This window comes from Nymphaea colorata, chromosome 5 (assembly GCF_008831285.2).
Source record: "Nymphaea colorata isolate Beijing-Zhang1983 chromosome 5, ASM883128v2, whole genome shotgun sequence".
In the NCBI taxonomy this organism is placed as follows: Eukaryota; Viridiplantae; Streptophyta; class Magnoliopsida; order Nymphaeales; family Nymphaeaceae; genus Nymphaea; species Nymphaea colorata.
The window spans coordinates 4,793,938-4,866,026 of record NC_045142.1 but is presented as its reverse complement, the minus strand read 5'-3'; the positions used below and the strand labels follow the sequence as shown (position 1 = coordinate 4,866,026).

At 37.8% G+C, this 72,089-nt stretch overlaps 4 protein-coding genes across 4 annotated transcripts; all 4 read left to right on the top strand.

Annotated features, from left to right (window-relative positions):
* The first annotated feature begins 7,430 nt into the window (after positions 1-7,430).
* Positions 7,431-10,036, top strand: LOC126410067 (uncharacterized protein At1g24485-like). Its single transcript, XM_050077885.1, has 2 exons — positions 7,431-7,795; positions 9,496-10,036. The coding sequence occupies exons 1-2, from the start codon at positions 7,482-7,484 to the stop codon at positions 9,983-9,985; spliced, it is 804 nt and encodes a 267-aa protein (XP_049933842.1). The 5' UTR covers positions 7,431-7,481; the 3' UTR covers positions 9,986-10,036.
* Positions 10,037-16,964: 6,928 nt separating this feature from the next.
* Positions 16,965-22,689, top strand: LOC126410070 (probable LRR receptor-like serine/threonine-protein kinase At1g05700). The gene is made up of 6 exons (XM_050077928.1): positions 16,965-17,125; positions 17,469-17,997; positions 19,676-20,172; positions 22,202-22,334; positions 22,453-22,521; positions 22,614-22,689. The coding sequence occupies exons 1-6, from the start codon at positions 17,053-17,055 to the stop codon at positions 22,687-22,689; spliced, it is 1,377 nt and encodes a 458-aa protein (XP_049933885.1). The 5' UTR covers positions 16,965-17,052.
* LOC116254404 (receptor-like protein kinase At3g21340) lies at positions 22,650-29,878 on the top strand. Its single transcript, XM_031629783.2, has 8 exons — positions 22,650-22,685; positions 23,540-23,611; positions 23,898-24,100; positions 25,338-25,555; positions 25,653-25,779; positions 27,991-28,059; positions 28,149-28,329; positions 29,288-29,878. Exons 3-8 carry the CDS (start codon positions 24,013-24,015, stop codon positions 29,730-29,732), a joined length of 1,128 nt encoding a protein of 375 aa, XP_031485643.2. The 5' UTR covers positions 22,650-22,685; positions 23,540-23,611; positions 23,898-24,012; the 3' UTR covers positions 29,733-29,878.
* Positions 29,879-51,867: 21,989 nt separating this feature from the next.
* On the top strand, positions 51,868-54,265 carry LOC116254402 (uncharacterized protein At1g24485-like). The gene is made up of 4 exons (XM_031629782.1): positions 51,868-52,391; positions 52,534-52,545; positions 53,656-53,716; positions 54,185-54,265. The coding sequence occupies exons 1-4, from the start codon at positions 51,868-51,870 to the stop codon at positions 54,263-54,265; spliced, it is 678 nt and encodes a 225-aa protein (XP_031485642.1).
* The last annotated feature ends 17,824 nt before the right edge of the window (positions 54,266-72,089 follow it).

Here is a 72,089-nt window from a genome sequence, read left to right as displayed (position 1 = left end):
TGACAGTGTAACAGACATGGGGCACTTATGAATCGTCAATTATATTTACCAGCCAACCCATAACCCTTTATTTATCAGACAACCCGTAACAACTTCGCTTATATAATTTTGTATGCACTTAATCAATAAATGAAGAGAAAGATTGTATAAACAGGTGATAAGTAAGCCATTTAATCTACTTAATTTTGATTATAAGGTTTCATATGTGATATTGCACTTCAAAAACAAAGTTGAAGTTGTCATTCGGATCGAGTTGCATGCACGCTTCTCTGCCAGCAACCAAAGGGGTGGAGGGTATTTTTGAAATTTTTAATAAAAAAAATTAGTTTTTTTTTTAACTTTTCGTAATCCTTTTTCACACTTTTAAAAAGTTTTTTTTTTGGTTAATTTAATGAAGATATTTTGGTCATTGCACATCCTGTGCACATAACCTCTTCGGTTGTCATTTCCTGTAATTTTATTTATGAAACTTTTCTTGGTGCATAACATGTTTTATGTGTTTCACTAGCCCGCTTGCAGGAGGCCCCTGACCCACTTTCTGGAGTAGGTGTCATGCACATACGCTGTGCACCATGCACAGCCATGTGCATATAACCAGCTTTCGTTTCAGGCTTTTTTCCTACTTTAATGTTAACTAATATTTGTTGCACTTGTAAGAGTGACTGGCATCTAATGCATTCTCACCACAGGAAAGGACAGATGTATACAATGACTTCCCATTATTTCTTAAGGAGGAGAACTTAAGATGTAAAAGGATTTCTTTTTCTTCCTTACAAATTATTGCTTTTAGATAATTACAAAAAGTTTATCTAGTTTTCTACGTTTCTTGAATTGTGGTGAAAATGCAGATCTGTTTTTACCAATTTTTTTGACAATGGTTTGCAGTGAAGGCGTTAGAGGTGTTGCAGGGTCCGTATCAACAACTTCAGTATTGGGCAGGTGATCCATGTCTTCCCCTAGGATCCACTTGGGACTGGCTCAACTGCAACATGAACGATCTACCACGAGTGACTGAACTGTGAGTACAAAATATTCAAATTTTGATCATAAAGGAAATATTTGATGTACTTTTTCCATTTGACGTTGCTTTGCTAGGCATCTTAATAATTCAAACTTGGGCGGCATACTTCCAAACTTCAGCGGCCTGACTGCACTTGAGATAATGTGCGTAAAACAGAGTCATACTAATTGGCTTTTACCTTGCTTAATCAACTAGACAGAGTTTCACTGATCAATGTCAACTTTGATCTTGCAGTGAATTGAGCAACAACAGCTTGAGTGGACAGATCCCAGAGTTCTTGGGAACATTTCCTCACTTGAAAGAACTGTGAGTTTATCGCATGAAAAAAAAAATAAAGGAAAAAGATTCAATAAATTGCCAATGCCAGGTCACCCGAAACTTAAAGTTGTCTTTTATCAATTCGAGTACAATCAGTCCTTTTAGCACAAAAGGATTCAATTCTTTACTGCTTTCCCCCAATCTATCCTGTGTTGCTTTCTTTAGTTCTAAAGAAGGCTGGCCCCCTACATGCCCAAACGGGACCATGTCAAATAAGAGGGCGTCCAATCGGATTCGGGGCTTTTCAGTCAAAGCAATCAATGGATGAAATACTGTCTCCCTGAAGTAAGTTGCATGCTTGGGCCTCGAAATAACCTTGATGAGAAAAATTAAACGAAGACCCCTTTTGAAAGGATAGAAAATAAAAGGAAAAAAGTTGTGGACCAAAGCCCGTGAAAAGTTGAGGGGCACTAACTGTTTATTTAAGGAGAAATTTATATGTAAATGTGAAAAAAAATTGTGTTTAATCAATATGCAAATAAGGAATTTTTATTAGACTGTATAGACAATTGCCCACACATGCTCACATGTAGCTCCGCTCCTACTGATGCTCACATGCCTGGTCTTGGTGCTGGTTAAGTTCAATCGTACAGTGTGAATATGCAAGTTTGCTTACTCAACAATTGGACTTAGTATGATAGATTTCCATTGGCTCGTTGCAGGAACCTGGCATACAATAATTTCACTGGACCCTTACCGGCATCAGTGACAGGAAATAAAAAAATAAAACTAACGTAAGTGACACAGCATGGTGATCAACATATATTGTGTGTGTGTGTGTGTGTGAAGCATGCCCTGGGTGGTTGGATACCATCAAATGGTATATGCAAACTAAAGATATGGTTACTGTAGTTTGCGTATTCCATACATGGCATGGCAAAATAAAAGTATGATATCTGTAATTTGGTAATGGTATTTCATTCATAAATAGCACGGGATGAGTCTTTTTAATTATCTCCTTTTTCCAGTATAACAGGAAACGACATCACAGAAGGCAATCCAAGTCCGTCACCAACAAATGGCGTAAGAAATATGAAGCCGATAATCGTTGGAGTACCTGTGGGCTCGGTTATCTTACTTCACATGCTAGTTGGCTAGCTGTCGTCTATGCACACCTTTGAAGTCAACATCCCAAGCCATCGCCAGCTAACGTTGTGATCGAGAATAAAGTATTTAAGTTATTTCATTCCTGAAGTGGCCTCAATAGGTTCCATGTTATTTGATGGCACATAATAAGCTACCTTAGCTTTATAGCTTCTTCAAGCATAAAGGACAAGCCGCATCCCCATGAAAGACAGCAAAAGCATCCTTGCTTTATAAATAATATTTGCTACTATATAAATATTTTCATAGCATGAACCCTGTTGTACCCGTTGCGCATGTCATCTGCTGATTAAGTTATATCTGTTATATGTGAGTTCAGTTGACCCATGCATGTATTTCAGGTCTTTATGTGAATCCGTTGCATGTGAATCTCACCCAACCTCTTAAAAATAGTATATACAATTCATACAGGATTCCTGTTGTTGATATGCAATCTCCTGCTTCACATATTAGGCACACTTTAACATCTTTCAACATATGATACTTACTCAAATAATAAAACATGTCCTTAGCATCCCATCTATGCTTACCTTCAGCCAAACTTTTCCCCATTATTCCTCCTTGATGCTCATTTCCACTCATTGCAAAACTAACAAATTGATGCTATCACGTCAAATTTTTCATAAACGACTATATTCGATATATTCGGACAGATTTCAGTAATTATAATCGGTTTCACACGGGTATCATATTCGGATAAAATTTCAGACGTTTGGCTCAGGCTCAATCCAAAAACCAACCTCTAGATCCATACCTAAATCCAAATCTCTGTTCTAGGCCCAAAACATATGCCTATATCCATATCCAAATCTAAATCTCGACTTTAGATCTAAAACAGGTTTCCAGATCCATATCCAAATCCAAATAGCGACCCTAAATCCAAAGCAAACCTCTAGATTCCCAACCAAGTCCAAATCTCGGTCGTAAGTCCAAAACGGACGCTTCGATCCATATCTGAATCCAAATTCAAGGTTTAGATACAAAATCCAACCTCATAACGAGATCTGAATCCAAGTCTAAGCTCTAGGTCCAAAGACTACACCCTAATATGAAATACAAAGCCAAAGTCCATAACTGAACCCAAAAAGCAAAATCAAGTCCAAATTAGGCAAATAGATCCAGACAACCGATCTTAGGTCCAACTTAGATTCCAATCAAAATTTCAATTCAAAATCTAAAATTGAGGCCAAATAACAATTTCTAACACTATTTTGGGTCTGGTGGGTGCGGGAGCCTCTCCCTTGCTTTTCAACTCGATCTCGCATCAAAAATTTTATAATGAGCCTACACTTGCCCAAAATAAAGCCGGACTCATTTTGATCAAAAGACCACTTAGCACTTCAAAAGTATATTTTAAAAATATAAATATAAATATTCTTTTTTATGCGAGACCCACCTAAAGGGGACAGGGAGGCATGAAACACCTTATGGAGGCAAAACAACCTTAGCGTGCTGACAGGCATGGTCTCTTATTTTTTTTTCTTTTGTCCCTTTAAAAAATGGTTGATATTTTCAAGGTAATTATACCATCTCAATTCATCCTAAGTTCCTCCATTCTTTCTTTTAGGAATATTTATATACGTTATATAGAATGAGTAAATGGTGACTTAGATATTCACAATTCAATTTATATATATATATATATATATATATATATATATAAATAAATAAATAAATAAATATATATATAAATAAAGCTGCAACAAGTAAGGTACAATACACTTGGTTCAAGAGAATCCCTTTATAATAAAATGAGTCAATCATTGCAAAAGCATAGGAATGTTAGGCGAAACGTACATGGCCATGGGCACCTGTGTGTGTTTGTTTTTACATTAAAAAAAACACATGTTCTTGCGTACAAGATCAGCAAAACCATGTCCAAAATGCCTCAAATTCTGTGCTATGTGATGACACTTCCCAAATTCTCGTAAAAAGGAGAATACAATTCAAGTATTCTCAGGGCGCACTTGAATTCGTCGACCACGGAACGTACACGGCGGAGCACAACCCGGTCGACGACAATCAGTTGTGTCACTCGACAGCGAAAAAGATCGTCCGTGGTCGACGACGGGGCACCGACATGTCAATGTCACGTCTCCCTGTCACAACAGCGTCTTCATATGCTAATGAACCATCACGGGAGGACTGACCACAACCAAGTTAGATTCTCCTCCCAACCAAGTTAAACTCTATCAGAGGGCAACTCCACTTTGAGAGAAAAAGAGAGAGATTTTTATATGTGGACGCTGAAAGGCCAGGCAGCAAGCTTCATAATATTTTCTATTTTTTATTAATCTATTATATTAAAATACTATTATTATTTCCAACTTATCATTTGACTATCTTAAGGTTAATGCAGCAGTCATTCTTTTTTGTATTTTTATTTTTAAATTTTAGATTGAAGACCTGTATTCTAAACATTTCATGTGCAAGTGATTCAGATTTCGATTCGATTCAGCCTATTGTTAATTCTAAGCTTATCAATTTGATTCAGGGCTTGGTGTGTGTGTGTGTGCTTGTTTTGAGAGAAAAATACTTAATCAACATCTATATATATATCTGCAACGATTAAGCTACAATACACATGGTTCAACGTCGCTGAAACCACAGCAAAGCTCAAGAGGGTCCCCTTACAACGAAATGAGTCACCATGCCAAAAGCATGGAAATGTTAGGCGCAAGCGTATATGGCCATCGGTATCAGCGCTTTATATTGGGCGCCTGTGTGCGTATGTTTGATTTTTTCTTAAAAAAGAAGAAAAGAAAACATTTTCTTGCGCACAAGATCATCACCACCAGGTCGACGACAATTCCTCTCCCGGTTAAAAGAGTTCTCCCTTCACAGCGAAATAGATTGTTTGCTAACGAACCCGTCCATCCATCACCGTGGTCGACGGGGCACCGCCAAGTCAGTGTCACGTCTCCTGTCACAACAGCGTCTTCATACGCTAATGAAGTCGTCCATCACCGGCGGACGGAGCACAACCAAGTGAAGGTCTCCTCCCAGCCATTATTAATATTCTTTTAGTGATTAATAATGTGCAGCAATGTCAAGTGCAAAGTGAAACCTAATGCAGCATTAACCCCTTCGCTGGCAACTTTTCAAGTTCATGACGCAATCTGCCTGCAACTTCTTTGCCTGCATTCCATGTTATTCTATTACATGGGATTCTGATTTGAGTTGTTGATGCTCATAACATGAACAACTTATTAAGAAGTTGGGCAGTTTGCTGGGCACTTCCTTGAAAGCTTTCTCATTTCTTGTATCTGAACTGAAATGTGCAAACCGTTTATCTAAATCGAAGCTTCGATGTCAAACTCAAACTCTTGTGCTCTGTTTTGGTAGATAATCTTTAGATTGTCCAAGTTCTTTCAGAAGGTGACTTCTCATTTGCATATACACGGGTGGGAAGGGATGATATAGTTGCTCTATCAAAAGGAGTTTGATGCGCGCTTTTTCGAAAGTTGCTCTTAATTGCTTTTGGGCTTTTGAAATGAAGCTACTACTGGTGCACAAAAATTTGGTGTGTCAGTATCACAGTATGGTTGAGGACCAAAATAGCAGCATGGTTGATGACCAAAATGCTTCCGTTTAATAGGAAAAAGAATTTTTTTATGAAAAAAAAGAAAATCGAAAAAAATAACAAGACTTTCAAAGACATTTCTTTTTCCATAATTTCAACACTCGTTGGCGTATACATTTTTATTTGTTTGGCGTATGCTTGTTGCCTGCACCGAGCAACTCACTCTCCATTTAAGAGGAACAGGTGTGCGTATACATTTTTATTTGTTCCTATTTTGCACATCAGTTGGCTAATTCATATTAACTCAAATATCAATTTTCATGCGCCATAAAGTTTTTAGAGTATGCATACTGCCATGAATTGAAAATATATGGCCACAAATCGGCCTATGATATGAACCAACCGCTGCGTCGTTGAGCACAACTAGATGGACTAGAAGATCCTATTTATCGTAAATCTAGCTGCGATATGGAACAAAAAATTCTGTTCCACTGACTCCAGGTCTTGGATAAATGAACACATTTCATCAGGTGGCTCAAATGATTTATCCTTTTAAAAGCGGAAGGAAGAATTTCCACGAAATGATGATTCCAGTCAAAGGGAGGCTTCAACTACTGGGCTCTTCAAGGTCTAGACCTTGACTGGCGTGCAGATAAGGTCCAGACAAAGGCCATCGGGGTCAATTTATTTCATTGAGAGGAGATATTCTATGAACTTGAAGAATTTTTTTATGACCGTTGGCTTTCATCTACAATGACAGTTGATGAATACTTGTCAAACGGGGACTTCTGCTAAGGCTTCTTAATTACCTTCGCGTACTCTTTAAAAATATGTCACTACGTTTCATGCCTTACAGAAGCTTGCCTCTGGGGCAAAACATCAACCGGACATCTCTGTAGTCCTTCTTTGCGGAGCTGAAGGTTGGTTCAGCATCTGAAGTACTGTTCTGAGCGGGGAGACTTGTATCGGTATATCAACCTTTCAAGATGGCAGGATCCGTGGTCCTTTTTGCCGGCTTATGCATAGCGATTCAAATTTTCTCAGGATTTGCTGACAGGCGTACGTAAGCGTTCTCCTGATCTCACCCTCGGCTTGTTTTCTTTTTTCTGCTAATCAAGCAGTAAAGATGCCCACATGTATAGTCCGCACAGTCAGAGCTCTTAATTAGTTTAATTCCCCTAACCTTCAAAAGGGAGCTCATACGCAAAAGGATAGATTTTGATTTCAATGAACTATGGAGCCATCCAGAATGAATGCCCTTCATAAATCATAACCCCTGAGTTTCCTTTGTTTCCTCTAGTGTCCTTGAGCATCGATTGCGGAGCTCCGACGAGTACGCGCACTGACGAGCTGGGCATCAAATGGATCGGCGACGGCCACTATATTAACACAGGGCAAACATCGAAGGTCCAGGTTAACAATTCATACTACCAAGAAGACACGACGCTCCGATACTTTCCCTTCCAAAAGAAGAACTGCTACGTGATACCAGGCGTGGCGAGGGGAAGGAAGCACATGATAAGGGCATCCTTCTTCTACGGCAACTACGACGGGAAGTCGTCGCCACCATCCTTCGATCTTCAATTTGATGGGAACCATTGGGCCAGCGTGACAACTTCATTAGACACCTCCCTTTATTGGGAAGTGATTTATGCGCCCAAGAGAGGCAACATCAGCGTCTGTGTTGCTCAGACGTCGCTCAACCAGACATCCTTCATCTCTGCTCTCGAAGTTAAGGAATTTGAGCGGGGAATGTATGAAACGGAGGACACGGACGACGTCCTCCGTCGTTGGCAGAGGGTAGCCTTTGGAGCGAAGGGCTTCCTCAGGTAAGACGAAAGTTATATCCGTACACTCTGAAACGATCGGTTGGTGCATGTAAGCCTGATTTAAAAGTTCCAAAGATCAATGCCTGCTACAGTTTAGCTTGCACTTCACGGTATTTAATTAGTTAATTTTTGAAGGAAAACAACAACGCTATTGGAATTGGTCTGAATTAGTTCGATCGAGTGGCAGGTTCAGGAGCGTCGTGTTTAATGAGCATTTTTAAATAATCTGGAAAAATTATTATTTTTATGCATTTTTTATTCATTTTTTTAAACAACAACAGTTAATGTTTTTTCCTATTCACAACAAATTCATAAGAATTACTAAATAATGAAATGGCCTATTCATTAATGCGGTAACTTCATGATTTGAATGGATATTTAGCTTACCCAATACGGAGATCGGTTTGAGTACCCATTTTTACAAGAGTACTCTTTATTTGCATCTTAATAATCCGAAAATATAATATTCATCCATTCCTATAATTCTAGTGTTTCTTTATTCTGGTAATTGTCAAGAACCCAAAATAGTTTCAAAGCTTTAAGAGAGACAAAAAGGATTTAGATATTTTAGAGTCATCCAACAACCTAAAATTGTTATTTAATATTAGTTTATACATTTTTTTCTTGTTTTTCTATCAACCATCCATCTGCTTTAAATGGACAACCTTGATTAAATGGTTGGGTGACTTTAGATAACTAGAGTGTGTATGTGTCTATTGAATGGTGACTTAGCATCATTGATGACTTTGAAGTTTTAATGCTCATTTAAACACATCCAAAATTAAGAGAGAAATAAATGATACCATTCATGCTGTCGTTTTAGTGGTAGTAAAATTGCCTTTTATATTTATTGTGTTCGTGTATGTAGGATCATATTGGTAAGTCTCTTCTTTAATTTCATTGGGTTGACTAATTGTAGTGCGGAGAGAATGATTGAAAAAGAAATAAATAGAAGAAGAAAAAGAAGAAGAAGAGAAAAATACATGTGATGGATTAAGAGAAAAAAGTTTCATAGTGGGTACGCAAAGAGAGGAATCAGTCTTCTAATTAAATAACACTTCTTGGAAAATCCAAGTCTAGCCCCGGTTGTAAGTAAATCTTTTTCTTCTACAAAAGTTTGATGAGTGCCTAGAGATGCTAAGCTATCCAATTTAGATTGAATGTAAAAAAAAATTAAAACCTAATTAAGAAACCAGTGCAGATTAGGATTTAAGAATTCGTATCTCATGTAAATATTCAATATCCAATGCCCTTACAATGTCCACTTTAAAAGTCAACTTCATTACATTTAAAATTGAGCTTCAGAAGTTAATGATTAAAATTGAGATTCATAAGTGTATTCGAGTATAACATTTGATTTGGTTTCGGATTTTACTCAGGTTTTGGATTCAATGGCGGAGTCAAAAACTTTTAATGAGGGAGGCAGAATTAAAGTTTTTAAATTTTGTTCAAAATTTTTATATAGAAAAAGTGAAATTTCCTAAAATTTATATGTAATTTTAAAAAAAAAAAAACAATTGAGGTGGGGCAGGGCCCATGAAGGCTATACCTTGACTCAGTCCCTATTTGAATTCATATTCAAATCCGACTTTTTTTTTTTCATTTGGATTCAAGAATTCAAACCTGAATATAGGAACTTTTCACAAAGCGGTTATATTTAAGAGTACATCTTATTATGATGGACGGGCTTTTGTTGGCAGGTATCCTGATGACCCTTATGATCGTTATTGGCATCCAAGTGGTGAGATCGACGGCGTAGTGACTGTGGCGAGAGATAACATGAGCTTCATCAAAAACTTCACGGATATTCCGGGACTGGCATTAGCCCACGCCATAACTCCAGCGTCAAGCAATGCGACGATTCTGACAGTCCCATCGTCGGAGATGGGTTTGGAAGAAAATACATATTACTATAATTTCTATTTCTCCGAAGTGTTAGAGGCAGCTTACCAAAATAAGAGCAGGTCTTTCGATTTCCTTGTTGATGGCGAAAAGCTTAACAGCAACGGTTCTATAATCCCACCTTATCAGTCAGATGAGTGGACTCTCTACAATCACGTCGGTCGGAGCCTGACTGCTGGATCAAACATTTCCTTGGTCAACACACCAGATGCCTCCCTTCCACCAATCCTCAATGCCATGGAACTTTTTAATCATAAAGGAAATATTTTATGTACTTTTTCCATTTGACGTTGCTTTCTTAGGCACCTTAATAGTTCAGGCTTGCACGGCATCCTTCCAGACTTCAGCGGCCTGACTGCGCTTCAGATAATGTGCGTAAAACACAGTCTTGCGAATTGGCTTTTAGCTTGCTTAATTGATTAGATTGAGTTTCACTGATCAGTGTCAAACTTTAATCTTGCAGTGAATTGAGTAACAACAGCTTGAGTGGACAGATCCCAGAGTTCTTGGGAACATTTCCTCACTTGAAAGAGCTGTGAGTTTATTACACGGAAAAAGATTCAATAAATTGTCAATGCGAAGTCACCTGAAACTTAAAGTTGTCTCTTCATCAATTCGAGTACAAACAGTCTTTTTAGCACAAAAGGCCGTTCTATCCTTTGCCTCCCCAAATTGGGACAATGACAAATGAGAGGGCCCGTCAGTGGAAGGAGTCGTTGGACGAAAGTGGTTATGTACGCATGGGTGTGTAATGAAAAAGTAGAAAAAAAAAGAACTTTCGAAGAGGACAAAAAAGGGATTACGAACAAGTTAAAAGTTTACACTGTAAATTCTTTATAAAAACTTTTCAAAAACACCCCAATTCCCTTACTTTTTAGCTTCTGTGTTGTACATGCAGAGGGGTTTGCATGCAACTCAATCTTGTCATCGGATGAAACACTGTCTCTTTGAAGCAAGCTGCATGTTTGGCCTCAACTTTAGTCTGCAGGGCATGAAATGATGAAAATACCTTTCATGAGAAAAATTAAAGGAAAACCCCCTTTCGAAAGGAGAGAAAATAAAGGGAAAAGCAAAACCTTTTCTAAATCAAAGCTAATGGTAGATCCAGACGTATTTGGCTGACACTCGGTATATATTTGAAGGGCATTTTATATATATATATATACAAAAATTTGGGTTTAACGAACATGTAAATAAGGGATTTTATTAGACTGGACAATTGCCCACATGTAGCCCCTCCCCTGACCAAAGCTCCACCTGCCTCGTATCCCCGGCTCTGTTCTTGGTGCTTGTTTTGCTTCGTAGTACAAACTTACAGTGTGAATATGCAAGTTTGATTTAATCAACAATTAGATATTAATACGGCAGATTTCCGATGGTTGATTGCAGGAACCTGGCATACAACAATTTCACTGGACCCTTACCGGCATCATTGGCAAGCAATAGAAAAATAAAGCTAACGTAAGTAGGACTTTTTGGTGAAGGTGATGCAGCATCGTGAGCATATTTTCGTGTGTGTGTGTGGAGAGAGAGAGAGAGAGAGAGAAACAATCACAAGGTGATTGGATAACTTTTCCATTTCACCAAATGCTCTATGAGAACATACAAACTAAAAGTATGATTGCTGCAATTTGGGTATTCCTTACTTGGCATGACAAGTTAAGAGTATGATATCTGTAATTGGGTAATGGTATTTCATCCATATATAGCACTGGATGAGTCCTTTTAATTGTCTGCCTTTTCCAGTATAACAGGAAACAACATCACCAAAGGCAATCCAAGTCCGGCACCAACAAATGGCAATCCAAGTCCGCCGCCACCAACAAATGGCAATCCAAGTCCGCCGCCGACAAATGGCAATCCAATTCCACCACCAACGACTGCCAATCAAAGTCTGCCACCAACCATTGGCAATTCAAGTCCGCTGCCAACCAATGGCAAAAGAAATATGAAGCCGATCATCGTTGGAGTACCACTCGGCTTGGTCATTTTACTTCACATGCTAGTTGGCTAGCTGTGTCGTCTGTGCACACCTTTGAAGTCAACATCCCAAGCCATCGCCAGCTTACGTTGTGATGGAGAATAAAGTATTTTAAGTTATTTCATTCCGGAAGTGGCCTCAATAGGTTCCATGTTATTTGATGGCTAATAGTAAGCTACCTTAGCTTTCTGGCTTCTTTTGAAGCATCCTCATGAATAACAGCATCCTTGCTCTATAAATAATACTTGCTACTATATAAACTTTTTCTTAGCATGAAACCTGCTGTACCCCTTTTGCATATCATCTGCTGTTGTCGATTGCATATGTGTGTTATATCTGTTACACCTGTTGTTGATATGCAATCTCCTCCTTCACATAATTAGGTTGCGGCAAGAGGCTTCAATTGCCTCCAGAATATTATATCATTTATCAATCACATAAAAAAGAAATGAGCTCGAACCTCATTCCTAAGGCCATCTAGAAATGATCTGTTAACCGTCCCCTATGGCCACCAACATGAACAAATCCACGTTTACCTATATCTGTGTTTGTTTGTGGCAGATGATGACCAATGCACATGCAGAACTTTAACCCCATGTAGGTGACTAGCGGTAATTAAGTGGATATAAAAGGAGATCTAACTTCAGAATTTGTTTGAAACAATGTCATATGGGTGTGTTTTGTGGGTGCTGGTGCGGATGCAGGTGCCAGTGCCGCACATCCCAAAAAAGCTGGATGTGCGGGTGCGGGGTGTATAAGTATACATTTTTATTTTATATATACAAAAATATATAATTATATGATAGTTCCTAAGCTTTATTTGTCCAATTTTTTCTTTAACTTTATTTATTATAGATAAAAATTTATAAAAAGACTATTTTAGTCTAAAATTTTAAAGGGAGACGTTCCAGACGTTCCTTTTTAATATAATATATATATATATATATATATATATATGTGTGTTTTATTGGTTTAAAATGAAAGTTTATAAAAAATTTATTTGAATTCCAATGCAATTGAAAAGTCAAAGTACCCGATAAAGACATTAGTGTTAACCATATAAAAAAATTGTGTTGCCATTAGTACTTTTCAAGGAATCTGTTGGGGTGTAGGGTCCTCTCCCTTCCATTCTGAACCAAGAAAATAAATAGATGACACGTCTTAGCGCTCTTCACCATTGCCAAGGTCCACAAATTAGGCACACTTTAACATCTTTCAACAATTGATACTTACTCAAATAATAAACATATGCTCGGCAGCCTATCTATGCTTACCTCCAGCAAAACTTTTCCCCATTATTCCTCCTTGATGCTCATTTCCACTCATTGCAAAACTAACAAATTGATGCTATCACCTCAATTTTTTCATAAAGACTATATTCGATATATTCGGACAGATTTCAGTAATTTTAATTGGTTTCACACGGGTAGCATTAAGCATATTCGGATCAAATTTCAGACGTTCGGCTCAAGCTCAATCCAAAAACTAACCTCAAGATCCATATTTAAATCCAAATATTTGTTCTAGGCACAAAACATATGCCTAGATCCATATCCAAATCAAAATATTGACCCTAAAACCAAAACAAGCCTCTAGATCCACAACCAAGTCCAAATCTCGGCCGTAAATCCAAAAGGGATGCTTTGATCCATATCTGAATCCAAATTCAAGGTTTAGATTCAACATCCAACTTCAAACCGAGATTTGAATCAAAATCTAAGCTCTAGATCCAAAAATTACACCCTAATCCAAAATACAAAGCCAAATTCCATAACTGAACCTCAAAAGCAAAATCAAGCCCAAATTAGGAAAATAGATGCAGACAGCCAATCTTCGGTCCAACTTAGATTCAAATCTAAATTTCAATTCAAAATCTAAAATCAAGGCTAAATACAAATTTCTAACACTACTTTGGGCCTCGTGTGCGCCCGAGCCTCTCCATTGCTTTTCAACTCAAACTCGCATCAAGCAATTTAAAATGAGCCTAGAGTTGCCCAAAATAAAGCCAGACCCATTTTAATAAAAAAAACCATTTTGTACTTCAAAAATATATTTGAAAAATATAAATCTTGAATTTCCTTTTTATGTGGGACCCACCTAAAGGGGACAGGGAAGCATGAGCCATCCTATGGGGGCAAAGCAAGCTCTTTGCGCATGCCTAGTATGCGTGTTAGACAATGTCTCTTTTATTTTTTTTCTTTTGTCCCTTTTAGGTGATCAAAAAAGAAAAAAATGGTTGATATATTCAAAATAATTACTTATTTATAAAGTACCATCTCAATTCATCCTAATTCTTCCATTATGTCTCTTTGATTTTAAAATCTTTCTTTTAGAAATTTTTACATTAAATATATACAATGAGTAAATGGTGACTCTTATATATATATATATAAAGCTGCTGCAATTAAGCATGGTTCAAGAGATTCCCTTTACAAAGAAATGAGTCACCATGGCAGAAGCATAGGAATGTTCGGCGAAGGCCAGGGGCACCAGCGCTTTGTCATTGGGCGCCCGTGTGTGTGTGTATTTTGTTCTTTAAAAAAGGAAACACATTTTCTTGCGTACGAGATCAGCAAAATCATGTCCAAAATGCCTCAAATTTTGTGCAATGTCATGACACTTCCGAAATTCTTTTAAGAAGGAGAATAGAATACAAGTATTCTCAGGACGCACTTGAATTCGTCCACCACGGAACGTACACGGCGGAGCACAACCCGGTCGACGACAATCAGTTGTGTCACTCGACAGCGAAAAAGATCGTCCGTGGTCGACGGGGCACCGCCATGTCAATGTCACGTCTCCCTGTCACAACAGCGTCTTAATATGCTAATGAAGTCGTCCATCACCGGAGGACTGACCACAACCAAGTTAAAGTCTCCTCCCAACCAAGTTAAACTCTATCAGAGGGCAACTCCACTTTGAGAGAGAAAGAGAGAGAGAGATTTTCTATATGTGGACGCTGAAAGGATAGGCAGCAAACTTCATAATGTTTTCTATTTTTTATTAATTATACAAAAATACTATATTATTTCCAACTTATCATTTGACTATCCTAAGGTATTATTATGAATATCTAATTCAACGGTCATATTTTTTTTTGTGTTTTATTTTTAAATTTTAGATTGAAGACCTGTATTCTAAACATTTCATGTGCAAATGATTCAGATTTCCATTCGATTCAGCCTATTGTTAATTATAAGCTTACCAATTTGATTCAGAAAAAGTGATGTACAGAGTTTAGTTAATTGAAAGGGGAAACATGACCCAACCTGGACTTTATGTAGATAATCGCTACCCACCGGCTTGGTGTGTGTGTGTGCTTGTTTTTTTTTTTTGAGAGAAAAATACTTAATCAACATCTATATATATATATCTGCAACGATTAAGCTACAATACACATGGTTCAACGTGGTGGAAACCACAGCAAAGCTCAAGAGGGTCCCCTTACAACGACATGAGTCACCATGCCAAAAGCATGAAAATGTTAGGCGCAAGCGTACATGGCCATCGGTATCAGCGCTTTATCGGGTGCCTGTGTGTGTGTGTTTGATTTTTTCTTTAAAAAGAAGAAAAGAAAACATTTTCTTGCGCACAAGATCAGCACCACCAGGTCGACGACAATTCCTCTCCCGGTTAAAAGAGAGTTCTTTCTCCCTTGACAGCGAAATAGCTTGTTTGCTAACGAACCCGTCCATCCATCACCGTGGTCGACGGTGCTCCGCCAAGTCAATGTCACATCTCCCTGTCACAACAGCGTCTTCATATGCTAATGAAGTTGTCCATCACCGGAGGACGAAGCACAGCCAAGCCAAGTGAAGGTCTCCTCCCAGCCATTATTAATATTCCTTATGTGATTAATAATGTGCAGCAATGTCAAGTACAATCTGAAACCTAATGCTGCATTAACCCCTTCGCTGGCAACTTTTCAAGTTCATGACGCAATCTGCCTGCAACTTCTTTGCCTGCATTCCATGTTTTATTCTATTACATGGGATTCTGATCTGAGTTGATGCTCATAACATGAACAACTTATTAAGAAGTTGGGTAGTTTTCTGGGCACGGCCTTGAAAGCTTTCTCATTTCTTGTATCTGAACTGAAATGTGCAAACCGTTTATCTAAATCGAAGCTTCGATGTCAAACTGAAACTTTTGTGCTCTGTTTTGCTAGACAGTCTTAAGATTGTCCTAGTTCTTCAGAAGGTGATGAGTAGGGATGAAGAAATTATCATGCACCCATACAGACGATGACTTCTCATTTGCATAGGCTGGGTTATCATTATTTTGTTACAAAATTTTGCATTCGACTGGCATTCATTGCTCTGTTCACCATCTTTGTTCTGTCAGTTGTGTGTCCATTGCCCTAAAATTCTTTGCTAAACTCTCGTCATCATTTAAAGAAAAGGGACAAAACAATGGCACCGATCGGTCTCATCAACAGCTGTGAAGAAACTACAAGACCATGGAGGTCCACACTCACAAATAGAAGACTAGTTCTCAAATAGACAGAATCTTCCCTTGTCTGGTGTCTCCAATGTTGTGAAGGGTTTGGTGGTCGATCGTCTTCTACACCTACACAACCTGAACTTCCCCATCTGCTTGAAATTGTTGAGCAAGAAAATAACCTCGATCCTAATCTTCAGCCCCTTGATATCTTGGGAAAACAAAATTTAGTAATTATAATTTTTTAAAACTTTTAATTTGACCCCAATAAAAATATACAAATATAGTTTAGTCCCTGCAAAAATTTCAAAAAATACTGACCGGCGCCTGCAATGAATTTTTTTTTTTGTAGTGTGCAATTTTAGAATTATGAGTTTGGAAATTGGTCATCAAATTAATTCCATAGAAGTTAAAAAAAAAAAATCAGGAACAATAATAGCTCTTCATATATGTTCTTAAAGAAACAGATACTACTTAAGAAACAAACATTTGGTGACCATAACGGGAGCTACGGTAGATTTAACTCTTCCATCTCTTCATTTGGACAAAACGAAAAAGCACTAGGAATTTTATTTCATTGAGAAGAGATATTTTATGAACTTGGAAGGTTTTTTTATGACCGTTGACTTTCATCTAGTCACCTAGAATTGAATCCAAGACACATGATCTTGGGATCGTGGTTCCCACCAGTATACGGATGAATTTTAGGACAATGAATGCATTAAATTCTCCTAATCGTCAAACGGGGACTTCTGCTAAGGCTTGTTAATTACCTTCGAGTACTCTTTAAAAATATGTCACGACGTTTCATGCCTCTAGGGAAAAACATCAACCGGACATCTTTGTAGTCCTTCTTTGCAGAGCTGAAGGTTAGTTCAGCTTTGAAGTACTGTTCTGAGTGCGAAGACTTGTATGAGAACATCAACCTTTGAAGATGGCAGGATCCGTGGTCCTTTTTTCCGGCCTATGCATTGCGATCCAAATTTTCTCAGGATTTGCTGACAAGCGTACGTAAGCGTTCTCCTGATCTCACCCTCGTCTTGTTTTCTTATATTTGTTAAATAAAGGGTAAAATTGCCCACATGTATAGTCCGCACAATCAGTGCAGTTAGTTCAATTCCCCTCCTGCACTAACGTCAAGCACAACTTTCAATTGGGAGCTCATTCGTTACGCAACAAAATCGACGGAGGCAGATACTCCAGCAGGAAGTACTTTCGAATGGTTTTCATTTTGAAGATCAACAGCTCTCACACACACATGGGTAGATCTTGATTTCAATGAACTATAGATCCATCCAGAATGAATGCCCTTCATTAATCATAAACGCTGAGTGACTTTGTTTCCACTAGTGTTTTTGAGCATCGATTGCGGAGAACCGACGGGTACGCGCACGGACAAACTGGGCATCAAATGGGTCGGCGACGGCGACTATATTAGCACAGGAAAAACAGCGGAAGTCCAGGTTAGCAATTCATACTACCAAGAAGACACGACGCTCCGTTACTTTCCCTACCAAAAGAAGAGCTGCTACGTGATACCAGGCGTGGCGAGGGGAAGGAAGCACATGGTAAGGGCATCCTTCTTCTATGGCAACTACGACGGGAAGTCATCGCCACCATCCTTCCGTCTTCAATTCGATGGGAACCGTTGGGCGGATGTAAACACTTCATCCAGCGAATCCAAGTATTGGGAAGTGATTTATGCGCCCAAGAGAGACAACATCAGCATCTGTGTTGCTCAGACGTCGCTCAACCAGACACCCTTCATCTCTGCTCTCGAAGTTAAGGAATTTGAGCGGGGAATGTATGAAACGGAGGACACGGACGATGTCCTCCGTCGTTGGCAGAGGGTAGCCTTTGGAGCGAAGGGCTTCGTCAGGTAAGACGAAAGTTATATCCGTACACTCTGAAACGATCGGGCGCAGTTTGTGAGGCTGATTTAAAAGTTCAAAATATCTATGAATGCTGCAGTTTAGCTTGCACTTGGCAGTATTTAATTAGCTAATTTTCGAAGTTTAAAAACAATGTTATCGGAATTGGTCTGAAATAGTTCGATCGAGTGGCAGGTTGAGGAGTGTTGTGTTTAACGAGCTTTTTTAAATAATCTGGAAATTTTATTATTTTTATGCATTTTTATTTAATATTTTAAACAACGGCAGTTAATTTTTTTGCCAATTCAAAACAAATTCGAATGATTTACTAGATATTTAATGGCCTATTCATTAATGCTCATTTGTATAGTTCTAGTATTTCTTTATTTTGGTAATTGTCAAGAACACAAAATGGCTTCAAAGCTTTAAGAGAGACAAAGAGGATTTATGGGACACACATTCTTATATATATAAAGGAAAATTGAATGGTGACTGTATTTTTAGAGTCACCCAACCACCTAAAATGGTAATTTAATATTAGTTTATACATTTTTTTTTGTTTTTCTCATAACTACCCATCTGTTTTGAATTAATTTAATATTAGTTTATACATTTTTTTTTGTTTTTCTCATAACTACCCATCTGTTTTGAATGAACAACCTTGATTAGATGGTTGGGTGACTCTAAATAACCAGAGAGAGTATATATATATATATATATATATATATATATATATATATATATATATATATATATATATATATATATATATATATATATATATATATATATATATATATATATAAAAGAAAATTGAATGGTCACTCTAGCTTTTTAGAGTCACCCAATCCTCTAATTTACATCATTCGATTCAACATAATGGATAGTTAAGAAAAATATAAAGAAAAAAAATGTGATGGATATTTTCCTTATCCAATTTTAGTTTTCACATTTTTCTTTTTGTTTTTATCTCAACCATCTATCTACTTTATATTAGCCCAATCTTAGCATCGTTGATGACTTTGAAGTTCATTTGTTTCTTCTTTAATGCTCATTTAAACACACCCAAAATTAAGAGATAAATAAATGATACCATTCATGCTGTCGTTTTAGTGGCAGTAAAATTGGCTTTTATATTTATTGTGTTCGTGTATGTTGGATCATATTGTCATGTTTCTTCTTTAATTTCATTGGGTTGACTAATTGTAGTGCTGAGAGAATGACTGAAAAAGAAGAAGAAGAAGAAGAGAAAAAAAACATGTGATGGATGAAGAGAAAAAAGTTTCATAGCGGGTACGCAAAGAGGGGAATCAGTCTTCTAATAAAATAACACTTCTTGGAAAATCCAAGTCTAGCCCCGGTTGTCAGTAAATCCTTTTCTTCTACAAAAGTTTGATGACCGCCTAGAGATGCTAATCTATCCATTAATATCGGACTGGATTCAGATTCAAATTCAGATAAGATTTAGTTTCAAGTAAATATTCAATATCCAATGCCCTTACAATATCCACTTTGAAAGTCAGCTGCATTAGGTTTAAAATTGAGATTCAAAAGTGTATTCAAGTATCATATTTGAGTTGGTTTGGGATTTTAAAATCAGGTTTTGGATTCATATTCAGATATTGGTTTGGGATTTTTAAATCAGGTTTTGGATTCATATTCAGATGTCTTTTTTTCCTTTGGCAGGTATCCTGATGACCCTTATGATCGTTATTGGCATCCAAGTGGTGAGTTCGACGGCGTAGTGACTGTGGCGAGAGATAACATGAGCTTCATCAAAAACTTCACGGATGTTCCGGGACTGGCATTAGCCCACGCCATAACAGCAGCGTCGGGCAATGCGACGACTCTGACAGTCCCATCGTCGGAGACGGATTTGGAAGATGCTACATATTACTATAATTTCTATTTCTCCGAAGTGTTAGAGGCAGCTTACCAAAATAAGAGCAGGTCTTTCGATTTCCTTGTTGATGGCCAAAAGCTTAACACCAACGGTTCTATAATCCCACCTTATCAGTCAGATGAGTGGACTCTCTACAATCACGTCGGTCGGAGCCTAACTGCTGGATCAAACATTTCCTTGGTCAACACACCAGATGCCTCCCTTCCTCCAATCCTCAATGCCATGGAACTTTTTAAATTGATCAAGAGTGGACTTACAAATGGAACCAACGAAAATGATGGTATCTTTCTTTCTCTCCATCGTCTATTGGTTCGTTGTGTCCTTCCAACTTCCTGTTGGGCCTGAGTATTGATTTCTAAGTTTGAGATAACCACTCTCTCACACACATAGGGCTGCACAACGAGTCGAGCCAACTCGGGCTTGACTCAAACTCGCTCGACAAAGCTCGGCTCGAGCTCGACTCGTTTATAAACGAGTCGAATTCGAGCTTAAACTTAAACTCGAGTATGTTAATGAGTCGCGTTCCAGTTAGTCGGACTCACCTCTACTTTAATCTCCTTTCACGTTTCCAAAATCTTTCCTCATTTTTTTTTTTTTAAATTACTTTTAAGTTTAAAAGTTTTCCTCTCCCATTATTATATTCTACTTTTCAATCAACGACTTTTTTCCCTCTCCTTTTTCTCTCTCCTCACCACGTTCATTTTTCTTTCTTTTTTTCTTTTTTCCCAACACGCCGCCTTTCTTTCCCTCACGCCTTTTCTTTTCTTTTCCCAACACGCCCATTTCTTTCCCTCCTCATGCCTTTTTCTTCTCTCTTCCCAACACGCCCATTTCTTCCCCCCACTTCGTCTGCCCCTTTTCTCGAGCTCGAGCTCGAGCTAGACGGCAGTCGCTCGAGTCGAGCTCGAGCTGAAGTTTTGAAACTCGTAACGAGCTCGAGCTGGCTAAATATGAGTCGAGCCGAGCTCGAGCCGACTGAGCTCGAGCTCGACTCGGCTCGTGTGCAGCCCTACACACATATGTGAATTGTGATAGTGCAACAGACGTGGGACTTTTTATAAACCGTCAATTATATTCATCAGAAAACCCGAAACTACTCCGCATATATAATTTGGTATTGGTATATACACTTAATCTATATATGAAGAGAAAGATTAACCTGGTGATAAGTAAGCCGTGTGATTTCATTAATAAGGTTGTCATTGAGATCGAGTTGCACGCAATAAGTATGCACCCAAAAGATTAAGGGTATTTTTTAAATTTTTAATTTTTTAAAACATTTTCATATTTCTTTTTTTTCATTTAAAAAAAATTCTTTTTGTTATTTTAATAGAGATATTTTGTCCTTGCACACCCTGTTCACAATATTGGGCACGTGGGTGTGCGCACAACCTGCTTCGGTTGTCATTTGCTGTAATTTTATATATAAAATTTGTCAGCCGTCAATCAAAAATTGATGATTACCTTTACGTAGTTCGAACACAGGCGTTGTTTATTAAAAAGATGGTTCGGCACTGAACACACATAAAATAAAAGAAGTCTTAAAACAAACTACCTACTTGCTATATTGTTTAGTTGTCTTTTTTTCACTAGTTAACACTTTTCACAATCATTTATCCGCAAAACATATTTTTGAATTAGTGTATCGAAATACTTACATTCCATAGCACTTATATTTAATAAGCTTTTTCTCTCTCTTTATGTATATATATATATATATATATATATATATAAAATCTTTTTTTACGTGTGCTTCATAATGTTTTAACCTATCTTTTATAAATATAATGGTATAAATAGATACAAAAATATAAAAATGTGTGACAAAGAGAAAGAGAGAGAGAGTTGATTTAATTTGAATGTTTTGAGAGAAAGTAGTGAAGTTAAACCTTCTAGGTTTTCCTAGAACAGGCGACTTTATGCTCTCGGAATGTTTTTGGTGTGTATTTAGTTTTTGGACAAAAGACATCGTGGAAGTCCCTGACCCACTTTTCAGAGTAGTAGGCTGTGCACCGCACATGTAGACATGTGCAACCTTTCGTCTGGTACTTCTTTTCTTACTTTAATTTTAACTAATATTTGTTGCACTTGTACGAGTGGCTGCCATCTAATGCATTCTCACGTCAGGAAAGGACAGATGTATACAATTGACTTCCCATTATTTCTTGGGCCATGCCCCTTTGAAAAGCACTTACAAATCATTGCTTTTAGAAAATTACAAAAAGTTTATCTAGTTTTCTAGGTTCCTGAAATTGCGGTGAAAGTGCATAAGATACGTTTTTACCAATTTTTTTGAGAATGGTTTGCAGTGAAGGCATTGGAGGTGTTGCAGGGTCCGTATCAACAACTTCAGTCTTGGGCAGGTGATCCATGTCTTCCTCTAGGATTCACTTGGGACTGGCTCAACTGCAACATGGACGATCTACCACGAGTGACTGAACTGTGAGTACATAACCATCGGATACAAAAGTTTTCTCTTCAAACTAATGCAAGAATATTCATATTTTGATCATAAAGGAAATATTTTATGTACTTTTTCCATTTGACGTTGCTTTCTTAGGCACCTTAATAGTTCAGGCTTGCACGGCATCCTTCCAGACTTCAGCGGCCTGACTGCGCTTCAGATAATGTGCGTAAAACACAGTCTTGCGAATTGGCTTTTAGCTTGCTTAATTGATTAGATTGAGTTTCACTGATCAGTGTCAAACTTTAATCTTGCAGTGAATTGAGTAACAACAGCTTGAGTGGACAGATCCCAGAGTTCTTGGGAACATTTCCTCACTTGAAAGAGCTGTGAGTTTATTACACGGAAAAAGATTCAATAAATTGTCAATGCGAAGTCACCTGAAACTTAAAGTTGTCTCTTCATCAATTCGAGTACAAACAGTCTTTTTAGCACAAAAGGCCGTTCTATCCTTTGCCTCCCCAAATTGGGACAATGACAAATGAGAGGGCCCGTCAGTGGAAGGAGTCGTTGGACGAAAGTGGTTATGTACGCATGGGTGTGTAATGAAAAAGTAGAAAAAAAAAGAACTTTCGAAGAGGACAAAAAAGGGATTACGAACAAGTTAAAAGTTTACACTGTAAATTCTTTATAAAAACTTTTCAAAAACACCCCAATTCCCTTACTTTTTAGCTTCTGTGTTGTACATGCAGAGGGGTTTGCATGCAACTCAATCTTGTCATCGGATGAAACACTGTCTCTTTGAAGCAAGCTGCATGTTTGGCCTCAACTTTAGTCTGCAGGGCATGAAATGATGAAAATACCTTTCATGAGAAAAATTAAAGGAAAACCCCCTTTCGAAAGGAGAGAAAATAAAGGGAAAAGCAAAACCTTTTCTAAATCAAAGCTAATGGTAGATCCAGACGTATTTGGCTGACACTCGGTATATATTTGAAGGGCATTTTATATATATATATATACAAAAATTTGGGTTTAACGAACATGTAAATAAGGGATTTTATTAGACTGGACAATTGCCCACATGTAGCCCCTCCCCTGACCAAAGCTCCACCTGCCTCGTATCCCCGGCTCTGTTCTTGGTGCTTGTTTTGCTTCGTAGTACAAACTTACAGTGTGAATATGCAAGTTTGATTTAATCAACAATTAGATATTAATACGGCAGATTTCCGATGGTTGATTGCAGGAACCTGGCATACAACAATTTCACTGGACCCTTACCGGCATCATTGGCAAGCAATAGAAAAATAAAGCTAACGTAAGTAGGACTTTTTGGTGAAGGTGATGCAGCATCGTGAGCATATTTTCGTGTGTGTGTGTGGAGAGAGAGAGAGAGAGAGAGAAACAATCACAAGGTGATTGGATAACTTTTCCATTTCACCAAATGCTCTATGAGAACATACAAACTAAAAGTATGATTGCTGCAATTTGGGTATTCCTTACTTGGCATGACAAGTTAAGAGTATGATATCTGTAATTGGGTAATGGTATTTCAACCATGTATATATCATGGTTTTGAGTCTTTAATTATCTCTTTTTTCCAGTATAACAGGAAACAACATCCATGAAGACAACCCAAGTCCGCCATCGACAGATGCTGGAAGAAATATAAAGCGGGTCATTGTTGGAGTATCAGTTGGCTTGCTTGTCTTACTTCTGATGCTAGTTGGTTGTGTCGTCTATGCATTCTTCCGAATTCAACGTCCCAAGCCATCACCAGCTAATGTTGTGATCAAGAATAATGTTGGTAAGTTATTTCATTCATAAAGTGGGCTCAATAGGCTCCAAATTAATTGATTGCTAATAGCAAACTACATTAGCTTTCTAGTTTCTTCAAGCGTAAAGGCCAAGCCACATCCTCATGAAAGATAGCAAAAACATTCTTGATCTACAAATGATACTTGCTACTATATAAATCTCTTCTTAACAAGAACCCTGTGTGTACCCTTTTGTATCAGATCTGCTGTTGCTGATTTCCTAGGTGTATTATATCTGCTATACTTTAGAGACATTGAGTTGACCCATTGCATGTGGATATCACCCAACTTCTTGAAGGTAGTATACGCGATTTGTACAGGACTTATGTTGTTGATATGCAATTTCATTCACGTAGAATTGCACCATGCAATCTTTACGTAATTAAGCTATTGCAACGACAGGCTTCAATTATCTCCAGAATATCATTTCCTTCACTACTAACATAGCAACGGAATGAGCTTGAACTTTATTCCTATAGAAAGAGGCCATCTGAAAATTAACTATTAACCGTGCTCTATGGCCTCCTAACATAAGCAAATCTACGTTTGCCTATATCCTGTGTTTGTTTGTGGTAGATGATGACCGATCCACATGCAGAACTTGAACCTAATTAAGGTGACATATGGTAATTGAGTGTATATAGATGGGGTGTGTGGTGTGAGCGCTGGTGTGGGTGCAGATCTAGGTGTAAGTGCAGCACATCACAAAAAGGGGCACTTGGTACAAAATTTTAAAATTTTACGAGGCACTAATATGTAAATGAGAAAAATTGTTCACAAGTATCAATGTAAAAATAAGATGTTTTCTAGGTCTAGGTAGGCAATTGCCCACATTTACCTGCATTTGTCTCCACCCCTACCCAAAGGCATCAACTCCTTGCATAACCTTTAGTGAGGTGTGTCTCCTGAGGTTCCAGGGGGTACTCAAGGTGTTCTAGGTTGTTTCCATGAAGGTAAGTGGAATGGGTTTCAAGTCGAGCTGTTCAAAAAGGATAGAAAAAATATGGTCTACTTGAAATGACAAATATATGAAAAGAAGTGCATTAATCACAAAGTAATAGGCATTCAAAATCAATTGCTTGCATCACACTTCTCTATGAAATTAAATATGGCATGAAAGTTGCAAATGCAATAGTTCAAGAGACAAATTTGTGGCACGTACTTAGTCACAATCAAGGCACAAAGTGCAAGCTTGACTGACTAAGGAATTGTTATATGACATTGTAGAGAATCCTGTGGAGCAACAATTTGGTTTTATTCAGCTAATGCCTAACCATGCATTCACCTATGAAGAGATTTTGAAGATCACACATAACTTTGAAACCCATATTGGTGAGGGAGGATCAGGTTCAGTTTACTATGGCCTCCTTAATAATGGCAATGAAGTTGCAGTCAAAGTATTGAAAGATTGGCGCCAAAGAGGATCTAAAGAATTTGTTGCAGAGGTTAGATGGAATACAGTTATCCTTTATTTTCTAATTGTTTGTGCCTGTTTTATTTTCATTAAAGAGATACTTAAGTTCCCCATGTGCAACATTTCAGGTCAAGTTGTTAGTGACAGTGCATCACAAAAACCTCGTCTCATTTGTTGGATATTGCGATGAAGGCATGAATATGATCGTGCTCTATGAGTATATGCATAATGGAAGTTTGAGAGACCTCTTATCAGGTATAAACAAAGCTATCATGAATTTAGAATTATACTCAATAAATCAAGAAACAATACACAAAACATGTCATAGGATATGCAGCAAAAATATGCATAGAATGTAACCTAGTAGACGATTACTTTCCCTGGTTGTAAACGAATTTGTCATGTATTTCATCAATTGAGATTACAAATGAAGAAAAACCATTTATACAAATTAATATTTGTCATTTGAATTAGTTTAGTTTGATAACTTTGTTAGCATTCCCTATTGAAGTTATTCATTCTTTGCAATATTTCTTAGTAGTGCTAGAGCATACTTTTCCTATAATTATGTGTTGTAATCTTGCCAAGAGCCCAAAAATATAAAATGCTGAGCTGAACAACTAGTAGCATCGTAACCGTTATCGGCTATGAAATAGAATAAAAATTAAACCTTGGAAGAATGTTGACACACACATACAAAGAGCTAACTTTTAGTGAAATTGTCTGCTCGTAACTGATTTGGTGCTCTTCTATATCTAGACACCTAATCATGCCCTTTTCTTTGATACTTGTGAGCAAGAGAAACTCCACTGCACACTATTCTTGTAATGCATGAAAAGTGAATTTCTTTGAGTTTAAGTGTCAGTATGAAATTAGACCTAAGGAATTGAAAAAATTTGAGAAGAAATGAAACAGTTGCCAAGTTTTTTATGAGATGGATGGTACTTTGGGGTGGCATTTGAATTGGTGGAACTGTATCATGGAAGTTGAACTAAAGTTCAAATTTGTTGAAAAGTTTCATCCCCCAACAAACATACAACTTTTGTACTGGGTTTTTTTGGGTGGTTGTGGCCATCAAAACAGGTGGAACCCGGTGGTGGAACCCGGTACTTTTTTTTGTCCAATGAGCAGCCCGTGAGCAGCCCATTTTCCCTTCCAGCATGTTGGATCTCTCTTCTTTGCCCACAGCTGCAGAATGAAAGAGAATCACCTGCTTCGCAGCATATCAACTTCCCCTTCCCCCTCCTCTTCTTCCTGTTCACCCTCCTCTTCCTGTTTTCCTTCCTCAAGATTTTCCCCCTTCCCTTCCGCTGTCAAGAGCCTTACCCATTCCCCTTCCTCCATCAACATTCTCGTTCCTGACTGCATGGCCTTCCCCCGTCACCCTCCCCTTCCTGTTCTCCTTCCCCATTTTCATCCCTTCTCTTCCCCCGTCAAGACCCTTACCTTTGGATGGTGATGGAGCACGGTGATGGCGCACCATTGACGCCGCCTGATTCCCCTTTGCAGCCTTCTTATTCCCCTTTTGCTACTCTCATTTGGATGGTGATGGCGCACCATCGACATGTTCTTCTTCTCACGATTATAAATGACCTTCCCCTTCTTCTCACGATTATAAATGACCGCTTGATGGCATTGCTTCCCTTTGATCAACCCTCTCCTTTACATATTATTTGCCATTGATTTTAGATTGCATATTGTAGTGGCATATCATGCCTATACTTGTATATTGTGCTGCTTCATGTTGTTTTGCTTCAAGTTTTATTTTAATCTGCATTCTTTTAACTGCATTTTCTCCATTTTATAACAAGCATTTCATTTTTGCTGTACATAGTGCCAAGATAAACAAACATGGACCTAATTGTACCGAATAGTTCCACCCATCAAAGAAAATGCGGTATATGGAATGTGGAAGAAAACTTCCACATTTCCAACAACAAATGGTGAAGTTTTAAAATTGAGAGCTAACAATTTATTTCCTATCACCAAAGGTCGGCGCGCTACCTAACTGACAATGACCACTTGGGCTAACAATTGTCTATAACAATGTGCACGAGCAAGGCAAGCAAGTTATTGTACTTGTCTCTGATTTTATATATAATCTTTGGATTTCTCTATCCAAACTACTTGGGATAACAATTGTCAAAAAGAAAAAACGCCCGGGCAAATCCTTTAGCCTCTCATCACACATGGCTCAATGCATGTCATTGGTGTGGTATTTAATCATGCGGACCCGATTTATTGGAGTGGTTGTGATTGGATGGATGGCTGGATGGCGGTATATATATATATAACTTGAAAATGTTATATTTTTTTAAACCCCCAAACATTTCAAGACTATGTTGTTATCAAACCTAGAGCAATATTACATAGACCATATTACAGTCATTGAATGCTTATGTTGTTTTGAATGTAACAATAATAAATTTGAAAATAACTAGTAAGAGATCATTTTGTTTCTTGTAGGCAAGAAAGCCACAACCGAACCCTTAACATGGAAGAGACGGCTGCAAATTGCTTTGGATGTTGCAGCAGGTATGCAACTCACAGCCATTGGTTTCAGTGGTTTTATCATCTTTATCATCCGTTTACCAATGCTGATATAACTTGTGCTTGTGACGCAGGTTTGGAGTATTTACACTCAGGTTGCAAACCAGCTATCATTCATAGAGATGTAAAGACCACAAACATCCTTCTCAACGAACAACTTGAAGCCAAGCTGGCAGATTTTGGGATTTCTAGGGTTGATGGCAAGACTCAAACATCAACAGTGATTGCTGGCACCCCTGGATATATTGATCCTGAGTATGTATTTTTTGTTAATTTATCACACCTTATTTTCTAAATATTTTCATGCCCTTATGGCCCATGACATGCCTAGATACATTTACTCTGCACATCATGTGGGCAAGGCCTAATATTGTGAATTGTTGGTCTTGGGAACTCGGCCAAGGATCAAGTCAATTCCACATGTATAGCTTGGTTGTGAAAAAAAAGGCAGCTAAAAGATGAAACATGGTGTAAAATGCTTGGGGTAAAATATAGTTATATATGTCTATGCAAGATCCAAGGAAAAGGTAATTGTTAGCTGTGTGTAAGCTGCAATTTTGGTTATGACATGCTGCCAGATACTCAATTGACTACCAAATTATGCGAGTGTGATCACGACAAATAAATTGTCACCAACTTTGCTCCCAACAAAGGTTTGTATATGAGCTACTGACTTGATACTACAAAAGAACCTGAAGTTGCTTTTCATGATTATCAATAGGCACCATTCTGCACATAACCTATTTAATTCCTTGCTGTCAGATATCCATGCATGCATTTTATTCATGTTACATGTTTGAACTATTTGGTTTAGAAATGCCATTCTATCAATATTAAAGAAATAACAATAAAAATGAAAATGAAAAGGCGGGGTCAAGCTATATTCACAAAGAAAATAAAAGAAGATGAGAAACACCAACTGAATAGCATCAATAGGACAAAATTGCTGAACGCAGCTGATTTGAGCCACAATAAATATAAAACCCCTGGAAATTTTTAATTGAATGTGCAGATAATCCATATCCCAAGCTATCCTCGAGAATGTAGGTTCTATTGTGTATATCTGGTCTTCTTTTAGTACAATAAGCTTTTAGTTCCACTATAAAGAAACCAACTAGGACTACTCGTCTACCTTTCAAAAGAAGAGAAAGCAAATTTCTTTTTTTCATAAGATTAACTACAAACTAAACGTTATCATGCATTTGTCTCGCAGGTATTCTGAAACAAGCATTCTCACCAAAAAGAGTGATGTTTATAGCTTCGGTGTAGTGCTTTTTGAGCTTATATGCGGCCATCCAGTTAGATTCGGCACCCCTGAGCAGTACTTTTATATTGTTCAATGGGCAACATTAAATATTATGAGTGGTGAAATAGATAGCATTATTGACCCAAGGATTAAAGGGGCACACCAAATGAATTCTGTGTGGAAGGTTGCAGAGGTAGCAATTGCATGTACTGCACGGAGTTCTGCAGAGAGGCCACACATGTATAATATTCTAAATGATTTGAAACAGGCGATGGAGATAGAGATGGACGCTGATTCTCAAGAGCTAGAAGTTTCTGCTATAGAGGTTGTGACTACTTCAGAGTCTTCAACTGAAGCATCTCGCCTTGTGTCCGATTCACCCAGGACACCCATTAGAAGGTCAGAAGCTTAAATTCACATCAGCATCATAGCTGACAAATCAAGCTTCAATGACACATTAGCTGATCTTTTGCTGCTTCACATTCGAATCACTTAAAACAGTTATGGATAGTGATGATGAATAAGCATTACATGACTGGTTTTATATTTGAACTTTCATTCTCCTGTAATAATTAAAGATTAATGTATCTTTTTGTTCATACTTGTTTCATTTTCTTGTCTAACAAATGAGAAGTACAGAAAAAAGTGGCCATACATGCCAAACGACACCTCTTAGCTCTTGATGATCATGGAGTTTTTTCGACTAAGAAACTACCTTCAATGGGCAGATGAATATTTGGTCAATCTGTTTGCAAAGAACCATGCTGGGTTAGCCTAATTTGGCTAGGAAACTTCAAGGGATGGTTGACTCATCTAGGAACCAAAAGTTCTTAGTTTTCACAGGCTAGTAATTAATTTTAAGGAAGAGTAGTAATGTGTTCGGGGATCTGTACTCAGCGTGTGGGTCTTCTCTAAAGGATGCTTGATAAACTGCCTAGGTGGCTGCGATAGTAGCTTTTTGTAGCTGAACTTCCATAATCTTTGTATGATGGCAATAACTTTCTCATTCGGGTTAGAAATGAAATGCAACTAATCGTTATTGGAAGTTTCATCTATAACTAAGCATGAATTAAAATTCATCATTGGAAGAAGCTTATATACGTAATAAAAAAAAAAAATCAAGATTGGGATTGGTCTTACAAGTAATTTGAAGGAGCTCTCACATTGAATCAGAAAATATGTTACATTTGCCTGCGTCATGTCAGATTGAATAAATATTGTTGTTACACATTTTTCTTAAGGGAATTCGGTTACATTAAATAATTAAAGAAACCAAGCTTTTATAATGTCCAACATGTTGGATTGAAAGCTGGATAAATTAAATTCGTAATTTTTAGGAAACACTAGAACAGGAAAAAAAAAAACAAAAGCTCACTAGGTTCTTTAGAATTAGAAGAACAAATTGATTTAAGAAACAGGGGAGGGAGCACACCGGGTTCAGAATTCATCCTCTACTTCTGACTTCAACTCTCCTTTGCAACCATCTGAGTGCAGAGCAACAGCGAGCTAACAACGGGGCGAAATCATTTGAGCCAAATATTCCGGTAATCGGGACGTCACGTCGGCAAGGAAGTCTACAAAGAACCAGACTTATTCAAGACTTCTGCAATCGGGAAATGCAGGGCCGCCGGAATATGCAGAGATTGCATTGCAAGGGGGAGTTCCAGAAATAAGAGGGTGAGATTTGTGGAGCAGAGAGTAGCGATTCGAGCTTGCAATTTTATGTTGCTGGAAAGAAAACGAAAAATTTTATAAAACACTCACCAACAAATCGACGATTTAACGAATCACCACTTGCTACCTTTATTCCAACAAAATCGATAATTACAAGGGAAGGCCAAAAAAGACCTTAAAGCTATACACAATCAAAGGGTTGGCCCAACCCTTCACCAAAAAAAAACCAAAATGAAACATCACACGAGCTATGCCTATACATTGAGAGCAGCAAAATAGTCATGCGTATCATGGACATGTTCCATGATCATATGACTTTCACAAAAATCCTATTTTGGAATTGACCGAGAAATGCCGTCCAACCTGCATTAGTCCTCCTACCTTCAATCGCTTGCCTCATTTTCTTCACCCACTCTTTGGTTGGGGAGACTAGAATATAGTCCCCACCATAATCCTTATGAAATCTGATGATGCGCTCCAAAACCTCCATTTCTCCCTCATGAATGCTTTCCCTATCCTGAATGATCACCACACAACCCATGGGACCATTTTCTATATAGCTTAGCCCAGCGATTTTGTGCCCAAGTCTTGTTTGAGCTCTGACAATGTTGATCGAAACCCCACTTCTATTTGGACCAAGCATATCAACACTGTAAAGCCCAATATCTAACCACATTCTCAATTTACTTTCCTCCTCAGGCGACCATTTCAGAGAGGAAAACCTATCCATGCAACTCCTCCAAACTTCTCTTTTGAACATACTGATTTGGGGTTGTATATTATCATGGAAACATGTGTTTCTGAAGCGCCACGAATTTCAGCAGACAATTGGGAAGGTCATCCTCCAGCACCGGTGCCTCCACCTACCCAAAAGTCTAACCTGCAGCCATCTTTTGAGTTCAGCTGCAATCTCTCCTTGAGAAAACTTCATTCTACCAAACTTTGCAGCAACAAATCTCCAAACCTCCTTAGCTGTTTTACACTGGATTAAGAAATTTTGTTTGTCTCCTCAGCACAAAAGCACAGGGAACAACGATTAGCAAGATGAATGTCAGCCTTTTTGAGACGATCAAGTGTGGGAAGCCTACCTTTACAAGCTACATAAGTGTGCCAGCAGCTCTTAGCCGGGGCAGAGTTGTTCCAAATCTTTTTCTGCCACCATTCATTTACTCCTTTCGTCCGGCACTTCTCTAAAATGTCACCTGCCCTCAAATTCGCCTTACCATCTCCGCTCCAAACTAAGCTGTCATCTGTATCCCTAAACCGAATGTTTTCCTTATACACTCCAAGACGCATAGCAATATCCAAAGTCGGATTATCCTGGCTCACACTAGTAAATTCTTTGAAGCTACTATTGAGCTCCCTCCAATGCAGCTCGTATCCATTTTCCTCGGCCCTAGTGAGGAGTATTTGCCCTTCCCATTGATCAGTCCAAAATCTTATGCATTCTCCATTTCCAAATTTCCACTCAAATTTGTCTTGAATTCAGCTCCACCCCCATCGCAGTCCTTTCCATCCCCAGCTTTGATTTGTAGCTCTTTTGAAAGTCCAGATACTGTGATATCTCAAGTACTTCTCTTTAAAGAGGTTAGCCCACGGATCCCCACTAATCATAAGCTGATAGCATCGGCTGGCTAGCATCGCTCTATTCACTTCCTCCAGTCTTCTAAGCTCAGCTCACAGATCAGTCCTCAACTGTGCCCATGGCCCAGGCCCAACCTAGACTTTTTGGGCCCGCAGCCCAAGCCTGGCCCAGCTCGGCCCATTATGATAATGTATATATATAATATAAATGTAACATACAAATATGATAATTATAATATATATATATATATATATATATATATATATATATATATATATATATATGATAAAAGAACATAATAAATAAGTTACCCAACCAAGTGGGCCGCTCGGGCCGAGATGTGCACCATGAAACAAGTTTCGAATGCCCTGCAACATGGCATTTGCGCCTTTTCCTCCATACACGTCATCTGGAGTTTGTAAATGAAAAGTTGTATTTACGTTTTAATTTTGTATAAGAATCGTCCATAGATGAGATGTTTTTCCATACAAGTACTAGATTTAATTCTCAATTTCATACAAACATCAAATAAAAAGATCTTAGGCTCCAAATCATGTTTTTCAGCTGTTTGAGGTTTATGCAGTGAAAAAGAAAAAAAAATTTTGAAAACCTAGAGATCTATTGCAATAGTACCAAAAAAAAAAACCTTATCAATTTATTCATCTTCTTACATAAAAAAAATACAAAACTTAGATCCTACTGTTAAATCATATCATAATATAAGCTCTTTTAGGTGTCAACATCAATTCTAAACTCGAGTTTTATATCTGGCCAAGCCAACATATAATCTTGTCACCTACTCTGCACAGACTTGTTTGAATATATTAACTGTCGTGAGCATTTGGTGAGTAGTAATCATATACAATATATGATCAGCACCAGGATTCTTCAGTTGCTCCTCTATTCTATATCAAAAAAATATTTGGGTGAAACCAAAGAAAGGAAGGGCAAAGGAAAACATAAAAGAAAAAAAAAAAAAAAGAGATGAAGGGGGTATAAGTTGGCCCATTTGAATACATAGAACTAACTTTAGTTCAAATTATGCGGAAAGTTCCAGCTATAGACAACCTCTACCAATAAGTAAATGATAAAATGTATTTTTGCGATATGTTCCTACGTTTAGTATTGATTACTTTTCTTTTATTAATCACCTGATTAGCGATCCCAAGAAAAGTTCTTTTACATTATTAACTTTCTTTTTCATTTACAGTTAATTATCTCCTGTGCCCAATAGTGAAGTTTCCTGAAAGCAAGTAAAAATTACGATTATCTTTACATACATATACAAACTTGTTTTCAGTATTGTTTTTAATAAGAATTTTGAAAGTATAATCGAATCAGCTGCGTGCCAGTAGTTGAATTCCTCAAACCACCCTTTCGGACTTTTCAGATTAGACAACGGCGGCCTGACTGCGCTTGAGACAATGTGCGTACAACACAGTCATGCTAATTGGCTTTTAGCTTGCTTAATTAATTAGATAGAGTTTCACTAGTCAGTGTGAACTTTGATCTTGCACTGAATTGAGTAACAACAGCTTGAGTGGACAGATCCCAGAGTTCTTGGGAACATTTCCTCACTTGAAAGAGCTGTGAGTTTAGTACACGGAAAAGAAAGGAAAAAGATTCAATAAATTGTCAAAGCCAATTTCACCGAAAACCTAAAGTTGTCTCTTCATTTCGAGTCCAAACAGTCTTTTTATCACAAAAGGATTCAATTCTTTACTGATTTCTCCCAATCTATCCTGTGTTGCTTTCTTTAGTTCTAAAAATGGCCGCCCCCCTGCCTGCCCAAACGGAACCATGTCAAATAAGAGGGCCTCCAATTGGATTCAGGGGCCGGACAGTCAAAGTAATCAATGGATCAATTACTGTCTCCCTGAAGTAAATTGCATGCTTGAGCCTCTAATTTGGTGTGCAGGGCGTGAAAAGATGAAAATAACCTTCATGAGAAAAATTGAAGGAAGACCCCTTTGGAAAGGAGAGAAAATAAAGGGAAAAGAAATTGTGGACCCAAGTCTGTGGCAAAGCCTGACATATTTGGTTGAGAGGCACTAACTGTTTATTTAAGGAGCATTTTATATGTAAATATGCAAAAAAATATGTTTAATCAGTCTGTGGCATTGCCCACATATGCTCACATGTAGCTCCGCGCCTCCCCACCCACCTTCCCATCTCCCTACGTGGTCTTGGTGCTTGTTAGTTCGTACAGTGTGAATATGCAAGTTTGCTTACTCAACAAATGGATTTAGCATGATAGATTTCCATTGGCTCGATGCAAAAACCTAGCATACAATAATTTCACGGGATCCTTACCGGCATCATTGGCAAGCAATAAAACAATAAAAATAACGTAAGTGACACAACATGAGCATATCGTGTGTGTGTGTGTAAATCATTCCATGGGTGGTTGGATACCATCAAAATGCTACATGCAAACTAAAGATATGACAAAATAAAAGTATGATATCTGTAATTGGGTAATGATATTTCATCCATATATAGCAGATGATGAGTCCTTTTAATTACTTTTAATTATCTCTTTTTTCCAGTATAACAGGAAACAACATCCCGAAGGCAATCCTGAAAAGAATGATGGTTAATGACACACACATCTGATAAGCATACCAACATTATGATAAGGATCGTTTGGAAATGATCATGGCAAAAATCAAGACGATGGACTATAGAAACAGTTACAGCAAAAATCAAGGAACAGTTTTGTTGATAATGAATATCTTGTAACAACTCCTTAAAATAAAAAGTTATCTCAGCTGTAATACCTATATAAGAGATTGACATACTTTGTCAATTTTAAGGCTGATGGTCTTTCGTGGTAAGGAAAGTATATTCCACGTTAATCCCCTAAGCTTTTTTTCTATTATTGCTTTATGTTTTTCAACATGGTATCAGAGCAGGATGCTTGAAGAAGAAGATCAGCGCCCAAAGATGGCTTGCAGACGACCAAAGAGATTGCTGCCTTCTTCACCAAAGCGAGGACTCGATCTTGTGAACAAAATCTTCAAAAATCAAGCTTGAGATTTATGAATTGCTGCTACAGCATGATCTGCCTCCACAAAATCTCCATAACAAATTTGGACTTTGTGAAACGCCGTTCAAGTTGAGGGAAGATGAAAAGAATGATGGTTAATGGCACACACATCTGATAAGGATGCCAACATTATGGTAAGGATCGTTTGGAAAGGATCATGGCAAAAATCAAGACATGGATTATGGAAACAGTTACAACAAAAATCAAGGAACAGTTTTGTTGATAATGAATATCTTGTAACAACTCCTCAAAATAAAGAGTTATGCTGTAATACCTATATAAGAGATTGACATACTTTGTCAATCAATTTAAAGGCTGATGGTCTTCCGTGGGTAAGGAAAATATATTCCATATTAATCCCCTAAGCTTTTTTTCTATTATTGCTTTATGTTTTTCAACAAATCCAAGTCCGCATGCCGATCATCGTTGGAGTACCCAGTGGGCTCGGTTATCTTACGTCACATGCTAGTTGGCTAGCCTCACCGTCTATGCACACCTTTGAAGTCAACATCCCAAGCCACCGCCAACTCACGTTGTGATCAAGAATATAGTATTTAAGTTATTTCATTCCTGAAGTGGCCTCAATAGGTTCCATGTTATTTGATGGCTAATAATGAGCTACCTTAGATTTCTAGCTTCTTCAAGCATAAAGGCCAAGCCGCATCCCCATGAAAGACAGCAAAAGCATCCTTGCTATATAAATAATACTTGCTACTATATAGATCTTTTCTTAGCATAAAACCTGTTGTACCCCTTTTGCTTGTCATCTGCTGTTGTTGAATGCATAGGTGTGTTATATCTGTTATACTTGAGTTCAGTTGACCAATGCATAGGTGTGTTATATCTGTTATACTTGAGTTCAGTTGACCCATGCATGTGTTTTAGGTTTTTATGTGAATCCATTGCACGAATCTCACCCAACCTCTTAAAAATAGAATATACAATTCGTACAGGATTCCAGTTGTTGATATGCAACCTCCTCCTTCACGTAATATTAGCTTTCGGCAACAGGCTTCAATTGCCTCCGGAATATTATTGCATTCATCAGTCACATGAAAAGAAATGAGCTCGAACCTCATTCCTATAGAAAAAGGCCATCTAAAAATGATCTGTTAACCGTGCCCTATGGCCACCAACATGAACAAATCCACGTTTGCCTATTTCTGTGTTTGTCTGTGGCAGATGATGACCGATCCACATGCAGATCTTTGACCCCATGTAGGTGACTAACGGTAATTAAGTGGATATGGAAGGAGATCTAGCTTCAGATATTGTTTGAAACAATGTCATATATGGGTGTTTTTTGTGGGTGTTAGACTGTTAATGCGGGTGCAGGTGCCACTGCAGCACATCCCACTGGATGCGGGAGCGCGGCAGGAGTATAACCATACACTTTTATTTTATATATACAAAAATATATAATTATATGATAGCTCCTAAGCTTTATTTGTCAATTTTTTTTTTTACTTTAATTATTACAAATAAAGATTTGTAAAAAGACTATTTTAATCCAAAATTTTAAAGCGTGACGTACGTTTATAAAATATTATATTTTTTGGTTGAAAAAGAAATTCTATAAAAAAGTCATTTGAATTCCAATGCAACCAGTTGGAGTGTAGAGTCCTCCTCCCTTTTATTCAAACTCAAGCCATGTAGATAGAGGAAAAATTAAGGGATAACCCAAATTCTGAAACTGTTCAATCCAGCCGGTTTACAAGCCAACTCAAGCAAATTTACAGAAGGATAACAATTCCTGAAAAAACAGCATCTAGCAAAACTATTAATCTATGAACAACTATTAATCCGGATGAGACGTCATAGCGCTCTTCACCATTGCTAAGGTTCACAAATTAGGCACACTTTTACATCTTTCAACATATGATACTTACTCAAATAATAAAACATATGCTCGGCATCCCATCTATGCTTACCTTCAGCCGAACTTTTCCCCATTATTCCTCCTTGATGCTCATTTCCACTCATTGTAAAACTAACTAATTGATGCTATCACCTCAAATTTTTCATAAAGACTATATTCGACACATTCAGACAGATTTCAGTAATTCTAATCGGTTTAACACGGGTAGCATATTGGGATCAAATTTCAGACGTTCGGCTCAAGCTCAATCCAAAAGCTAACCTCTAGATCCATATCTAAATCCAAATATCTGTTCTAGGTCCAAAACAGATGCCTAGATCCATATCCAAATCTAAATATCGACCTTAAATATAAACCAGATCTCTAGATCCATGTCCAAATCCAAATCCAAATCTCGACCCTAGATCCAAAATAAACCTCTAGATCCACAAGCAAGAAAATCTCAAACCTAAATCCAAAACGGATGCTTTGATCCATATATGAATTCAAATTCAAGGTTTAGATACAAAATCCAACATTCGATCGAGATTTGAATCCAAATCTAGGCTCTAGATAAAAAAATTATACCCTAATCTGAAATACAAAGCCAAAGTTCATAATTGAACCCAAAAGGCAAAATCGAGCACAAATTAGGAAAATAGGTCCAAACGGCTGATCTTAGATCCAAATTAGATCCAAATCAGAATTTCAATTCAAAATCCAAAAATTGAGGCCAAGATACCAATTTCTAACACTATTTTGGGCCTCTCGTGCACACAAGCCTCTCCTTTGCTCTTCAACTCAATCTCGCATCAAAAATTTTAAAATCAGCCTGAACTGCCCAAAATGAAGACAAACCCATTTTAAGCAAAAGACCATTTCACACTTCAAAAATATATTTTAAAAATATAAATTTTAATTTGATTTTATATGCGGGACCCACCTAAAGGGGACAGAGAGGCAAGAGCCACCCTAAGGGGGTAAAACAACCTCTTTGAGCATGCCTTTGTGCTGCCAGTCTTCTCCTTCTTCATCAACCTTGGGTGTTAGGAGCTTCTCGGATCTTCACTTTTCAAGGAAGCACGAGGAGACCCCTTAGAGGGTTTCACCAACACATTAAGTCCCATTTGAAAGGCTTCGTGATCACCTAAGGTAGTAGATTTGTCTTTCTTCAAGTACTCTATTTAGACATATGTAGTCATCATCTCATTCATTTTTCCGTTCGTCAAAATTCCATGGTCATGTAAAAGAGTTCTAAAATCTTCTTTTCAAAGTCAAGAGCTACATTTGAGTGCATCGGGAGCATGAGCTAAGTGAAATAAATTTACATTTGTTTTTCTAGGCCGGAAGTATGTTTCTTGCTTTTTTTTTTTTTTTTTTTCTCATTGATTGTGTGCATTGTTTATGTTTTATGATAATATTCATGCATAGTTGATTGTTTTTCAATTAATATGTAAATGAATGGTAAGAATGAGAGCTTGGGATCAGATTTCTTTAATATCGCATAATTGTTGAGATGAATGGTAAGAATGAGAGCTTGGGATCAGATTTCTTTAATATCGCATAATTGTTGAGATGAATGGTAAGAATGAGAGCTTGGGATCAGATTTCTTTAATATCGCATAATTGTTGAGGTTGAAACTTGTCTAACCCAGAAAAAACCCTACGAATAAATATATAATAAAATGTATTTTCAAGATATTCCTATGCTTAGCATTGATTACTTTTCTTTTATTAGTCAACCGATTAGCTATCCCAAGAAAAGTTCTTTTATGTTATTAACTTTCTATTTCATTTATAGTTAATTATCTCCTATACCAATGGTGGGAGAAATAAGTTTTCTTGTAGTAGATGAAAGCAAGTAAAAATGACTATTATCTTTACATATGTATATAAATATGTTTTGATTGCTTTTAATAAAAGTTTAAACAGTATAACCTTCAATAAAGAGGCAATGGAGACTTAGCCTACGTTTTTTGGTGAGCTCAAGTTTCTATCCAGCCTACTAGAAATATTGAAATAAAAAATCCTCGAAATTGTCATTTGATATATATATATATATATATATATATATATATATATATAGAGAGAGAGAGAGAGAGAGAGAGAGGGAGAGAGAGATTTCTATATTTAGATACTAAAAGGCTAGGCTGCAAGATTCATAATGTTTTCTATTTTTTATTAATTTATTATATTAGAATACTATTATTATTACCAAGATATCATTTGACTATCTTAAGCTATTATTATGATTATCCAATTCAGCGGTCATGTTTTCTTTATTTTATTTTTAAATTTCATATTCAAGACTTGTATTCCAAACAATTTCATGTGCAAATGATTCCAATTTTGATTCGATTCATCCTATTGTTAATTCTAAGCTTACCAATTTGATCAGAAAAAGTGATGTATCGATTTTGGTAAATTAGAAGGGGAAACATGACCCGACCTGGATAATCGCCACTGGTTGGTAGACTGGAAACATGATCCAACCTGGACTTTATCATTAGGCGCCAGTGTGTGTGTGTGTTTGTGTTTTTCTTTTTTAAAAACAGCACAATTTCTAGAACCCGTCCATCACCGTGGTCGACGGGGCTCCGCCATGTCAACGTCACGTCTCTTTGTCACAACAGCGTCTAGACATGCTAGAGTCATCCATCAACGGAGGACGGAGCATATTGAAGCATGTCAAATGGGGAAGAGTCACAGTTTACCTTTTTCTAGTTCATCTCATGAAATAAATGGACCATTAGACATTATATTTTCTTATGTTTGGGGCCCTGCGCCCATTGCTTCCATGCAAGGATATTATTATTATGTTAATTTTGTTGATGGATATTCAAGGTTCACTTGGTTATTTATTATTAAAAGAAAGTCTGAAGTTTTGACTATTTCTCGAGACTTTCAAAAACTTGTTGAGAGACAATTTGGGCGACCCATCAAGGCATTTCAAAGTGATTGGGGAGGAGAATATAGATCCCTATCCACTTACTTAAAGTCATGTGGAATTGATCATCGCATTTCATGCCCTCACACTCATCAGCAAAATGGGAGAGTCGAGCGAAAACATCGTCACATAGTAGAAACAGGTCTCGCCTTGCTCATTCTAGCCTTCCCCTCAAGTTTTGGGATTTTGCCTTTCTTACAACTGCATTTCTTATTAACCGTCTGCCATCACCTTTTACAAATATGAAAAGTCCATTTCAGCTGCTCTTTAACCAAATCCCTGACTATGCCTTTCTTAAAACCTTTGGATGTGCCTTCTACCCTCATCTTCGTCCTTACAATACTCACAAATTACAATATCGCAGCACCAAATGCATATTTTTTGGCTATAGCACCACACACAAAGGCTATCTTTGCTTGAATTCTTCCACTTCAAGACTCTATATTTGCCGTAATGTCATTTTTGATGAGAATGTTTTTCCTTATCAATCCACATCTGCCCCCAAACCTGAGCCACCATTTTCTTCTATCTCTCCACCAATGGAGATTCCTCTCCCCATTACAGCCTGGTCACCATCACCATCACCACCACCATCTATTTCTCCACATGCACCCGCTATTACCACATCACCACCACCATCCATTTCTCCACATGAACCTGCCATTACCACATCACCACCATCTTCCCCTTCACCCCCCGCACAAACATCACCTTCCACTTCACCACCCTCTCCCTTCCCACTATCCTTACCTAATGATTCACCTACTCCAGCCCCCAAAACTCACTCCATGATCACTCGCCTCCAAACTGGATCCATTAAACCCAACCCCCGTTACATTACTCACCTTACCGAGTTGCCTTTAGAAATTGAACCTAAAACTTTTACCCAAGCCTCTAAACTCTCCCATTGGCACAATGCCATGCTTGAGGAATACAATGCTTTGATGAAGAACAACACTTGGATTCTTGTTCCTCCCTCTCCCTCTCACAATATTGTTGGCAATAAATGGGTCTATAGAGAAAAGCTGATGGCAGTATTGACAGATATAAAGCTCGTCTTGTGGCCAAAGGGTATACACAGGAATCCGGCATTGATTACTTTGAAACTTTTAGCCCTGTGATTAAACCCACTACAATTCGAATTGTTCTTACTCTTGCTGTTTCACACAATTGGGTGGTTCGCCAGTTAGATGTCAACAATGCGTTCTTACAGGGCACTTTATCTGAAGATGTTTATATGTCACAACCTCAAGGCTTTGTTAATACTCAATATCTGCATCATGTCTGCAAGTTACAGAAAGCTCTTTATGGACTTAAGCAAGCACCTCGAGCCTGGTTTCAACGCCTTAGTTCCTTTCTCATTTCAAACGGTTTCTCCGCCTCCAAGATTGACACTTCACTATTTCTCAAATTTGTGGGTTCTCATTCCATCTTTATTCTTATTTATGTTGATGACATATTGATCACTGGAAGCTGCTCCGCCACCATTCATCAGCTTATATGCCAAATGGGGTGTGCATTCTCAATAAAAGATCTTGGGCATCTACATTATTTTCTTGGAGTTGAAGCACAGTTTACACCTCAAGGACTCTTTCTTTCTCAACGCCAGTATATGCAAGATCTTCTCAAGCAAAGCGACATGGTTGATGTCAAGCCCCTTCCTTCGCCTTTAGCTGTTGGCGAAAAGTTATCTAAATTTGATGGCACACCGCTACTTGATCCTACTCCATATCGCCAAATTGTTGGTGCTCTCCAGTATGCTACCCTTAGCAGACCCGATCTTGCTTATGCTACCAACAAGGTCTGTCAGTTTATGCAAGCTCCTACCACTGTTCATTGGGCTGCCGTCAAACGCATACTTCGCTACATTAAGCACACTCTTCATCTTGGGTTTCTTATTCGGCCGTCTTCGCACCTTTCTCTTACAGCATATTCTGATGCCGATTGGGCTGGCAATCCTGATGATCGAAGATCTACTACCGGCTTTGCCATCTTTCTTGGAGATTCCTTGGTTTCGTGGTCTGCAAAGAAGCAAAATACTGTTGTTCGCTCCAGTACTGAGGCAGAATACAGGGCATTGGCCTCCACTGCCGCCGAAGTTCTCTCCATATCATATTTTTTACAGGAACTTCGTCACCCTCTTTCCACCATTCCCCGGCTCTTATGTGACAATATGGGTGCTGTTCAATTGACTGCCAATCCGGTTTTTCACCAACGCACTAAGCATATTGAAGTCGATATTCATTTCATGCGGGATCATGTGCAACATCATCGCCTTACAATTCATCATGTTCCAGCTACTGACCAACTTGCTGATACCATGACCAAGCCCCTTGCTCGCTCACCATTTGAATTCATTCGTGTCAAGCTTAACGTCCTTCCTAGGCCGTTCAGCTTGAGGGGGGCTATTGAAGATAATGCTCAAAGAAACAATATCGCTGTCAAAATTGTTGTTGTTTCTGTTGACCAAAAGATTAGGAAAGAAAATCAGAGGTGTAACCAACAATATCTTCAAGATATTGATGCCAATCAAGATCCTAGAAATCAGGAAATGAATGACCCCTGTATTCCTTTAAATGTTAATGGAACCTCTCACACAAATGATTGAGGCGTGTGAGAGAGAAACCTTTGTTCGTGGACGTAGACTCGATCCTGAGTCGAACCACGTTAAGACTCTCTGTGTCTTGGTGTTTTGCCTTTTTCCCTTTTAGAGCACAACCTAGTTAAGGTCTCCTCCCAGCCATTATTAATATTCTTTAAGTGATTAATAATGTGCAGCAATGTCAAGTACAAAGTGAAACCTAATGCAACAATAACCCCTTTCCTCGCAACTTTTAAAGTTCATGACACAATCTCCTGCAACTTCTTTGCATGCATTCCATGTTATTCTGTTACATGGGATTCTGATCTGAATTGGTGATGCTCATAACATGAACAACTTATTAACAAGTTGGGCAGTTTGCTGGGCACGGCCTTGAAAGGTTTCTTATCTCTTGTATCCGAGCTGAAATATGCAAATGGTGTATAAATCGAAGCTTTGATGTCAAAAACAATCTTTTGTGCGCTGTTTTGCTAGATAATCTTTAGATTGTCCTAGTTCTTTTAGAAGGTGATGAGCAGGGATGAAGAAATTATCATACACCCATACAGACGATGACTACTCATTTTCATAAACTGGATTATCGTTAATCTGTTATAAAATTTTGTATTTGACTAACATTCATTTCTCTGTTCATCATCTGGAGTTCTGTCGGTTGTGTGGGCAGTCATTTCTCTGGCACGAAGAGTAAGATGTATGCCCTTTTGCCTTTTAAAAATATCAGTTTAGAATCCGCCGCGGAAAGGAGCGAACCATTGAAGAACAACTTCTTCTGGCCTTAAGGGTGGAATGCCTCAATGCCACCCAAGGAGAGGCGACCTTATGGACTTTTCAGATTAGACAACGGCGGGTCGGAAATTTGAGATACGACCCACCTTTTTCATCTAACTGCATAAAGGAAAGCTTATTTTTCTTCTTTTCCAGTTATTATACAATGTGATCGCCAAATTAGAATCTTCAAATTACATGCTTATTTCATCCTATTTTGAACATGAGTTGGTAATTGTTATTAACTCAATCTCAATTTTGATGCGCTCTTTTCTTGTTCAAAAATTAACTAGCTATAAATTATTTAAGTATGGATACTGCCATAAATTGAAAATATATGACCGTAAATCTTGCACCGATATGTACCAATCGCTACGTTGTTGAGCACATCTAGATAGACTAGAAGATCATATTTATCGAAATGTTACTGGGATATGGAATGTTCACTCCTGATTGAGATTAGATAAACACATATCATAAGGTCCACTCGAATTGTTTCAGCTCAAATTGTTCAAACGTGGACAGTTTAATACCACGGAACGACGATCCAAGACGAGGTCCAATCAGGGCTATCCCGTTCATCTTATTTCATTCAACTAAACTGTTCACTGTCTAGACCGGCGTTCAACTGAGGTCCAATCAGGGCTATCCCGTTCATCTTATTTCATTCAGACCTAAGAGATCGATGACCTTGAAGAAATTTTTATCAATTACCTTTGTGGTTCTCACCTTGAAGAAACTTGCAAAATCATGTGACGAAAAGTCGAAGGCTGCAAGAAATTTGTTAGAAGGGGCACAATAAAGAGACCAAAAATATTGCAAATTTGAATTTTAGAATCAGTTAGCGGACTAAATAATATTAAATCACTGTTTGCATTTTATATGAAAAATAAATTAAAGGAGACGAATGAAAGAAAAAATAAAATATAGGGCAGATCGTAGAAGGAATAGGTCAAATGTAATAAATGATTAACTATAAAAGTGTCACTTGTGTTTAAATAGAAAAAAATGATCAAGCTATCGTTTTCCGTTCTTCTCATCCAGCAAGCCCAATATTCGACGTGACGCTGGCTGACACAGACCTCTATATATCTTCAATTTGTAGAAGAATTCAAAACATTTTAAACCGTTTTTAATAAGAAAGCCAATACGCGAGGTTATATTTTCTAATAAAAATGAGAGATTGACCAATACGGGAAGAAAATCAATAATGTAGTCATAATTTAAATAGTTTACAACGTACATCAAACTTTACATCTGAAAAGACACTAAGGCTTTTGACCTTGTCACAGTACTATTGAAAAAAAATGTCTCCTTCAGGTTGATATCATACGAAAGCGTGCCTCAAGGGAAGACTGGTAAAATAAATCGGACCTCGTTTCTCTAGAGCCTCTACCTCTGTACTCTAAGCACACACCCAGGAAAGATGGTGGATTCAGGTATGGAGTTTCGTATTTTTTCGTGCCCGGAGAATGCATCCGTCGTCTTGTTAACATGGCAAAGTCCCTACTTTTCTGCTTATGCGTTGCAATCCAAATTTCCTCCCGCCTCTCTACATATTAATTGTGCGTTGCTTCAAATAAAAAAATTTCAAAATACAACTATTTTTTTTTTTTTTTTGAGAATGTGAAGGCTGGCCCCTACCCAGCTTCAAGTAGGGGTGGGTATCGGGCCGGGCCTGCCAACCCGGGGCCTGCCAGCCCGGCCCGGGTCTTGTTCCGGACCCGGCCTGGCCTGGGTCTCGTTTTGGACCCGGCCCGGCCCGACCCATTTAAATTAAAAAAAAAATTTTAATTATAAAATAAACATGTTTTTAATATAAAATGTATTTATTAAGAATAAAAAAATATTATTAAAACAAAAAAATTAAAATATATTTATATATTTTTAACTTACCGAGCCTAAACGGGCCGATCCGGGCCCACTCAGGTTGGCTGTTGGGCCCGGCCAATACCGGGCCCGTCCGAAGGCGGCCCGGCCCGACACCCAGCCTTAGCTTCAAGGAATTGGCCATAGATCGGCACCGAAGTGATGCCCTTCAAACAAATTGGAGCTTACAAGTAGATTGACAAGGAAAATTTTCCATACAAGTCCTTGTTTTATTGGCCAAACTCTATATCTAATATTCACTTTTTAAAGTTCTGGAATTAATCTGTCATTTCTAATTAAACTAGGACACATCCATCCCCAAGTTATAAACCGTTAAACTAAAAAAAAAAAAAAATACAAAACTGCCTGAACAAGATCCAAAGCACCCCATCTGCTTAGACTCTGAGATCTCTAGTTATGTTGGAACCGAAAAGGGACCAATATATAGTTCAACTTCAACTTCATATCACGATCACACCTTTTATAGTTTAGGAAAGTACACTCACATAAATCAAATATGCCTTCTACACGCTCACTTGCTTGACCGACAATGCTATGACCGTTAAGGCAGTGCCAAAACTAACACATGCCGACATTAATAGCACTCTTTTTACCACATACAACCCACCCTTTTCATCTAACTGCATAAAGGAAAGCTTATTTTTCTTCTTTTCTAGTTGTCATTCAATGTTATCGCCAAATTAGAATCTTCAAATTACATGTTTCTTTTATCCCATTTTGAACATGAGTTGGCTAATTCTTAATAACTCAATCTCAATTTTGATGCGCTCTTTACTTTCTTGTTCAAATAGAGTTGGGTGAACTGGCTATAAATTATTTAAGTATGGATACTGCCATAAATTGAAAATACAAGACCGTAAATCTGGCACCGGTATGAACCAATCTTTACATTGTGGAGCACATCTAGACAGACTAGAAGATCCTATTTATCGAAATGTTACTGGAATATTAAAAAAGGGTTCGGCACTGTTGACTCCTGGTTGAGATTAGACAAACACATATCATAATGTCAACTCGAATTGTTTCAACTCAAATTGTTCAAAGGTGAACAGAAAAAATCTAGGAAATGACGATCCCAGCCGAAGCGAAGCTTTATACTAAACTCTTATATGTCTAGACGGGCATGCAACTGAGGTCCAATCAGGGATATCCCGTTCATCTTATTTCATTCAGATCTAAGAGATCGATGACCTTGAAGAAATTTTTGATGAGGTTCTCACCAATATACGGTTGAATTTTCATAGGGAAGACGCACTATTGAATGCACTCCAAATGAAGGTGGTCGGCAGATGGACGACACATCAGTATCTTGAATATTCATAGGGAAACTACATTGATAGATAGCGAATAATGGGCAAACTGGGACTTCTGATATGGCTTCTTAATTACCTTCGAATACTCTCTCAAAAAATGTCACTACGCTTCATGCCTTACAGAAGCTTGCGTCAACGGAAAAAGGTCAACCGGACATCTATGTAGTCTCTCTTTGCAGAGAAGAAGGTTGTCTCAGCTTCAGAAGTACTGTTCTGATCGTGGAGACTTGTATCGACAGATCATCCTTTCAAGATGGCAACATCCCTGTTCCTTCTTGCCGGCTTGTGCATTGCGATCCAAATTTTCTCCGGATTTGCTGATAAACGTACGTAAGCGTTCTCCTGATCTCAACCCAGGGCTTGTTTTCTTTCGTTTGTTAATCAAAGAGGAAAGATGTCCACATGTCTAGTCAGCACAATCAGTGCTCTTAGTTTAATTTCCCTCCTGCACAAACATCAATCACAACCTTCAATTGGGAGCTCCTTCGTTACCCAATAAAATCGACCGAGGCAGATCCTCCCTCCAGCAGGAAGTACTTTCGAATGGTTTTCATCTTGAAGATCAACAGCTCTCACACACACACAAGGGTAGATCTTGATTTCAATGAATTATAGACCCATCCATAATGAATGCCCTTCATAAATCATAACCTGTGAGTTTCCTTTGTTTATGAGAAGACATCATGAGAAGAGAGAAAAAGAAACGAGGAAGAAGAAGGGGCCAAAAGAGATAATTTTCATTACATCTATGATGAGGTATTTATACAAGTTTTATAGGTATGTACAGATCCCACGAATTTTGGGATTTGAAAGATCACAATCCTGTGATAGAAGATATCTTTGATTCCTGAAAATCAGTTGGCTGGTTTTCCTCTCCAAATCACAATCCTGTGATAGAAGGAAAGATATCCTTGATTCCTGAAAATTAGTTGGCTGATTTTCCTCTCCAATACTCCCCCTCAAGTTGGTGTGTGCAAATCTGAAACACCCAACTTGGTTCTTAAGGTTTGAAAAACGTCTCTCCCCAATGGTTTAGTGAAAATATCTGCTAGTTGCAGACAAGATGATACATGATGAGCCCGAATTATTCCGAGCCGGGCCCACTCTGGATTTGCTGAAATATGCAAAGCTGCTTGATTGTCGCAATATAAATTGACTGGTTTATCATGACTCCACCCCAAGTCATTCAATAAGGCTTTTAACCAAATAACTTCACAAATTGTTAAAGCCATTGCTCGGTATTCTGCTTCAGCTGAAGATCTCGCAATAGTAGATTGCTTCTTTGACTTCCAAGAGATAGGACTATTCCCCAAGAACACAATATATCCACTTACTTATTTACAAGTGGTAGGACAGCCTGCCCAATCTGAGTCACAGTAAGCCCTCAATTGTTTTTCACTTGATGATGATAAAAATATTCCTTTTGCTGGTGAAGCCTTCAAATACTTCAATACTTTAAGTGCTGCTTCATAATGTGTAGTTCGTGGCAATTGCATAAACTGACTGAGAACTTGGACTGAATACATTATGTCTGGACGAGTAATGGTTAAATAAAACAATCTTCCGACTAACCTCCTGTATTTAGCTGGATCTTTCAGTGGAATACCATCATTTGGAGTTAATCGCAATTTTTGCTCCATTGGAAAGTCCATAGGCTTGGCTCCCATCAAACCTGCATCCTTTAAAATATCCATGATATATTTTCTTTGACTTAGAAATCTTCCCGATGGCGCTCTTGCAACTTCTATGCTAAGAAAATACTTAAGTATTCCCAAGTCCTTAATGTGGAATTTCGAATGTAAATATTGCTTAACCGAAGCAATTCCTGGTTCATCATTTCCTGCAATGATAAGATCATCAACATAGACAAGAATAACAATAAATTGTTTTTCATGTTTCCGAGTAAAGAGAGTGTGGTCAGCTGATGATTGAATGAAACCAGCGCCTTTAAGTGCAGGTAGCAGCTTGTGAAACCAGTTACGTGGCGCTTGCTTGAGTCTATACAGAGACTTATGAAGGCGACACACTTTATTACTTGAATACTCCCCCTCACGCAGAAGGCCTGGAGGAATGGTCATATATATTTCCTCATGTAAGTCTCAATGTATAAATGCATTACTCACATCCATTTTATATAAGTACCATCCTTGAATAGAAGCAAGAGCAAGAAGTGTGCGCATGGTTGTTAACTTTGCAACTGGAACAAATGTCTCATGATAATCAAGGCCCTCTAGTTGAGTGTACCCTTTAGCAACAAGTTTGGCTTTGTAGCGTTCAATACTTCCATCGGATCGCCGTTTTATCTTATAAACCCAACGACAACCAATTGGATTTTTGTTTGGAGGCAAAGTAGTAATAGACCACGTACTGTTTTGTTCAAGAGCCTGAATCTCATTAGCCATAGCATTTCGCCAATGTTGATGCTTAACCGCTTCCGCATACGAGCTAGGTTCAACATCACTCATGATAGAGGTTAAAAAAGCATAATGAGATTTAGAGAATTTGTGAACAGGTAAATAATTGTGTATAGGATAACGTGTACCTGAGGATCGCTTAGTTGAAGTAGGTTCCTTAGGCGGTGAACTTATAACCATCACATTGGAACACACATAGTCTTGAAGATATGATGGTGAATGACGAGTACGACTAGATTTGCGTAGAGCAAGTGAGTCTGAAGGAGGTGGATCATCTGACATAGGCCGATGATCTGAAACATGAGAGACTGGAAGATTTTGGTCATTGTTGATGGAATCGTGATGTTGAATGGGTGATAACGGGGAGGAATTTGCTGGAACACCATTCTCACACGATGACATATATTTCTCTCCAATGTAATCTGCTTGAGGGTGAGGTTAATCACACGATGTTTTGGTAGAATTTTGATATTATAAAGCAAATGGAAATGAGGGGTCATATGGTCTGAGGCTCCGATGTCTATAATCCAAGGAAAATGAGTTGAGAATGATTGTTTACCTGCTAGATTAGCAACAGCCAGTGAAGCATCAACATTTAACCAAGATGCCAATTGACTGACTTGTTCTTCGGTAAGTTGTGACAAAACAGCACTGACTTTTACATTGTTTGCCGATGTTCCTCCCTGTTGCGCCTTTTCAATTTTAGATGAATCACCAATTGAACCTGCTGCCTTAGGATGATTTGGAGGATAACCATGAAGCACATAACATCGAGATTTTTTATGCCCAAGCATTCCACAATGATCACATTTTGGTCGAGGACGATTGCGAGTGGCATTAGGCATCCTCGCCAAATTCCGTTTGGTATATGATGTAGGAGAAGACCTAGCTGCAAGAGCTATGTCATTGGATCCAAACATTCGTGGTGTAAGAAGACGTTGAGTCTCTTCTTGAAGCAGCATAGCATATACCCTATTAGTGTTGGGTAGAGGATCGATAGCAAGAATCTGACTTCGCAGATTGCTAAAACTTTCATTCAATCCCATTAGAAACTGATAAACTTTTTCATGATCTTGAGATGAATGAAATTCTTTAAACGCACCACAAGTACATGCAGACACAGCTGAATAAGATCCAAGTTCATCCCAAAAAGTTTTAAGTGTAGTGAAGTAGGCAGTCAACGAATTTTGTTCTTGACGTAAATTAGATATCATCTTCTTCAATTGATAAATACGAGCAACGTTACCTTGAGAGAAACGTTCTTGAAGATCAATCCAAACCTCGTAAGCTTCACTGGCATAGATGACACTATTTGCTATCTCTATGGATAATGAGTTAAGAATCCATGAAAGAACCAAGTCATTACAGCGAACCCATGGCATGTAATCCGAGCTAGTGGTTGCGGGTTTTGAAATAGAACTATCAACAAATCCGAACTTGTTCTTGGCACTCAGGGCCGTTTTCATTGCCCGTCGCCATGTGGAATAGTTGTCTCTAACAAGGGGATTGGTCACTAAAATAGCACCAGGATTATCAGAATGGTGCATGACGAAAGGTGACTCATTCTGATCACCAGAAATATCAGTCCGATCAACAAGAGGAGTTGTCGCCATAGTCAAAGAATATCGAATGCGCAAGAAAAATTAATACGGTGCACAGAACTTCAGATCCAACCCGAATTGAATCCTTCTTGCAATGATAAAAATGCACACTTACGGGGTGTGACCTCCAATTTCAAGAGTCCACGAGCCGGTCAATGAGCTAGACGGACGGTCTCCCTCCCAACCAGCAGATTTGGGCGCTCGAGCGGATGAGAAGCTGATTTGGGCGCTCGAGAGGGCGAATGAATGCGGAGCTTCGAGCGAGCGGATGACGCTCGAGTAGGAAGGACGCTCGAGCAGGAGGCTCGAGCGGCAAGCAGGAGCGGACGGGAAGCGGGGGCTTCGGGCCCGGCGCTCGAGTTCAAGCAGAGAGCCTTCGAGCGAAAATGGCAGAATCCTCACGGAACGAGAAGCGGGTGCAGAGCCTTCGAGCGAGCGGATGAGATCGCAAGAGCGCTCGAGCGTGCGTTCGACGATGTAGGATTCCTTTTCTAAGAATGGCAACAGGGTAAGCGATCTCTTTTCTCTCCTCTTCTTTCAAGCTCTAATACCATGAGAAGACATCATGAGAAGAGAGAAAAAGAAACGAGGAAGAAGAAGGGGCCAAAAGAGATAATTTTCATTACGTCTATGATGAGGTATTTATATAAGTTTTAAAGGAATGTACAGATCCCACGAATTTTGGGATTTGAAAGATTACAATCCTGTGACAGAAGATATCTTTGATTCCTGAAAATCAGTTGGCTGATTTTCCTCTCCAAATGACAATCCTGTGATAGAAGGAAAGATATCCTTGATTCCTGAAAATTAGTTGGCTGATTTTCCTCTCCAATAGTTTCCTCAGTGTTCATGAGCGTCGATTGTGGAGATCCATGGGCGACGTGCACGGACGATCTGGGCATCAAATGGATCGGCGACGGTGTTTACGTTAATATAGGGAAAACTGCGAAGGTCCAGATTAACAATTCATACTACGATGAAGAGCAAACCCTCCGTTACTTTGCCTCCCAAAAGAGGAGCTGCTACGTGATACCAGGTGTGGCGAGGGGAAGGAAGCACATGATAAGGGCATCCTTCTTCTATGGCAACTACGATAGCAAGTCATGGCCACCTTCCTTTGACCTTCAATTTGATGGGAACCATTGGATCAGCGTAACAGCTTCATTAGACACCTCCCTTTATTGGGAAGTGATATATGCACCCAAGAGGGACAACATCAGCGTCTGTGTTGCTCAGACATCGCCCGACCATCTACACTTCATCTCTGTTCTCGAAATCAGGGAACTTGCGCCCAAAATGTACGACACGGAGGACACGGAAGACGTGCTTCTGCATTGGTGGAGGAGAGCCTTCGGAGTGAAGGACTTCATAAGGTAAAGAAAAAGAATTCGTGAACTTCAAAAAGCTAAGGTTGACCCATTCGGTGGAGTCTGTATCCAAGCGGCCTGATTTAGAAAGTTAAAACACATACATACTTTTTAGTTAATTTTTACTTCATAGCGTTAATGCTTTCAGGACAATAGCAAGGTTTGTTCAATTCGGTGGCGGATTGAAGGGTTTTCATGCCATCTTTTGATACTTTTTTCAATAATATCATAATTTTATTGTTTTAATTAATTTATGCAAATTATTTAAAAAAATATTTTTTTTTCGCCAATTCACATCTTATTCATCTGAATCTTTCCGTCGTCTGATTCATCCAATCAAGAGCCTAGTCGGCAACAATTATTGGACAAATGGACTCCTATTGATTAATTTCACAAACAGAGAGAAGATTAATTGACGCGTAGCAGTGAATGTAGGCTTTAATTCAGGGTTAGGAGCAGGGGGGCTAGTTGCGCGCACGGGCCATGGCCCCACTGCGGTTTATAAAACATAACTTGAATTTTCAAAAATTTAAATTTAGCCATTATGAAAATTCTGAAAATGTAGTTATGGTGTTGTATTTAGTTAAAGTATATATAGATGCATGTGTGAGACTACAAAGCTTCCAAAGGAAAAAACAAATCTATGCAATCTATTCATAGGATATAGAAACGTGAATGGTATCAAAATTCATGAGGGGTGTGTGATCTATTGTGATGAGGAAATGCAAGAAAAACAAGGAGAAAAAAAGGTGAAAAATATTTTCATCATATAATATTAATTTATAATTTTTTTTCCATCTTTATCTGTCAACCATCCATTTTGATGTATTGTTAAGTCATTATGAATGAGCTAAATCACCATTCACTCACTTTATATATATATTCATTTATTTATTGCCAAGTTAATGTTTTCCTAAAACAAATAATGAAAGGACTTAGAACGTCGATATGTGGCTATAAACAATCTTGGCTCACGATTGTCCTGAAGAGATCCTGGGGGAAGAAAGTGGACTCCTATAGGGGAACTACTCACCACATGCATTGAATCTCATTGTTCGATCTTATCCGGGTTCAAGTCCACGAGTTTGCTGTCCTTTTAACCTGAGGATCTATGTGACTTGGGAAATCATATGGTGTGCGGATTTTAGAATGAATATTTTGCCAGTTTTGTGTTTATATCATCTGATTTATATATAATACAAATGCATGATTTTGTTTGATTCCATCCTTATGATCGTTACTGCCTGATCACCAGTTGCTTTGTTGGCAGGTACCCTGATGACCCTTTCGATCGTTACTGGCATCCTTATCCAGTTGATGGAATTGATGGCGTACGTAGGGTGTCTCATGATAACGTGAGCTTCATCAGTAACTCCACGTCAATACTGATAAAAGTTAATGCAAAATTAATGCAGCTGCCTTTATGAAGAAGGTGAACGATTTACTTTTGGGTTCTCCAAAAGTTCCATCGTTCCAAGACATGTGCCCCTTCACCTTGCCTATTTTAATTTTCAGTTTTTTGTTTTTAATATGGTCATTATATTTTCAGTTTTCTGTTTTTAATATGTCCATAATGACCATAGTGGAGTTACCAAGACTCAATGTCATTTATTTTTCAGTTTTTTCTTACATGTATATATATGGCCCTTTAGGTTGGCTAAATGTGTGAGAGAAAAGATTTCAAGTGTGCTCCAAATTTTTAGTGTTGTGTGCTCTTATCACGTGTTATGCCTTTGTGATCACTTGTAGAAACAATTGCTCGATTAGTGTGTTGTGTTTTTGTGTTGTGTCATTCACAGGAGCATAAGAAGAGGAAGTGCAGACAAGTCATTCCTTTTGCTAACAGTGGTATCAGAGCCAGGTCGATTGTGTTGTCGTGATTGTTGGTAAAAGTGCAAAAGAGAGTCCTCCAAGGTAAAGTCTACACATAACTTGTTCGACGAAATTTCTGTGAGAAATTTTTGTTCATTATGGCTAATGGTATGTCCACTTCAAATATTTTTCAATCGCTCGTACCTGTATTTAGTGGTGATAATTATGGTTTTTGGAGCACAAAAATGAAGACTTTTTTTTTGTCACATGATCTTTGGGATTTAGTTGAAAATGGTTATATAGAAAGTGCGAAGAGCTCAAAACAAGGAGAAAAGATAGTTGAATCAAGAGAGCAACAGAATAAGGATTCAAAAGCCTTGCTTTTATTTAACAAATTGTAAGTGAGACTATCTTTCCTCGAATTGCTGGTGCTATTAGTTCAAATGAAGCTTGGACTATTCTCAAGCAAGAATATCATGGTGATAAGAAGGTAATGACAGTGAAACTCCAAATCCTCCGTAAAGAGTTTGAGACATTGTTTATGAAAAACAATGAATCAGTCCAAGATTTTTTTTCAAGAGCTTTCATAATTATAAATGAGATGAAAACCTTTGGAGAGGTTGTTAGCAACCAGAAAATTGTAGAAAAAATATTGAGGAGCTTACCGCCTAAATTTGATCATGTGTTTACAGCTATAGAAGAGTATAAGGATTTGACTGCATAATCTGCTAATGAATTATTGAGCTCTCTTTTAGCGCATGAACAAAAAATAAACAGGTCAACTGAGAAAAGTGTTGAACAAGCATTCCAAGCTCAAGTAAAGTTGGATGACTTTAGCAAAGAGAGAAAGGGAGCAACTGTACGAAAGAATGCATATCGCGGGGGAGGTAGAGGTAACTATCATGGACGTGGACGAGGAAGATTTGAGGCAGTCAGAAACAAGTCAGAAGGAGGTGACATTAACAATAAAAAACATGACCACAAAAACATGTATTGTGTTTTTTGCAAAAGAAATGGTAATACTGAAGCGTACTGTTGGGATAAAGCAAAACAACAAGCTAATGTAGTAGAAGAGAAAGCAGAAGATGTTAACTTATTTTTTACTCATACAGAGTCAAATGAAAATATTGATCATGTATGGTTTTTAGATAGTGAATGCAGTAATCATATGACAGGAAAGAGAGGCTTGTTTTGTGACATTGATGAATCGGTGAAACAACAAGTTCGACTTGGAGACAACAAAAAGGTGCAAATTGATGGTAAAGGCACAATTGAGATATCAATTAAAGGTGGTACTAAAAGGTTGGTACATGATGTTTATTATATACCTGGATTAGCATATAACTTACTAAGCATTGGACAGTTAGCACAAAACAGGATATTTGATTTGATTTCATGATGATGTATGTGAAATCAAAAAGAAATGTTCTACCATGCCACCTATAGTAGTGCACATGATAAAGAACAAAATGTTTCTAATCGAGCTTTCATACTTTGATGCATATGCTTTAGTAGCAGACATGAATTAAGTGTCTAAGTTATGACACTTAAGATATGGACACTTGCACTACAATGGACTGAAGTTATTGGGGTAGAAAAAATTAGTTGTTGTTTACCTCGTCTTACCAATAATGAAGATATTTGTGAAGCATGTGTATATGGAAAACAACATCGTCTTCCATTTCCAGATGGGAAAGCATGGAGAGCAAAAACTCCTTTAGAATTAGTGCATGTTGAAATTTGTGGACCAACAAGAACTTCATCTCTGAATAATAGTAGATATTTTCTACGATTCACTGACGATTTTTCTCGCATGAGTTGGGTGTTTTTTTCTTGTTAAAAATCTGAAGCCTTTGAAAAATTCAAGGAATTTAAAGTGTTTGCAGAAAAAGAATGTGGGCGACCTATAAAAAAATTTCGTACTGATAGAGGAGGATAATTTTTTTTAAATGATTTTGACAATTTTTGCAAATTACATGACATACGTAGACAGTTGACATTAAGAAAAACTCCTCAACAAAATAGAGTAGCTGAAAGAAAAAACCGTACAGTGGTAGAGATGACTCGTAGCATGTTGAATGAGAAGCATCTTCCAAATGAGTTTTGGGCTGAAGCAGTAGCTACAGCTATGTATCTTCTCAACATATCACCTACCAAAGCAGTCTGCAATATGACTCCATATGAAGCATGGTGGAATAAAAAACTTGATGTAAGTAATTTGAAAGTTTTTGGATGCATTACCTACTCTCTGCTTGATTCTAGTAGTCGAGACAAAATGGATAAAAAGAGTGATAAATGTATTTTTGTGGGTTATAGTAATAACTCAAAAGGTTATAGACTATACAATCCAGTAACAAAGTCTTTAATTATTCGGCGTGATATCATTTTTGATGAGAATGGATCATGGGAGTGGACAATAATAGAAGAACAACTTATTCCATTTGTTGATTCAACTTCTCACTCAAATGCATGAACGTCAAGTGCTACTCACTCAAAAGAGACCAATTCAGATCATGAAGAAGATGTAGAAATAATTACAGATGGGTCTTCTCCACCAAGAAATGTACGATCTCTAGATGACATATATGCTTCTTGTTCATTTGCTTTTATGGTAACTGAACCATCATGTGTTAAAGAAGAATGGGAAAAAACAATGCAAGAAGAGATCGATACAATTAAGAGAAATGGTACATGGCAGCTAGTAGATTTGCCACAAGGAAAGGAACCTATAAGTGTGAAATGGGTTTACAAATTGAAGTATAATGTTGATGGAGATGTGCAAAAATACAAGGGCAGACTAGTCGTCAGAGGGTATGTACAAAAATATGACATTGATTATTTTGAAACTTTTTCTCCTGTTGCTCGTTTTGAGACTATTAGGCTAGTATTGACACTTGCAGCTCACTTAAAATGGAAGGTATTTCAATTTGATGTCAAACCTGCCTTTTTGAATGTTGCTTTAGAAGAAGATGTATATGTACATCAACCACAGGGCTTTGTCATAAGTGGACATGAGAAGAAAGTGTATAAGTTGAAGAAGACCCTTTATGGCCTCAAGCAAGCACCAAGAGCATGGTATGGGAGGCTTGACACATATCTTCATAAAAATGGGTTTTGATGTTGTGAGAGTGAACTCACATTATACTTGAAAAATGAAGGCATTGATATGCTTGTGGCATGTGTTTATGTAGATAACATTATCTACATGGGATCAAGTGATGTGCTAATTCAAAAATTCAAGGACAGTATGATAAGTGAGTTTGAAATGACAGATTTGGGTTAATTGCATTTTTTTCTTAGTCTTCAAGTTGTCCAAACAAATAATGGTATTTTTATCTCTCAAGAAAAATATGCATTAAGCCTACTTAAGAAGTATAAAATGTTAGATTGCAAGTCGTGCTCTACTCCTATGAATGCAGGTGAAAAGTTGACTTTGTCTGATGGGACTGCTAAAGCCAATGAAACATTGTTTAGAGGTCTAGTTGGTGGCTTGTTGTATTTGACTCATACACGACCAGATATTTTATTACTTGTCAGCTTGGTATCCAGATTCATGCACAATCCATCATTACACCATTTGGGGGCAGCAAAACGTGTTTTGCATTACATCCGTGAAACTACTGAATATGGAATTTGGTATAAATCAGATGTTTGTTTTAACTTACTTGGTTACACTGATAGTGACTGGGCAGGAGCTGTAGATGATCGAAGGAGCACAAGCAGTTATGTTTTTACACTTGGATCAAGTGCTATATCATGGTGTTCAAAGAAGCAAAGTACGACGACATTATCATCTTCAGAAGGGGAGTATATTGCTGCATCTGCAGCTACTTGTCAGGCAATTTGGATGCGTCGAGTTTTGGAAGATCTTGGTCAAAGTCAAACTGAAGGAACACCAATTCATTGTGACAACAAGGCAACTATAGCAATGACAAGAAATCCGATTTACCATGGATGGACAAAACATATTGAACTTCGTCATCATTTCATTCGTGAGATTGTTGGTAAAGGTCAAATTGTGTTGAAGTATTGCTCAACCAATGAGCAAGTTGTGGATGGATTTACAAAGGCACTTTCATACCTAAAATTTATTAAGTTTCGGTCTCACCTTGGTGTTTCAGACTTTGCATTAAGAGGGAGTGATAAAAGTTAATGCAAAATTAATGCAGCTGCCTTTATGAAGAAGGTGAACGGTTTAACTTTTGGGTTCTCCAAAAGTTCCATCCTTCCAAGACATGTGCCTCTTCACCTTGCCTATTTTAATTTTCAGTTTTTTGTTTTTAATATGGTCATTATATTTTCAGTTTTCTGTTTTTAATATGTCCATAATGACCATAGTGGAGTTAGCAAGAGTCAATGTCATTTATTTTTCAGTTTTTTCTTACATGTATATATATGGCCCTTTGGGTTGGCTAAATGTGTGAGAGATAGCATTTCAAGTGTGCTCGAAATTTTTAGTGTTGTGTGCTTTTATCACGTGTCATGCCTTTGTGATCACTTGTAAAGACAAGTGCTCGATTAGTGTGTTGTGTTCTTGTGTTGTGTCATTCACAGGAGCATAAGAAGAGGAAGTGCAGACAAGTCTTATCTGGGTTCAAGTCCACGAGTTTGCTGTCCTTTTAACCTGAGGATCTATGTGACTTGGGAAATCATATGGTGTGCGGGTTTTAGAATGAATATTTTGCCAGTTTTGCGTTTATATCATCTGATTTATATATAATACAAGTGCATGATTTTGTTTGGTTCCATCACTATTACACATGATTCCCTCCTTATGATCGTTACTGCCTGATCACCAGTTGCTTCGTTGGGAGGTACCCTGATGACCCTTTCGATCGTTACTGGCATCCTTATCCAGTTGATGGAACTGATGGCGTACGTAGTGTGTCTCATGATAACGTGAGCTTCATCAGTAACTCCACGTCAATACCTGGACTGGCACTGGTCCACGCCGTAACACCAACATCGATCACAGTGACGCGCCTGACACTGACTGTCCCATCTTCGGATTCTGGTGTTACAAATACTGCACAATTTTACTCCATTTTCTACTTCTCAGAAGTGTCACAGGCAGCTTATCAAAATAAGAGCAGGTCGTTCGATTTACTTTTCGATGGCGTCAAGCTTAACGACAACCCCAACTTCCCTCTTTACCTGTCATGTGCTCCTATCCGCAACCGGGGCCGTAACCTGACTGCTGGAACGATAATTTCCTTGGTCAAAACACCAGATGCGTCCCTTCCTCCGATCCTCAACGCCATCGAACTTTTTGAATTGAAGACAGGACTCGCTGATGCAACTAATAAAAATGATGGTCTCTCTCTCTTTCTCGCTCTCTCTCTCTCCCTCTCTCTCTCTCTCTCTCTCTCTCTCTCTCTTGCGCACACATAAAATTAGTGAAAATAATAGACAATACTCATGGATCATGTTGATTAGATAGCTCTTTACTAGCGTTTACATGATTTATATCAATATGAGAATTACATAGGGCAATTTATTTGCAGTTTGACCTATAAATAAGTGATGCTAAGTTAAATACTCTTAATTTTGCTCGAAACACGTGAAATCAATGCTCTCCAATTGTTCATCTGAGTTGAAGCATAAGGAAGAGTCTCACAACTTTTTTTTTTTTCATTTTAGCTAGAAGGACAACGATCGATAAATTTAGGCCTTTATTTGAGTGGCCTAAAACCTAATGCATTTTCACATCAGAGAAACACAGATAAATACAAGTTCTTTTTGTTGCTGAATTCTTGCCTCGTTTTAAAAGCAAGACAAAGTGGTAATACGGTTTTCGTTTTTTCTTTACAAATAAATTGTTTCTAGGGAAATGCAAAAGAAATTACTGGTTTCCGGTGTGTTTTAAATTGTGGATGCTGTAGATCCTTTTTTATCATTTCTTTTCACGAGAACAAAATGCTGTTTTTGTAAAAATGGTTTGCAGTGGACGCGTTGGAGGTGCTACGAGGTCGATATCAACAACTTCAATTGTGGACAGGTGATCCATGCCTTCCCCAAGGGTTCAATTGGGAGTGAACATTAACAAACAATGCGATGCTGAAAAACAACCACGTGTCACTAAACTGTAAGTAGGACGCAACCGTAGGATCCAAGTCCCTTTTTCTTTAGAAGGCATGAACATTGTGTCCTTGGAACACGTCTTCCTATAAAACATTATCAAACAATGCGATGTTCTTATTTCAAAAAACATGGCATGATTATGTCTAATGTTATGCTGCTAGATCTAAAAACATTTATAATCACATCATATTTTTTAAAACAACATAGTTTTGTTGAATTATGAGTTCTAACAGTATACCATTTTAGTACAGTTGAAACTCGGATGAATATATTGGTCAATGATTTAGATCCACCCATGCAGTTTTTTTTCTTCTAACTCATACGCAAGGTTAGTATATTGATGATCTCATTGACATCTTTTTGTAATTCTTTTTCATTTTCCTTCCTTTTCTAGGCATCTTAATGGGCCAGGCTTGAACGGCACACTTGTAGACTTCAGCGGCTTGAATGCCCTTCAGATAATGTGAGTACTAAAACAGAGTCATGTCTGGCTGGTTTTCAATTGTTTAATTAATTACATAGAGTTTCATTAGATGCCAACTGTAATTTTGCAGTGATCTAAGTAACAACAGTTTGAGTGGGAAGATTCCAGACTTCTGGGGAGCATTTCCTAACTTGAAAGAGTTGTGAGTTCACACTTGGAAATTTAAAATTGTGGAAGCCAGTTCTCCTTAAAATTGCCTTTCCATTAGTTCAAGTCTAAAGAATTTTTATTATTGAATGATTCACTTTTAATAACTTGTTTAGAAATAAACTTGTTCCTTTGTCTAATTGTAATGAAGCATGTTAAATGGAAACCATGACAAATGAAGGGGCCCTCGAAGAGTGTTCAGGCGGAATATTCACAGTGGCGCCATGTTATTAGAAGCTTGTTATGCTTCATGGCTGGAAGAAGAGAGGGTGTACTGGGGATAAAAACACCTAGTAAAATATAAAAAAGCGCATTGCAATTTTATGCTAATTGTTCGACACAACCTGCTCAGTAGACTAGTAAATCAAGTATGAATTAATTAGTTGTCGCATACATCATTTTTTTTCAACTTGTTTGTTACCTACCTTTTTATGTAACCTTAAGCTAGCCCTCCCATTTAAGCTTATGAAGTAACGGAGAACTGGTGACTTGAAGATCATGCTTGAGATGGACAAGGTGAGTTTTGATTCAGCTAACCAGACGGGATTGCTTGTCATAGTTTCCGAAATTCATAAGGACATGCTAACTTTCTCACTTAGATGAACCGAGACTGCTTAAACAACAGCTGAGTTGAAGCTTGTCAAATGCATGATGTGCTAGGACCTAATGTGTGTTCTTCTATTCATTGAACTTGTTTCTCAACCCTCTCTGTGGGTCATTAATCAATTGATATCTGCACTTCTTGTGGAAAGTTTCACATGTTCTTACAAAGAATTAGGAGTCCACGTATCTGGTTATGAAGAAATAGAGTCTGCTGAATCTTTTGTTACTGTCATTTGAGTGCATCGCACAATGTGAATCTGCAAGTGTGGTTTAACCTCCATTTATCCATTATTATGAAAGGATTTCCCTTGATTTGTTGTAGGAACCTGGCAAACAATAACTTCAGTGGACCCCGACCGACATCTTTGGTGGGCAATACAAAAATAAAACTAAAGTAAGTGGGGTGACTATATAACTTCTCTAAGCCATCCTACTTTCTCTTTGAATAGACAAACTAAAAAACATGACGGCTATATTGTTAAGGGTAAAACTACTTTCTCTTTTTATGTATTATAGAATACTTAAGGGTAAATTAATCCGTTTCCATTAACGATAGACTGAAGGAAGAATGCCTCCATCTACAAAACAACAGGATAAATTTGAAATTTTGAGAAAGATAGAGACCGTTTTGAATATACGTACTAAAATTAATAAAATTATTGGGAAAACCTCTGAAAGAAATTATAATTCATTACCACTAATGAACTGTTCAACATATTTGGCAGTCTTAAAAAGAACACCAAGCTAGGTCGGCCCATGATATGAATAGACATATACGTGTCAGGTTGTGGTTCAAGATTCCATATGATAGCTGTGTTTGATTGAGATTGAAACGGAGAATGGAGGTGTGCACATGTAGCAGAGGTGAGATTGAAGGACGTATTAAGTTCTGCCTGAGACACTCTTCTCACTTGAAATGCAGTAAGGCTTGCTGCTTTTCCAAATCAAAGTGGTCGCTCAGCGATGATGCGTATTATCACAGGAGCAGATTCTCAACTGCTTTCACTTCAAAATCTCGCCATTCACTAATTATGAGTCAGTTGCTCAGTTTCGTCAAAATATGTGTTGCCCATCATTCGTTTTTAACTAATAAGGGGATCATAAACTTTGGTTGCCTTCAAGTTAGATAAATTAAGAACAACATGCTAAACTTTGCTTCTTATTAATCAATCATGCATCTTGTAAGCATTGTTTTCGAATTATTGGCACAATTAAATGTCAAACCACACTCACAATTAAAGGACTCCATTACATGGTAGAAAATATTGAGCTTAGCACTCTTTCGCCTTATTGCTACAAATTCCATGATCAGAAGCAAATAAACATGCCCTAAAGCTGCACTCCACTCAAAAAGCAACACTTAAATGTCCACGTATATCAAGTTGCATTTTCTTGTATAAATCACGGCCACCGCCTTCAATTGTCAAATCACGGAAACTTCAATCTTTCACACTTCGAGATTCTCACCTGAAACTGTGTCCTCTGCACGAAAAGAATCCTGCGGCTTTTCAACGTCTATAAATTATAGTGCATGACAGAAACAACAAACAACCTAATACTTAGAATTAAGTTTTAAAAAAACGAGGACAAGGGCGAAGGTTTCTTACCTTTTTTTTAGTAGTGAAATATTTGAAGAGTCTTCATCCACAAATAAATTTTAAATATCTGTTCACATTCCCAGTTTTATATATATAGATACATCATGTTGGAGCCAGAAATATTTGCTGGAGGACACTTATTTAAACAAAATCAAATTTGGTGGAGTACTAATATATATATATATATATATATATAAGAATAAATATTTAAAATTTTTATTTAAAAATAAAAAAATTTAAAAGTTGCCCACACCAACCACCGGACCCACTGAAGTCTGAACAATTGCCCATTCACTGCCATCGATTTGGAGCAGAAAGGAAGGTGGCAGTGCCAAGCTATCGTAATTACCATACTGGAAGATGGCAGCGACTTTGATTGTAGCCACCCAGAGTCACACCACCGATTCCGTAGCAATTCATGCTTCCAACAGAGAACTAACGGACGGTGGACAGGAACGGATCATTTGGGCTCGTAAACTGGACCATTGCAGTGGATCCAGATCCAATGAGCTGGTAATCCCCCACCCGTTGATTCCCATAAGGATCAGTGAAGGAAGCAACTGCCCCACATGCTATGTTGAGTACCTGAGCCCCTGAATAAAGAGAACCCACAACGAACGAGAGTGGGCAGAAGCATTAATGAAACAAACAATAACCCAATTAAGTGAACAAAAGAATGGCCACAGGCGATCAAAATGGGCCAGATTCAGATCAAACCGTACCCTAATTTTGATTTGATATACGCCGTCCTATTCGCTCTCTCTCTCTCTCTCTATAATTGTTTTTGTTTAAAAATTAAGTTATTAATTGTCCTATTCAGCCAATTCTTTGAACTATTTTCCTGATGGATTCAATTTAAGAATCAACCTATTTTAACAATATAGCTGAAATATCTATAAAGGTCAAAAATTTGGGCAAAGAAAGAAGTCATGGCCTGCCTTGGTGGGGCCTTTCTTCCTATAAAATATATTTCTTTGCATAGGAATGAAAAAAAATAAATAAATTTTGAAAAAAAATATAAAAGCCAATTAACTTTTAAGAAAATGACTACAAATCACTGTTCAAATTTACAAAGCTATATGATATGGCCCCTGATACATGGCCACGTGCCAAAAGGTAAAATTTACAAAACGCCTCATTAATAAAAGGCACAAAGACGCCTTTCCATGTTTTTGGGATAATTGAGGGTGGGCGTCGGGCCCAGCTGCTGGTGGATACTCAGTATTCGGTCCTGTATGGTATGAAGTCCAGGCCTGAAAAACTTGGCCTAGATCCATAACATTTAAATTTTTTCATTATTATTTTATATTCAAAAAATTATTTTGTATTAAAAAAAATATTTTATTATTATAATCGGGTCAGGCCAGGCTGAGCCCAAACTCCAATTTTGGGCATCTAGTCCGGGCCCGAGTTTCAGACATCGGGCTGGGCCGAGGCCTACCCCTAGGATAACATAGGATGGGTGTTCCAACTTTATTAAGGCATAATAGTAAATTAAGTGCTCAGCCTATTCAAAATTGCTTGTGTGAATAAGAGAAAGGTAGAAAGAACGGGAGAAAATTAGATTAAGAAAGTTAATTTTATAAATTACTCATCCCTTTTAATGTTTTCCACTCAGCAGTTGCTTTTTGAAAATCACCCAAAAGTTGATTGCCTATTTTGTGACCGTGGAAAGTTGATTGCCTACAAGACTCCCGTATTGTTCTTAATGCGAAACAACCTAATAGGGAACATCACTAATACCAGTTAAATGAAGTGGAGTTCTCTACCAAACAAACACAATCAAATAACTATAGTTTATACCCAGAACTACAAAATAGTAGCAATCAATAATAAGTGACATGCATTCGGTTAATTTATTTGTAATAAACACTCACAATTCATTTCTCAATAATGCTGGGTAATAGTTAGAACTGGTGCTAAGTCAGATTTGGGACATACTGTTCACTCAGAGATTCTTGGGCTGTTCACTTGCCAGTGCTACCAATTATGAAATCGATCAAACTGAAAGATATATATATATATATATATATATATATATATATATATATATATATATAATTGCCTCTGGTTTAGGTGGGCAGCCTGGCAAATAAACACCGACGGGAATTAACTTATCGACTCCCCGAATGGTACTATAAGAATCGGTATTGAACATTCCTCCTGTAATAGTACAGGCTCCCATAGCAATTACATATTTTGGTTCAGGCATTTGTTTATATAGTCTTACTAAAGAAGGAGCCATTTTCATTGTTGCTGTACCGGCTATTAAAATAAGGTCGGTTTGCCTAGGACTTGATCTTGGCACCAGTCCATAACTATCAAAATCGAATCAGGAGCCTATTAATAAGGCAAATTCAATGAAGCAACAACTGGTACCGTAGAGAAGCGGTCATAAACCGGAAAGTCTTGACCAATTCGAAAGATCATTCAATGTAGTTGAAATAACTGAATTGGGGGTTGTTCGGTCAAGGAGCAGAAACTCCATAGAATTCATAACTGTCTCAATGTAACCCTATATATATATATATATATCTTTCAGTTTGATCGATTTCATAATTGGCAGCACTGGCAAGTGAACAGCCCAAGAATCTCTGAGTGAAGAGTATGTCCCAAATCCGACTTAGCACCAGTTCTAACTATTACCCAGCATTATTGAGAAATGAATTGTGAGTGTTTATTACAAATAAATTAACCGAATGCATGTCAGTTATTAATTGCTAATATTTTGTAGTTCTGGGTATACTATAGTTATTTGATTGTGTTTGTTTGGTAGAGAATTCCACTTCATGCAACTGGTATTAGTGGTGTTCCCTATTAGGTTGTTTCGCATTAAGAACAATAGTCTTGTAGGCAATCAACTTTCCACGGTCACAAAATAGGCAATCAACTTTTGGGTGATTTTCAAAAAGCAATTGCTGAGTGGAAAACTTATAAAATTAACTTTGGACATACTCTTCACTCAGAGATTCTTGGGCTGTTCACTTGCCAGTGCTGCCAATTATGAAATCGATCAAACTGATATATATATATATATATGAGAAAAAATTAAGAGTTGAGATCTAGTATTTAACTATCTAACACCTATTAGTTTTATACACACACAAGGTCAGAGGGTACAGCTCGCAAGGGCCACAAACCCACCGCCAAAAAAAACTAAAAAAAAAACTAAAAAAGATACATGTAAAATTCTAAAAAAAATCACTTGTGTTATATAAATTTCTTTTGAAAAAATTATATTTCGACTCAGTCGAAATTTAAAAAATTTAATTCGTCCTTCCTCATGAAAAATTTCTAAGTTCGCTCCTGCAGAGACCCTAAACCAATTAATCAATCATAGTTTGCAGAAGAATTCAAATGTTTATGTTCCTTTGATCTATTTGGTCAATATATTATTCAGGCAATTTTTCATAACGAGTTTGCCAAGTATACCATGAACCCTATATATTACACCAGCTGCACAGTTGAGTTTAATTATTGCAAAGCAAGCATTTTTGGTGGTCAGCAATTATCCACTGGTCTCCCGATTGAAGTATAGGAAAAAGAAAAAGAAACTCTACGACAACGTGTAGTGGCAAGTGATGGAGGATCCAATCAAAATAATGGATAGAGTAAACGGGTGTGCTACTATTCGAGCATCTCTTGTTTCCACCTACCCTTGATGTGTGACATCTTAACAAACAGAACACACTCTTCCTACTCCGCCCATCCTTCCACTTACCAGGCTACCACTAAATATATCATAGACATTATTATTATGTCTAAATCTTTATTCACATATTCTTCCAAAATATTTTCCATTTTTTTTTTTTTGGTTCTATCGATCGAGGTACACACCTTAGGCCGGTCCTTTGCAATGAGAAAAGAGTTTTTGCCTTGTGAGCTATTTTATCAATCAATTTGTCCGTTCTTTTACATGATTACGAAATCCACGCTTCTTTAAAATTTTTTTTTAGTCCAAATGGTGATTTGGATAAGGACTAAAAAAATATCAGAAAAATGTCATTCAAAACAAAATAATTGTACTGTATTGAGTCTTATGCATGACAAGTAATATATCTATGCAAGTAATATATTTTTAAAGTACACGATAATTTATATATCAACTGCTCCCTCATTTCATTAATCGGAGAGCATTAAGGATTAAAGTGGGAAAGCAAGAAAGCAATTGAAGAGGTGACTGCTTGTTATTCGTTAGCAGCCAAGAATATGGTGGGAGATACGATTATAAAGATCAACGTTATAGGCGAAAGTCAGAAGTCAATGGAGAAATGCAAGGGGAAGGCGATCATGATCCCAAAATCTTGTGAACATTATTGACCCTTGGGCCTTGGCCATTTAGCTTCATTGCTACTCTAAATCTTTCGAAAGAAATTTTAGGATGAAATTGATTAAACAGACTTTTTCTTTTTAATGTGTGGCCAATTATCCAAGAGAAGGTTTGGTGTTATAGAGATTGAGTGAGGGAGAGAGAGAGAGAGGCAATCAACGGGAGTGGTGTTGCTGGTGGATTCAAATGCTCGAAATCCACTTGCTGCGAAATGAATCATGTCCACTTTGAAAGTTGGTACAGATATTTCTTTATTATTGTCACTCTCTCTCTCTCTCTCTCTCTCTCTCTCTAGGAGTGGAACTCTACCCTTTGTTTGAACTTTGGACAATCAACTTGCACGTAAAAATATATAAATTTCGTGTTTTTAGGTCATGTTTTTTTTCGTAATTTATTTTTAATAGATCGAAGACCTGTATTCTAAACAATTTCTTGTGCAAATGATCCCGATTTCCATTGGATTCAGCCTATTGTTAATTCTAAGCTTACGAATTTGATGGACTGGTTGGTAGACTGGAAGGACACTAGCCACCGGCCGTGTGTTTTTTTTTCTTTTCTTTTTTTTTTTTTGGAGAGAGAAATGTTCAATCAACATTCACAAAGCTGCAACAATTAAGCTACAATACAAATGGTTCAACGTCGTGGAAAAACCTCAAGAGGGTCCCTTTATAAAGAAATGAGTCACCAAGGGGAAAGCATAGGAATGTTAGGCGCAAGCGCGCATGGCCATGGGTATTAGCGCATTATCATTGGGGCCTGCGTGTGTGTGTTGGGTGTTTGTGTTTTTCTTTTTTTTTAAAAAAAAGCACATTTTCTTGTGTACAAGATCGGCAAAATCATGTCCAAAATGCCTCAAATTTTATGTCATGACACTTGGAATTTAAGGAGGAGAATACGGAGCCTCCCAAGGCGCACTTGAATTCGTCTACCACCGAACGTACACGGCTGTGGACAACCAGCTCGGCCACAGTACCGCTTTATGCTTTCATCAGTGATTCCCGTATCTCCTTTCCCACCTAAAAGAGAGTTTTCTGTCCATCACCTTCGCCGACGGGGCACCGCCATGCCAATGTCACGTCTCTCTGTCACATCAGCGTGATCATATGCTAATGTAGTAGTCCTTCATCGGAGGACGGGGCACAACCAAGTTAAGGTCCCTTCCCAGCCTTCTTTAAGCGATTAATAATGTGCAGCAATGTCAAGTACACAGTGAAACCTAAAGCAGCATTAACCCCTTTGCTACCAATTTTTAAGTTCGTGACACAATCTGCCTGCAACTTCTTTGCATGCGTTCCATGTTATTCTGTTACATGGGATTCTGATCTGAATTGTTGATGCTCATAACAAAAACAACTTATTAAGAAGTTGGGCATTTTGCTGGGCACGGCCTTGAAAGGTTTCTCATTTCTTGGCTCTCGACTGAAATATGCAATCGGTTTATCTAAATCGAAGCCTCAATGTAAAGCTCGAACTTTTGTGCTCTGTTTTGCTAGATTAGAAATTATCATGCACCCATACAGACGATGACTTCTCATTTGCATAAACTGGGTTATCAATAATTTGTTATAAAATTTTGTATTTGACTGACATTCATTAATCTGTTCCTTAGAACATTCATTGTCATTTAAAAAAAAGGACAAAACAATGGCATCGGTCTGATTGACAGCTGTGAAGAAAACTACAAAATGTCCACACGCACAAAGAGAAGACTAGTTCTCAAATAGACAGCACCTTCCATAAAGGGTTTGGTGGTCGATCGTCTTCTACATCTACACAAGCTGAACTTCCCCATCTGCTTGAAATTGTTGAGCAAGAAAAGAACCTCGATCCTAATCTTCAGCCTCTTGATATCTTGGAAAAACAAAATTGAGTAATTATAATTTTTTGAAACTTTTAATTTGGGCCCAGTAAAAATATAGAAAAATATAGTTTAGTCCATGTAAAAATTTTAAAAATACTGTTTGGCCCCTCCAAGGAAAAAGTTTTGTCTCCATGCAGCACCTAGGCAGTGTGCAGTTTGAAACTATGAGTCTTGAAATTAATCATGAAATTAAGTTCATGGAAGTAAAAACAAAAAAGGAACTAGAAGGGCTCTTCTGTGATATCTTGGGAAAACAAAATTGAGTAATTATAATTTTTTAAAACTTTTAATTTGGGCCCAGTAAAATTATAGAAAAATATAGCTTACACATATATTTAAAATAGTTTTTCAAATAGTTTTGTGAAGGCGTTGTTTTATGAAGAAGTGAAAAACATATTTAAAATGTATTTTTCAAATCTCTTTAAAAAATTGTTTCTACATAACCAAGTTGTCTGACAAATCATTTTTCATCAATGTGCTACCCAAATGCAACCAAAGGGAATATATGTTCTGAATACTGGCCTTAGAGCATTTCATGTTGTTGAATGAAGCTTTTGATTTCAAGCCTATCCATTGATTGGGCGTGGTAGATGGTCGGTATCCAATTCCAAATTTCGGATCTACTTTGGTCCTGGTAAAGAAAAAAGGAGATTCAAGAGACTAATGCCTGATTTAAAGTGGTTCGGTGTAAACTCGCACCTACGTCCACAAAGACAGCTATCGTTCTTAGTGACGATAGGCCTGAGTCTTTCTTTTATTTATAATAGAATTATAAGCACCATTGTTCCTTGAATTACATGATTTGTATCGATCATTACAAGAGGAAACAAGATCTAATTTGCAGTTGTTATTTCCTTGTTTAATTACTGCGCTTCTTTGTTTGACAACTGTCTTATCGTCTTTAGCCAGCGGTTGCCTTGCATTACTACTTTCATTAGTTGGGCTAGATGATGTTTGGTTATCAGTATCGTAATCATTGTAACGATTGCAGTCATTACTTTCTCCATCATCATGGCTGGCTGGTGTTGCCATCTTAATATTGCCATTGTAACGATTGTCATCATTACTTCCTTCAATATCATGGTGGACTGGTATTTCTTTCCCATCATTGCTGCCTTTATTAGCATTTCTTTCACTAGCGTGGATTCCCTTTCCTTCATTAGTGTGGCTGACTGGTGTTGCCTTGTTGATTCCCCTGTTACCGTCTTGAGCCTCCCTCAAACTAGGTGGCAGTATGGAAAGCGCTAGTTTGCCTCTTAAGAATTTGAAGGTGGTCCGATAGAGAGCTTTGGTGAAGATGTCGGCCACCTGTTGGGTCGATGGAACAAACTGTGTTGTAAGAAGGCCGAGTGCAACCTTTTCCCTTAGAAAATGATAGTCTAATTCGACATGCTTCATGCAAGTGAAAAACCAGTTTGATAGACACTTGAAGTGTTGACATGTTTTCACAATTGAGTATCGGTGGTTCTGAAAGATAAAGTCTGATGTCTTTAAGGATATATGTTATCCAAGTTAATTCAGCAGCACCAGATGCCATGGATCGGTACTCAGCCTTGGTGGTAGATCTGGCCACTGTGGGTTGCTTCATTGTTGTTCAGGAGATACGATTAGTGCCAAGAAATGTAACAAAACCGATAGTTGAGCAACGCGTGGCTTGACAACCAGCCCAGTCGAGTCAGAGAAGGCATAAAGCTGAAGTTGCTCTTGAGGATATAAATGGCATCCGATATTAATGGAGCCACTAACATATCGAATGAGTCCTTCAACTAGTTGGAAGTGACTGACCATGGGCATTTGCATGTATTGACTAATGAAGTTGACAGCGAAGGAGATGTCGGGTTGTGTGAAAGTGAGTACTGGAGACCTCCCACCAAACTCCGAAAAAGTGTCGGATCTAAAAAAGGTGTGTCATCAACCGGAATTTTATAATTTTGAACCAAGGGAGTGACGGCTGGTTTGCACAATATCATTTTCGCTCTTTCCAACAGGCTTTGTAATGATGTATACCATTTTCTTGCAAATATGCTGCAAGTTTGAGACTATTGAATTTCCTCCTTCAACTGTTTGAAACTTCTTAATTTTCTTATCAAACTGATTTTCAACATATTTATGAAAAATCATAAACACTTGGTATAACTCTGATTTATAACGCAAAGGATAGAACCAAGTGAACCAGTCATCAATAAAAACAGCATAGAATCGAAATTTGCAACTGAAATAACTGGCGCTAGTCCCCATAAATCACAATGAACTTTGTCAAGAAAATTGTCACAATGTTCATCCACTGGTAAGAAAGGAGGACGACACATTTTTGTCATTTGACAACTAGAACATACGTTGTTTAAGGAGCTAGAGCCTCTCACACGAATAACCTTTTTATTTACAAGAAAATCTACTACCTCACGATGAACATGACCCAGACGTTGGTGCCATACTTCTTTATTTGCTGCTTGAAATCTTGTAGAGAAAAATACTTCACAGATTCGGTCGCTGCCTTCTCCTTTATTTTCAATTGCATAGAGATCTTCATTCCTCTTCCCCGTAATTACCACTTTGCTGGTCGTCTTTTCCTTCACAGCAAATCCATTAGTTGAAAATTCAAAAATATAAGGAAGGTCGGACGTTAATTGACTGACAGAGATAAGGTTTTTCTTGATCTTAGGAACGACTAAAACATTATCAAGAACAAATTTTTGTCGCCCATTAGCTATAGTAGCCTGCTCTGTGTGAGTAATATCTAATTTTTCTCCATTTCCAACCATTATTTTATCTGTCCCATAATATTTTG

Excerpts from the sequence above, each read along its gene's own strand:
- LOC126410067 (XM_050077885.1), top strand. The coding sequence starts at position 7,482 with ATGATAAGGGCATCCTTCTTCTACGGCAACTACGACGGGAAGTCGTCG. Across the intron at positions 7,796-9,495 it reads GGAGCGAAGGGCTTCCTCAG|GTATCCTGATGACCCTTATG; the intron begins GTAAGACGAAAG and ends TTTTGTTGGCAG.
- LOC126410070 (XM_050077928.1), top strand. The coding sequence starts at position 17,053 with ATGGCAGGATCCGTGGTCCTTTTTTCCGGCCTATGCATTGCGATCCAA. Across the intron at positions 20,173-22,201 it reads TGGAACCAACGAAAATGATG|TGAAGGCATTGGAGGTGTTG; the intron begins GTATCTTTCTTT and ends AATGGTTTGCAG. Across the intron at positions 22,335-22,452 it reads CTACCACGAGTGACTGAACT|GCACCTTAATAGTTCAGGCT; the intron begins GTGAGTACATAA and ends TTGCTTTCTTAG.
- LOC116254404 (XM_031629783.2), top strand. The coding sequence starts at position 24,013 with ATGCTAGTTGGTTGTGTCGTCTATGCATTCTTCCGAATTCAACGTCCC. Across the intron at positions 25,780-27,990 it reads TTTGAGAGACCTCTTATCAG|GCAAGAAAGCCACAACCGAA; the intron begins GTATAAACAAAG and ends TGTTTCTTGTAG. Across the intron at positions 28,060-28,148 it reads TGCTTTGGATGTTGCAGCAG|GTTTGGAGTATTTACACTCA; the intron begins GTATGCAACTCA and ends CTTGTGACGCAG.
- LOC116254402 (XM_031629782.1), top strand. The coding sequence starts at position 51,868 with ATGAGCGTCGATTGTGGAGATCCATGGGCGACGTGCACGGACGATCTG. Across the intron at positions 53,717-54,184 it reads CAGTTGATGGAATTGATGGC|GAGCATAAGAAGAGGAAGTG; the intron begins GTACGTAGGGTG and ends TGTCATTCACAG.